Below are 72089 nucleotides of genomic sequence, written 5' to 3' on the forward strand. Positions count from 1 at the left end.
GCCAAGAAAGGCTTGCTACCTTTCAGACATGGCATTCCTCTGTCTAAGGACATGTGTCCTAAGACACCTAGTGAGGTTGAGGAAATGAGGAAAATACCTTATGCTTCCGCCGTAGGTAGCCTCATGTATGCAATGCTTTGCACGAGACCTGATATTTGCTATGTTGTTGGCATGGTTGCAAGATATCAGTCGAACCCTGGACCAGGACACTGGACTGCGGTAAAGCATATTCTGAAGTACCTGAAGAGTACTAGAGATTATAGGCTAGTTTACCAATCAGACAGTCTATCTCCTTTGGGTTACACCGATTCGGATTTCCAGGCTGACCGGGATGAGAAGAAATCTACCTATGGCTATGTGTTTACCTTGGGAGGTGGAGCCGTATCATGGCGGAGTGCAAAGCAGAAATGTATTGCAGACTCCACCATGGAAGCCGAATATGTAGCTGCTTCTGAAGCTGCTAAGGAGGCTGTATGGTTCCGGAACTACCTCTTGGATCTAGGAGTGGTCCCTAATTTTGCCTAAGAGTATCATAATTTATTGTGATAACTCGGGTGCAGTGGCAAATTCTAAGGAACCCAGGAGCCACAAGGCGACCAAACACATAGAGAGAAAGTACCACATCATACGAGAAATCGTAAGCAGAGGAGATGTGCTAGTTGAGAAGATTGATACATTGGAGAACTTAGCTGACCCTTTCACGAAGAGTTTGCCGCAAAAGGCCTACGAGAAGCATGCTCGAGGAATGGGATTGCGGTTGATGCCACCCACTTAGAGAAAAACTTTCAGTATAAGTGGGAAAAGAAGTGAAGTGTTTGTTGTAATAGCTAGTTTTTAGACACATTGTATACTAAAAGTTTTGTTTTAGTATAAGTGAGAGATTGTTGGATTTGTATACTGAAAGCAAGAACGTTTTATGCTTGTATACAATGATTCATGATTGTATATGTATGTTCTTTATCTCTATATAACTAGATTATATGGTGTGTTGTAGATCACAGAAGACCGTATAATTGGAATAACCTTAAGAGATATAATATAATCACAGCCGAAATAACTCTAGGACAAGTTAATGGTTTAGGCTGCGGTATAGATGGAAGTAGTTTGTCTTGATTACTTGTCTATACCGGTACGTCATAACGTATTGATAGGACCACAGTGAGATGTATTCTTCCATCTGACTTAAGTAAAGAATCAAGATCTCGGTGACTTAATAAAATATTAATACTAATAAGATTTCAGATATATATGTTGATTCGTTTATCACTTTGATTTACTATGAGCGAGAGTTATATAGTAACTTGAGTACTCTGTATCTTGGGTGATAGCGGTTAATATATGATATTTGATTATCTGTATTAGTACTCGTATCCGTATAGGATAATGACATCCCCTTAAGGAGCTTAATAATGTTTATTGCGTTAAACCCTGCAGGTTGATTAAGTTCAGGCGCAATAATAAGTTTTGAGTGGTACTGCTTAAGGATTACAAAGAGATTAATTAATTAAGGCTGTCAGAGCTATAATTAATTAATGGATGTCGGATATTTTAAATACGAGGATTTAATAAGTCTAAATACAAGCCCCGACTCATCACCGACAATAAAGGGGTAAGTCAATATCGGTTCTCTAGTGGAATGAACTAATATTTATAAATTAATTATGGTCTGGGCTGTCCATAGATAAATTAATTTATTTGAGGCCCATCTTTATTCCTTGTATCTGGTCCCTGGACTGGTCCAATGTCTCCTAGCCCAAGTAGGGCTAGAAATCGCCCCTCACTCATATCTGGCGCCCCCTCCCTTGTATTTTATTATAAAATACAGCTGTCCAGCTCTCAGGAAAGACACACTGATAATTATTAGGGTTTTGAGAGCAGAAGGAGGCGCAGGAAACGTGGGTGATTTCTAGCTTGGGACTTTCATAGCTTGTTGTCCATCCAACGGTGAAAGCTGAGCGGGATACAGTCGAGAAGATCAGAACTGGAGTCTTTCGATACGATCATCAACGACCTCTGCATCCGCTTCACAAGTAAGTAATTCCTAACACCTATGTGCAGCTGTTAATTTCATAGGAGCATGTTTAAGATTAATCGTTGTATGATAAATTAATAATAACCAAGAAATGATCATCGGGCAAACGGAACGTTAATTCAATTTAATATTCCTTCACATGACACATGTCCCATGACATCAGTCAAGTCTCCATCAGTCTGGAATGACTCGAGTATCTCAAGGAAGATACTTTGCCGAGTAAAGAAGACCTCGACCTCTCATCAAACAGAATAACTACAAGAGTGAGGCCTTCAAATGGAAAGCTCAACATAAGAATGCTCATGTGCCAACCAAAGCTACGACTACTTCTGTCAGACGACCAGCAAAGCGCAAGAGATCAGCAAAACCAGTTCTGAAGCAGATATAGGTTCCAAAGGGAACTCGAGCTAACATTGAAGGACCCAAATCTTAATTGGGTACCTAAATTGACTCTTCCTTGCAGGTCAAGAACAGAAAATCCAAGAAGAAGGAAGAAGTCAAAGCATCAATCAGAACGTGGTATCTTGACAGTGGCTGTTCAAAGCACATGACGGGCTACAAAGAATATCTATCCCAGTATGTTGAGAAAGCTGGATCCAAAGTTGCATTCGGAGACAACTCAATCGGAGAAATAAAAGGCTATGGTGTGCTCGACATGGGTAACGCCAGTATCAGTAATGTTAGCTTTGTTTCTGGTCTTAAACATAATCTGTTGTCTGTGAGTCAATTTTGTGACAACGGTTTCACAGTGAAGATCGAAAAGGATGAATTCATTGTTAGAAACAATCAAAAAAAGGTGGTTCTGAAAGGATTCAGACAAGGGAGTCTCTATATTGTCTCATGGGAAGACAGTCCTCCAGAAACATGTCTCATCACCAAGAGTAGCTCGGAGCTCAACTGGCTGTGGCACAAGAGACTCAACCATCCCAATTTCAAGACGATCAACAAGCTTGCTAAACATCAACTGGTAGAAGGTCTTCCTTCTATTGTGTTCCAGAAGAAGCAAGAATGTGAAGCATGTCAAAGAGGAAAGCAGACGCGAATGTCATTCAAGTCAAAGTCAGGACACTTCTCTGGAAGAATTCTTCAACTACTTCACATGGATCTATTTGGCCCAATCTCTCCAAGAAGCTACAACGGTAAGAAGTACACCTTAGTTGTTGTGGATGATTATTCACGATATACTTGGATTATCTTTCTCTTCACCAAGAAGGAGACACTGGAAGAACTGCCAAAGCTGCTGAGAAGACTGAGCGTGGAAAAAGAAGTCAACATCATCAGCATCATATCAGATCGTGGGACTGAGTTCCTCAATACTGTCATTCGTGAGTATTGTGATGAACACGGAATCAGTCATCAAACTTCTGCAGCAAGAACTCCTCAACAGAACGGAGTTTCTGAGAGAAGAAGTAGTAAGGACGATGCTAGCCGAATCAAAACTCCCCTTGAAGTTTTGGGCTGAAGCAGTCAACAACGCATGCTACACGCAGAATCGCTCATTCCTCACTCAAAGCCATGGAAAGACTCCATATGAACTATGGAAGAACATGAAGCCTTCAATTTCTTATTTTCATGCTTTCGGTTCTAGGTGTTTCATCCACAACAATGAAAAGAAGAGGTTAAACACATTCGATAGCAAGGCTGATCCAAGAATCTTTCTTGGATACTCTGGAACATATCGATCCAGCAAAGCCTATCGAGTGTTTAATTCTCAAACTCTTTGTGTTGAAGAAACACCGCATGTTATCTTTGATGAGTCTATAGATGATTTCAGGAAACAGGAAACTGAAAGATGTGTGGAGAACACTGAAGTTTCCAAAGCTAAAATCCACAACACCGAGCCTTCTACTATCTTGGTGTGGGGACCAGGAAAAAATGAAGATACTGAGAAGCTTCAGTATCAAAAGATCAGCCAAAGATCTGAAGTTCAGACTGGAGCCAATACAGATGGCATCAGTCAAGGGGGAACTCCAGTTGAAGATCGAGTTGGAACATGCCGAAGCTGCTCCAGCTCAACTCTCCCCTGCTACAGAAGGTGTTCAACACTTCAGAACCATTCTGACTGAAGAAGCCCCACCATCACCAGAAGAGATCAAGAAGTATCGAAGATGGTTTGAACTCCATTCAAAGGAGAACATCATTGGAGAACCATCAAACGGTGTCAAGACTCGAAGATCAATGTGCAAACTCGTCTTTGATATCAACCAGAACTGCATCAATGAGGATAAGAATTTTAGTTGTTTCTTATCTTCTACAGAGCCCAAGGATGTTGAAGAAGCTCTGAAGTCCACTCAATGGGTCATCGCAATGCAAGAAGAACTTAATGAATTCAACCAGAATTCAGTTTGGGAGCTTGTGGATCGACCAGATGTTAGGTCCAGAGGGTCTCGAATAGGTGTATGGGGGGGAGGAATACACCTATGGGCTATTTTTATCGAATCTTCAATCAGAGGGATCTCAGTCAGAGATCAAAACGAAACTTTGCATGCAAACACAGACTCCTGTTTCACTGAAAATAGTTTTGACCAAACAGGGTTGACGACTGACACTGAAAGCTCTTCAGTAAAGAGTTATCAGTTAAGCTGTTGAAACTTAACTGATGCACGTAAGGGCTTCAGTCGTGTTTGCTAAGACAGAGATGATAACACTCTTCCTAATTATCAAAAGATAGATCAGTCAGACTGATATCATACGCAGCGGAAATTAAACTTAGTTTTGCAATAGCCTCGGTGGAGCACGTTGTTGGTTATTAGGTTACTCTTTGCAGTTAATCAGTGTTCAGTTTATCAATTGAAATAACACAAGTAAGAATGTAAAACTTAAAACTATAAACAACACAGAGACTTTTACGTGGTTCGGAAAAACCATTTCCTACATCCGCGGTTGGTTGATCAGACCAACAATCCACTCCGCAAGTGCTTAATAGGTGCACTGCAAACCAAACCGTGTGCTTGCCGGGTGCACACAACCATACCACTGAAGAAAACCCTTCTTCAGGACCCACGCTTCACTCGCGTCGAATTTCTCTGCTCAACACAACCCGTGCTAAGACTTGTAACACCCCAATTTTCATAAACCTTTCAATTTAAAAATCATGAAGAACTAATAGATAAAATAAAATTTCTTGACTATTAAAATTTAAACTAATTTAAAAATCAATTTGTCAAAACTAAAGTAGTAACATAAAATGAAATAAAAAAATAAAACGATAAACTAAGACTTAACAAATTCTACTAAAATGTTCAATGTAAAATCCTTATCCCTAGTCATTCTCCACTTCCATGGCCACTTCGACTCTGAAACTGCAAAACTGAAAAGATAAGGGGTGAGCATATTGAAAATATACTCAGTGAGGAAACAAACAAAATATTCATATATGTCACATATGTAATCAAAACACGTTATCATACTTGCAAACATACGCCAAGAGACCGGAGCCCCTTGACAAACATAATCATAGTTTAAGTCGATGGCTTAAGTCCCATGACCAAACACATACATAAGATCAATGGCTTAGGTCCCATGATCAACTTATCAACATAGATCAATGGCTTAGGTCCCACGATCGCACATAACAAAATAGATCAATAGCTTAGGTCCCATGATCGCACATAACATCATAGATCAATGGCTTAGGTCCCATGATCGCACATAACATCATAGATCAATGGCTTAGGTCCCATGATCACACATAACAACATAATCATAAGATGCACGTAAACAAGTAATCAACGCGATAATAAAAACATATATAACCGTATGAATAAGCGTAAAATCCCTCACCTTAAAGTCGAGACTAATGAATTCAATCAGTTCCGGAACGAGGGTTCTAGTTGCACCACACCTAATCCAATTAATACAATGCTTCAATAAATTAATAAATAATCCTACAATAACCTAAACTAAAATCCTATAACTAATCTTATATAATTAAATATGTATACTTAAGAATAATAATCGTGTATATACATATATATATATATATATATAAAAGTACTTGAACATAGTAAAATAATAATAATAAAATACTAATACAAGTTAAACACGTTTTAAAGTTTTGAAACTTACTCGAAGATATACAAATAAACCTTGGCAGACTATCACTCTTTATGTGATTATAAAATATCTAATAGATATCTAACTAAGTTATTCGAATTTATACAAAAACAAATTAATAGCTTGATTGTCATACACTACTAATTGAAACTTTAAAGAAAGGTTGAAAGAGGATTCTGGTATAGAATCGATTTTGATGAGTGGAAAACTTTAAATATTAAAAACTACTAAAATCGAAGACTACAGTTGGAACAAAATAAAGTAAGTTAGCAAAATCTTGCAAAAAATAAAAGAAGAAGAAGGTACCGATTTATGCTTGATTCGGTTCTGCGTGTGTGTATCCTTTAGGGTAAATAATTGTGTCTCTATTTATACTAGTTTTTAAAGAGTTCTAGTTCTAATAGGTAATAATAATAATAATAATAATAATAATAATAATAATAATAATAATAATAATAATAATAATAATAATAATAATAATAATAATAATAATAATAGTCTAGATAAAATTAATGGTGCATATCTATATGTATCATGTAATTATTTAAAAAAAAAAAGAAAAAACTAAGCTATACAAGAAAATACTATTAATTAAACTTATAAAATAAATCTAAATTATCGGGGTGTTACAAGACTTCTCACTCAGAGTCAGAGTACCTTCCTGAACTCCGAATCACTCAAACACTCTTTTGGGGAGGAGGTTTGAACGAGTGCCAACTTCACTACAAAGAACAAGTTCTTTGAAGCAAGTTTGACCTTTGGCTTCTGGGTAAACAGAGATTTGCCTAAGGTCTAAGAGAATGTGTGTAATCAGCAGTGACTGATTTTGGCTTTGGAATTCTCTTATTCGATTCAAGCTTTGGGAGATTAAGCTTTAGGCTGAGTAGCAATTTCGGCAGAGCTTCAGCTTATGTCGTTGAATCGGTGAAGGTTGAAGTGATCCTCGAGCGCTATTTGTAGGAGAACTTTTGAATAGATCCATTGGCGTAGAACGTCATCAAGATTTCTTCCGTTGGAGAGCAATTCGAATTTGGGCTGAGGCTTCAATCTTCGAGGTTCCTTGTCTGGGTGGAAACGGCTCTCTTTGATGGACAGGAGATGTGACGTCTCTGAAAAGTAACCACCAGATAGGAATGACCTCTGCAGAGATAAGATCCTGAGATCTCTGCATTTAATGCGGTTGTACTTTGTGAGTACGTGGCTTCCTCTGAACGTTGGAAGATCAGTCCGAGGAGGAATATTCAACTGATACTTGACTTTAGTATCAGTCCATTGCGCGCATTAAGTAATTAGTCTTCAACTGATTCTTCAACTGATACTTCAGTTGGTATCTGCAGTCTTCAGTCTTCAGTCCTTCGTTCTTCAGTCTTCAGTCTTCGACACCGCAAACTAAACTAGAAACGAACTCTAACACTTGAGTTCAAAGCAATTCTAGTCTATTACAATTAAGTCCTATGAATTTTAGTATCATCAAAACATGGGTTAGGATATTCCACAAGGTTCCCAATAATTTCCCCCTTTTTGATGATGCCAAAACCACACAGCAGTTCTAGACAACAAAAAGACTGAACTCACAGTACAAGTTCTAAAACTGGGGTGAAAACAGTTCCCCCTAAACAATAAAACCAAAAAACTTGTACTTAGAGTTAAGAACGAAACAGTTCTAAAATAGAACAAGGAGAAGACAGAAAAACATAATCAGAGCCTGGACAAAAAGTCATTGTCTTCAGGTTGAGATCAAAAAGAAGTTCTTTTCATTAATAAAAGACTGATAAGTCATCAGTCGAGGTACAGAGCAAGACTTACATTGGAGTAAAAAGAAAAACAAAAACAACATGGGAAACCCATGGACTCTAGCAGTCTGCTTGGCTGCGCCTTGAACTTCTTGATCATCATCTTCTGTCTTCGTGTCTTCATGTTCCTAAGCTTGTTCCACTCTCACTTGTTTTCCGTTGAGTTGAGGTCTTTACTGGAACGTCATCCTTACTTCTGGTGATCCTTAGGGAAGGTTTCTCTCTGACTTCTGACTTTCCCCCTTTTTGGCAACATAAAAAAGAGAGCTGATGATGGAAGCTATGATCGGATGGGACTTCAACTCCGATTCCCAAGCATTCGTGGGAGAGCTTGGAAATGGAGAAGTGATCCCGAGATGCAGAAGGAAGAGGACGCCAGTGGAGAGGTGGAGAGATGAGAAGAGAGACGGAGAAGCGATGGAGACGGAGAGATGAAGAAGAGCTGGGTGAAGAAAACGAAAGTATGCATAGCATGTTAGAGATAAACATGAGATGCAGCTATGCATACAATCCAGAGGGCGAATAGATAGATGAGAAGAGAAGAATTATAAGAGTGCGAGAAGTGGGGAGAAGAAGCGAAGGAAATGCATGGCGAGGCTTTGATGAAAGAAGTATATCAAAACGCGCCTCGTCATACATGGGGGAATGAGGAGGTGAAGATGAAGAATCGAATCAGTGGTAGTCGTGAGGACTAGCACTGTCGATATTGCGCCGGATGGCAGTGAGCTTCTGCCCATTGCTGTTGTACCACATCGAAGCTTCACCAAAAGGCGAGAGGCTTTCCTGAGAACCATGTGAAGTCTGTCTTCTTCAGACAGGTACTTCAAGCCGATGTGCCGGGCATGAGGATGGAAGACACTCACTTCGCTGGATACAAGTGAGGGTAGAGCAAACTTTGACGTCGGAGAGACGTTGAGATCCAGTGGAAGGGTCCGGTGAAGACCAGGTTATCTTCCACTCCATGAATTTGCAGTCATAGATTTCTCCTTTAGTCGGAACAATTTTTCTCTGCAATTTTGGAAAGATTGAAAGTTTTTCTCACAGTGAAGGCTGTGGAGAATTGTTAGTTGATGCAGAAAATTCGTGAAGACAACATGGTATAAATAGACAAGATGTGAACCATGTAAGAAGATGAAAAGTTTTTCGAAAACTGTGCCTGAAATGTATTTGAAGAAAAATTCACGTCCGCCGTCACTGCGAGGGACTGAGACTTCAAAAAGGTGAGTGGCATCATTGCATTCTGTCATGTCAATGAGGTTCTCAAGAAATTTTATCACAGAGGCAAAAAGGTTGGAAAGATTTTTGGCAAAAGATCAGGACAAGTTTAATCAAAACAGATTTTCCCTTTTTAAAATACTTGTCTTTCTCGGATATTCCATTTTCCAACAATCAGTTAAAGTTTTTGAAAGAAACTGATCAGTTAGAGAAAGATTTTGAACTGAAACTCAAAACTCTGAACTGAAATAACTGATATTAAAAGTAAGCTTTAAAAATACTTACTGATCAACTGAACATTGTAGTCAGTTGATACCACTAGATCCTAGGTTGAATCATCAGGATGACTTCTTCTTCAGATGAGCGTTCTGACTTCGTTGCTTTCCACGTCGGTGATCGTAGAATCAGCAGTTGGTTGACCACCAGTCAGCATGACTGTTTGAGAAGGTCTTCAAACACAGGATCACTCTTCAGGGTTGATTAGGTCGATCTTTCCACACAGATCATTGAACCTCTCTTCTGGAAGAGCCTTGGTCAGTAGGTCCGCTCTCTGAACAGCAGTGGGAATCCATTCTACAGAGATATTCTTCTTTTCGATATGATCACGGATGAAGTGATGTCGAATAGCAATATGCTTAACTCTGGTGTGATGAACTGGATTCTGAGAGATTGCAATAGCACTGGAGCTGTCGCAATAGATAGGAACTTCCTTTTCGTCGATCCCATAGTCCTTCAACTGATGGACTAACCACAGGATTTGTGAGCAGCAGCTTCCGGCAGCAACATATTCAGCTTCAGTTGTAGAGGTGGCGACTGAAGTCTGCTTCTTTGAAAACCATGAGATGAGCTTGTTGCCTAGGAATTGACATGTTCCGGAGGTTGATTTGCGATCAAGCTTGCATCCACCGAAGTCTGAGTCTGAATATCCGGTGAGCTTGATGTCGTCGTCTACTGGATACCACAATCCTAAATTGGGTGTGCCTTTGAGATATCTTAGTATACGCTTTGCTGCATCCAAATGAGCTTCCTTTGGATCTGATTGATATCTTGCACATACCCCGACTGCAAATGCGATGTCTGGTCTGCTCACAGTCAAATAAAACAAAGATCCAATGATTTCTCTGTACTTCGTCGAAGAGACAGATTTTCCTTCTGAACCTGGATCAACTTTCCGGTTTGTGTTCATTGGGATCTTGACTGATTTCATGTGTTGAATACCGAATTTGGCTATCAGTTCCTTGGCATACTTGGACTGACTGATCAGTATTCCTTCGTCAGTCTGCTTGACTTGCAATCCGAGAAAGAAATTCATTTCTCCCATCATGGACATTTGGAACTTGTTGGTCATGATGTTAGCAAACTTCTTGCACATGCGTTCGGATTTGGATCCGAAAATTATGTCATCGACATAAATCTGAACAAACAAGAGATCTTTTCCTTCTTTGAGAGTGAACAGAGTTCTGTCCACAGATCCTTTCTTGAAACCTTGTTCAACAAGATACTCCGAGAGAGTATCATACCACGCTCTTGGTGCTTGCTTCAATCCATAGAGCGATTTCTTCAGCTTGTACACCTTTTCTGGTCCAACAACCTCAAACCCTGGAGGTTTTTCCACATAGACTTCATCTGTGAGCACTCCATTGAGAAATGCACACTTGACATCCATTTGGTGTACCTTGAAACCTTTGTGAGCTACGAAGGCTAAGAAGAGTCTGACTGCTTCCAATCTGGAAACTGGTGCGAACGTCTCGTCATAGTCGATTCCTTCTTCTTGACTGTATCCTTTTGCTACAAGCCTTGCTTTGTTTCTCACAATGTTTCCTTCTTCGTCTTTCTTGTTCTTGAAAATCCATTTCAAGCCAATCACTTTTGCATCGTCTGGTCGATCCACAAGCTCCCACACTGAATTCCAGTTAAATTTATTGTGTTCTTCTTGCATTGCGATGACCCATTGAGTAGACTTCAGAGCTTCTTCAACGTCCTTGGGCTCTGTAGATGATAAGAAACAGCTGAAAATCTTATCTTCGTTGATGCAGTTCTGATTGATGTCGAAGACGAGGTTGCACATTGATCTCCGAGTCTTGACGCCATCTGATGGTTCTCCAATGATGTTCTCCTTTGAGTGGAGTTCAAACCATCTTCGATACTTCTTGATCTCTTCTGGAGATGGTGGGGCTTCTTCGGTCATAATGGTTCTGAAGTGTTGAGCACTTTCTGGAGCAGGGGAGAGTTGAGCTGGAGCTGCTTCTGCACGTTCAACTCGATCTTCAGCAACTAGAGTTCCCCCTTGACTGATGCCATCTGCATTGGCTCCAATCTGAACTTCAGACCTTTGGCTGATCTTTTGATACTGAAGCTTCTCAGTATCTTCATCTTTGCCTGGTCCCCACACCAAGACAGTAGATGACTCGGTGTTGTGGATTTCAGCTTTGGAACCTTCAGTGTTCTGGACACACTTTTCAGCTTCTTGTTCCCTGAAATCATCTGTAGACTCATCAAAGATCACATGAGGTGTTTCTTCAACACAAAGAGTTTGAGAATTAAACACTCGATAGGCTTTGCTTGAACGTTCTGTTCTAGAGTATCCAGGGAAGACACCTGGATCAGCCTTGCTATCGAAAGTGTTTAATCCTCTTCTTTTCATTGTTGTGGATGAAACACTTAGAACCGAAAGCATGAAAGTAGGCAATCCAAGGCTTTCTGTTCTTCCATAGCTCGTATGGAGTTTTTCCATGTCTCTGAGTGAGGAAGTGATGCAGCCCAAGGTTCGTTTGTGCAAGACCCGGTGCATGTTCCTGTTGGTCCGGTTACAAGAGCTAGAGCCAAGAAGTTCAAGGAGAGCTTGATAATCTTAGTTGAAGAAATTTGGAAGCAAGAATTGATGAAGAAGCCAATTGGAGATTGTGGAGTTGGCGAATTGAGCCCATGTTTGATTAATCTTATTACTTGCGAGTGGGCCAAAGTTTGAAAGACTTCATTTTATTTATTTAGCTTTGTTTTCGCAACCCATTATCCTTAGGGCTTGTTATTTTCGGATTTTATTAGTAAGGGCCTTGTTTGGCTTATTAGGGCTTGTTTTTAAGTTGTTTCCTTATTAGATTAGGTTTAGCCTTTGCCTATATAAGGCTCCCTATGTGTTGGACGAAAATTTAGCCTACTTTTATCAATAAACTTGTGAGTTTTTATTTCTCTCTTGAGATTTCCGAATTCCTCTTGATTATTCCAAGACGAATTCAATTATCGACGTAACGGCGAGTCTACCATCTCTCGTCGGGTGTCATTCAGCGTCCCCGAGTTGCTGCGTCAACTTCACGTTGGGGTTTAGGGATCCGTTCGCCTAAATCATTCCGTGGGTTAGATTCAGAGGTTTTGGGATTCCATCTTCTATTCGTTTTTTTCAAAGTCTTCCGTTTGCGTGGTATTCGATTTGATCGGCCAGGATCATATCAGGAAGGAGCGATTCTGCGTGTAGCATGCGTTGTTGACTTCTTCGGCCCAAAACTTCAAGGGGAGTTTTGATTCGGCTAGCATCGTCCTTGCTGCTTCCTTCAAAGACCGGTTTCTTCTTTCTGTAACTCCGTTCTGCTGTGGAGTTCTTGCTGCAGAAGTTTGATGACTGATTCCTTGTTCATCACAATACTCACGAATGATAATATTGAGGAACTCAGTCCCACGATCTGATCTGATGCTGATGATGTTGACTTCCTTTTCAACGCTCAGTCTTCTCAGCAGCTTTGGCAGTTCCTCCAGCGTCTCTTTCTTCTTGAAGAGAAAGATGACCCAAGTATATCGTGAATAGTCATCCACAACTACTAAGGTGTACTTCCTACCATTGTAGCTTCTTGGAGTGATAGGGCCAAACAGATCCATGTGAAGTAGATGCAGAATTCTTTCAAAGTGTCCTGACTTTGACTTGAATGACATTCGCGTCTGCTTTCCTCTTTGCCATGCTTCACATTCTTGCTTCTTCTGGAACACAATAGAAGGGAGACCTTCTACCAGTTGATGTTTAGCAAGCTTGTTGATCATCTTGAAGTTGAGATGGTTGAGTCTCTTGTGCCACAGCCAGTTGAGCTCCGAGCTGCTTTTGCTGATGAGGCATGTTTCTGGTGGACTGTCTTCCCATGAAACGACGTAGAGACTCCCTTGTCTGAATCCTTTTAGAACCACCTTCTTTTGATTGTTTCTAACAGTGAATTCATCCTTCTTGATCTTCACTGTGAAACCGCTGTCACAAAATTGACTCATAGACAACAGATTATGTTTAAGACCAGAAACAAAGCTAACATTACTGATACTGGCGTTACCCATGTTGAGCACCCCGTAGCCTTTTGTTTCTCCGATTGAGTTGTCTCCGAATACAACTTTGGATCCAGCTTTCTCAACATACTGAGATAGATATTCTTTGTAGCCCGTCATGTGCTTCGAACAGCCACTATCCAGATACCACGTTCTGATTGAAGCTTTAACCTCTTCCTTCTTTTTGTGTTTCCTGACAATGACCTGCAAGGAAGAGTTTCTTCAGGAACCCAATCAAGTTTTGGGTCCTTCGATGTTAGCTCGAGTTCCCTTTGGAACCCATATCTGCTTCAGAGTTGGTCTGGCTAATCTCTTGCGCTTTGTTGAATTTCTGATTGACGTTGTTGGCGCTTCAGTTGGCACACGAGCATTCTTCTGTTGAGAATTTCCTTTGAAGGCCTCACTCTTGTAGGAGTTCTGTCTGATGAGTGCTTGAGGTCTTCTTTGCTCGACGAAGTATCTTCCTTGAGATGCTCGAGTTTTTGCAGACTTATTGAGACTTGACTGATGTCGTGTGACATGAGTCATTTGATGTCCAGTTGCTTGTCTTCGTGGATGTCGCTTAGCTCGACTGGACTTAACATTGTTTGGTCTCCATGGATGTTGTTCCTTCTGAAACTGAACTGATGTCAGTCTCTGACTGATGTGGCCATTCTTCCTCCTGGACTGGTGAGGAAGATTCTTCTTGATTCCTGATGTTCCTTCCCCGATCTTTGACTGAAATCTGCTTTCTAGTCTTCTCAGTAAGATGATCTGATTGGGGGCCTCCTTTGCTCGTCTGTAGCTCCATGGAGGTGAAACATTTGATCTTGCCATCAGTTTGCGTTTGCGAACTTCATCCATATCATGATCTCTTGATTCTTCTGATGTTGTGATTTCAGAAGGATCGTCCTTTGAAATGATCATGATCTTCTTTCCTTTGTCAGCTGCAACCTTTCCTCCAATGCTTTTAACAAGACCTTTCGATGGAAAGTTGCACATCATGGGAGACTGCATCATGCAGTTCTTGACTGTTTCTTCCAGCTTGTGATTGAGCCTCTTGATCTCATGAGATGCTCTCTCACATTTTGAGTTGGAGATTCTGAGCTTTTCTTCCAGTCGGCTGTTCTCCATGATTAGCTGATCAAGATATGTTTCATCCAAAAAGTAGATGATTGTCTGATTTCTAGCTCGTTCATCATTGATCTCCTTGTCCATTTTTTGATTCTGCTTGAGGAGATCTTCGAACATTTTCCTCAACTGACAGTGATCAGTCATGAGCTGATCAAATTCGTCAGTTTCATCGGATGAGCTATCTCCAGATTCTGAGTGGTCTCCTGAAAACATCAAGAAGTTATCAGTATAAGGAGTTTTTGAATAAGAAATTACCTCTGAGCCATTCATTCCATTGTCGTAGCTGTTGTCAGCCACGCTTTCTGATTCATTGGCCATCAGGGCTCGGCTCTCATCGTCTGAGCTGGAACTGTCGAAGTCAGATGATTCTGATGTGTCTTTGGAAGAATCAGCATCGTTAGCAACCATCGCTTTCTTCTTCGAAAAGCTGCAATCTTTCTTAGCTTTCAGCTCTCTGCGCTCAGCTTGAGTCAGATCAGGGCATTCATTTCGAAAGTGCCCTTTCTTTCTACATCCAAAGCATTCCATGTCTTTGATGTCGTAAGCGGCTGACTTCCTTTCTCCGCTTCGATCTGTGGAATGTCTGGAGTTGCTTTCTCTTTCCTTTCCTTTGTAGTGCTGCTTGTGGAACCTTCTGTACTTTCGGAACTTGGACTCCATCTTGTTGAATCTTTCAGTCAACAAAGCATATTGACTGAAGAAGTCCTCAGGGTTGAGTTCCGTTGGTTCCTTGATCTGCTTCTTGCCTTCTCTTGTTGAGGCTTTCAGTGCTACTCCTCTTGAGGTTGATGGACCATCTTCGTCTGATCCTCCAGCCTTCTTGTTTCCAAGATTTCTCAGAAGGTCGAACTCATTTGCCATGAGATTGGAGAAAAAGCTTGTTTGTCGGGAGCTGACTGAATCTGGGCTTATGCTGATGAGCGACTGAGTAGATCTGCCATTCTCCACGTGGCAGTGCTCGAAGAATCTTCAGGTTGATTTCTCGTTGAGTGTATTTGTCTTTGGAAATGGATTGAACTTCATTCAAGATCTGGTTGAATCTAAGTTCCATTTCCTCGACAGATTCATTCTTGAGCATGAGGAAGGAGTCGAACTTCTGGCAAGCTATGGATAGCTTATTCTCCTTGATTTCCTCGGAACCTACGCACATTCTTTCCAGAATGTCCCACATCTCCTTTGTAGTTCCACACTTGATGATCTTCATGACATGCTTGTCGGGAACGGTGCCGGAGATGATGCTTTTGGCGAGGTTGTCTAGCTCATCTTGCTTCCTTTCTTCTGTGGTGAAGTCAGCTTTTTGCTTGGGCTGGATCTCATCGTAAGGATCTTGTTGTGGATCAACAGGAACCCTTTTGACGGTTTCATTGATGGTGATTGGTCCGCTGGTGATGACTTCCCACATTCGGCAATGTTGGGCGGTGAGGAAGCTTTCAAGCCGAAACTTCCATATGTCGTATTTTTCAATACTAAACATAGGTAGAGAAGATAATCTGCTGTGGTTAGTCTCCATCAAAAAAGAGAGAACAGATAACAACAGATAGAACAAATAGCAAGCACAAAAAGAAAGAGAGAACTTTTTCGAGACCTTTGAGAAAAAATGATCTAGTTCAATTAGAACCTAATCAGATACAGAGTGTTCTTGCGAACAACCTGCTCTGATACCAATTGTTAGGTCCAGAGGGTCTCGAATAGGTGTATGGGGGGGAATACACCTATGGGCTATTTTTATCGAATCCTCAATCAGAGGGATCTCAGTCAAAGATCAAAACGAAACTTTGCATGCAAACACAGACTCCTGTTTTACTGAAAAAAGTTTTGACCAAACAGGGTTGACGACTGATACTGAAAGCTCTTCAGTAAAGAGTTATCAGTTAAGCTGTTGAAACTTAACTGATGCACGTAAGGGCTTCAGTCGTGTTTGCTAAGACAGAGATGATAACACTCTTCCTGACTATCAAAAGATAGATCAGTCAGACTGATATCATATGCAGTGGAAATTAAACTTAGTTTCACAATAGCCTCGGTGGAGCACGTTGTTGGTTATTAGGTTACTCTTAATCAGTGTTTAGTTTATCAATTGAAATAACACAAGTAAGAATGTAAAACTGAAAACTGTAAACAACACAGAGACTTTTACGTGGTTCAGAAAAACCCTTTCCTACATCCACGGTTGGTTGATCAGACCAACAATCCACTCCGCAAGTGCTTAACAGGTGCACTGCAAACCAAACCGTGTGCTTGCCGGATGCACACAACCGTACCACTGAAGAAAACCCTTCTTCAGGACCCACACTTCACTCGCGTCGGATTTCTCTGCTCAACACAACCCGTGCTAAGACTTCTCACTCAGAGTCAGAGTACCTTCCTGAACTCCGAATCACTCAAACACTCTTTTGGGGAGGAGGTTTGAACGAGTGCCAACTTCACTACAAAGAACAAGTTCTTTGAAGCAAGTTTGACCTTTGGCTTCTGGGTAAACAGAGATTTGCCTAAGGTCTAAGAGAATGTGTGTAATCAGCAGTGACTAATTTTGGCTTTGGAATTCTCTTATTCGATTCAAGCTTTGGGGAGATTAAGCTTTAGGCTGAGTAGCAATTTCGGCAGAGCTTCAGCTTATGTCGTTGAATCGGTGAAGGTTGAAGTGATCCTCGAGCGCTATTTGTAGGAGAACTCTTGAATAGATCCATTGGCATAGAACGTCAACAAGATTTCTTCCGTTGGAGAGCAATTCGAATTTGGATTGAGGCTTCAATCTTCGAGGTTCCTTGTCTGGGTGGAAACGACTCTCTTTGATGGACAGGAGATGTGACGTCTCTGAAAAGTAACCACCAGATAGGAATGACCTCTGCAGAGATAAGATCCTGAGATCTCTGCATTTAATGCGGCTGTACTTTGTAAGTACGTGGCTTCCTCTGAACGTTGGAAGATCAGTCCGAGGAGGAATATTCAACTGATACTTGACTTTAGTATCAGTCCATTGCGCGCATTAAGTAATTAGTCTTCAACTGATTCTTCAACTGATACTTCAGTTGGTATCTGCAGTCTTCAGTCTTCAGTCCTTCGTTCTTCAATCTTCAGTCTTCAACACCGCAAACTAAACTATAAACGAACTTTAACACTTGAGTTCAAAGTAATTCTAGTCTATTACAATTAAGTCCTATAAATTTTGGTATCATCAAAACAAGGGTTAGAATATTCCACAAGGTTCCCAACACCAGACGATGCAAAGGTGATTGGCTTGAAATGGATTTTCAAAAACAAGAAAGACGAAGAAGGAAACGTTGTGAGAAACAAGGCAAAGCTTGTAGCAAAAGGTTACAGTCAAGAAGAAGAAATCGAGTACGACGAAATGTTTGCTCCAGTTGCCAGATTGGAAGCAGTCAGACTCTTCTTAGCCTTCGCAGCTCACAAAGGATTCAAGGTAAATCAAATGGACGTGAAGTGCGCTTTTCTAAATGGAGTGCTAAAAGATGAAGTCTACGTTGAACAACCTCCAGGGTTTGAGGTTGCAGGTCCAGAAAAGGTGTACAAGTTGAAGAAAGCGCTCTATGGACTGAAACAGGCTCCAAGAGCATGGTATGATACTCTCTCGGAGTATCTTGTTGAACAAGGTTTCAAGAAAGGATATGTAGACAGAACGTTGTTCACTCTCAAAGAAGGAGAAGATCTCTTGCTTGTTCAGATTTATGTCGATGACATAATTTTCGGATCCAAATCCGAACGAATGTGCAAAAAGTTTGCTGACATCATGACCAACAAGTTCCAGATGTCCATGATGGGAGAAATGAATTTCTTTCTCAGATTGCAAGTCAAGCAGACCAGCGAAGGAATACTGATCAATCAGTCCAAGTACGCCAAGGAACTGATCGCAAAGTTCGGTATTCAGCACATGAAATCAGTCAAGATCCCAATGAATACAAACTGGAAAGTGGATCCAGGTTCAGAAGGAAAATCTGTCTCTTCGACGAAGTACAGATAAATCATTGGATCATTGATGTATTTAACTGCGAGCAGACCAGACATCGCATTTGCAGTCGGGGTATGTGCAAGATATCAGTCAGATCTAAAGGAAGCTTATTTGGATGCAGCAAAGCGAATTCTACGATATCTTAAAGACACACCCAATTTAGGATTGTGGTACCCAGCTGACGACGACTTCAAGCTCACTGGATATTTAGACTCAGATTTTGCAGGATGCAAAATTGACCGCAAATCAACATCCGAAACCTGTCAATTCCTAGGCAACAAGCTCATCTCTTGGTTTTCAAAGAAGCAGACTTCAGTCGCCACCTCCACAACTGAAGCTGAATATGTTGCTGCGGGAAGCTGCTGTTCACAACTCCTTTGGTTAGTCCAACAGTTGAAGGACTATAGGATAGACGAAAAAGAAGTCCCTATCTATTGCGACAGCTCCAGTGCTATTGCAATATCCCATAATCCAGTTCATCACACCAGAGTCAAGCATATTGCTATTCGACATCACTTCATATGTGATCACGTCGAAAAGAAGGATATCTCTGTTGAATGGATTCCGACCACAGTTCAGAGAGCAGACTTGCTTACCAAAGCTCTTCCAGAAGAAAGGTTCAACGATCTTTGTGGAAGGATCGGCCTCATCAACCCTGAAGAGTGATGCTGTATTTGAAGAATTCTCTCAAACAGTCATGCTGACTGGTGGTCAACCAACTGCTGATTCTACGACTGCTGACGTGGAAAGCAATGAAGAAAACTCATCCTGATGAGTCAACCAGGATCAAGTGGTATCGACTGACTACAATGATCAGTCGATCAGTAAGTATTATTTTAAAAACTTACTATTTAATATCAGTTATTTCAGTCAAAATTTGTGTGTTTTCAAATCAAAATCTTTCTCTGACTCATCAGTACTTTTCAAAATCTTTGACTGATTTGCTTTAAATTGTTGGGTCATGGAATATCTTTGGAAGACGAGGATTTGATTTGATTGGATTTGATTTGATGTGATTTAAATCTGCCCTGATCTTTACCAAAAATATTTCCAACCTTTTTGCCTATGTGGTCAAATTTCTTGAGAATATCATTCGACATGATATATCTCACCTTTTGAAGCTTCCGTCTCCTGCAGTGACGGCGGACGTGAATTTTCCTTCAAAAATATTTTAGTCGAAAACCTTTTCATCTTCTCACTTGGTAATTGTGTTTATTTATACCATAATGTCTTCAATAGTTTTTCTGCATCAACTAACAAATCTCCACAGCCTTCACTGTGAGAAAAAATTTCAATCTTTCCAAAGTTGCAGAGAAAATTTGTTCCGACGAAAGGAGAAATCAATGACTGCAAAGTCATGGAGTGGGAGAATGACGCTCACATACTTGGTCTTCACCGGACCCTTCCACTGGAACTCAACGTCCCTCCGACGTCAAAGCTTGCACTGTTCTCACTTGTATCCAGCGAAGCGAGTGTCTTCCATCCTCATGTCTGGCGCCAAGAAGCCTCACAGCTTCTGGAGGAGATCTTCCTTATCACAGATTCTGCACTCCTCCCTGGCTTGCAACAAACAACGAGACTCCTCTCGTTGCTGGCCGGCATCTTCAGCGCACCAGGTCTTTTCTTCAAAGACCCAGTGCTGGTGAATCGACGGTGTTAGTCTTCTCAGCTGCCACCGATTCGATTCTTCCTTCTCACACCCTTCTTCATTTCTCTCCCTCTTTCTCCATCACCAGCTCTTCCTTCACCTCTCAAGGCAGCCTTCTCCCTCTCTAAGGCAGCCTTCTTCTCTCTTCTGTCTTCTTCATTCTCTCTACGTTCTCCGCATCCCTCATCACCTCACCTCCCCACTGGCGTCTTCCTCTTCTGCATCTCTGGACTCATCCTATTCTCGAATCTTCTCAAGAGCTTCCGAGACTAGGAGTTGGGTACCGTCTGATCATAGCCTCCATCGTCAGCTCTCTTGTTGATGTTGCCAAAAAGGTGGAAAGACAGAAGTCAGAGAGAAACCTTCCTTAAGGTTGCTCCTGTATCTTCTTTCTTGACTGAAGATGGGACAGCAAAAGGATCACCAGAAGTTGTAAGGATGACGTTCCAGTAAAGACCTCGATTCAACGGAAAACAAGTGGGAATTGAACAAGCTTAGGAACACGAAGACAGAAGATGAAGATCAAGAAGTTCAAGGCGCAGCGATGCAGACTGCTGGAGTCCATGGGTTTCCCATGTTGTTTTTGTTTTTCATTTTACTCCAATGTAAGTCTTGCCCTGTACCTCGACTGATGGCTTATCAGTCTTTCTTTAATGAAAAGAACTTCTTTTTGATCTTAACCTAAAGACAATAACTTTTTGTCCAGGCTCTGATTATGGTTTAATGTCTTTTTCCTCGTTCCTGTTTTGAACTGTTGTGTTCATAACTCTAAAGTACAAGTTATTAGGTTCTACTAGTGGTGCACCCGTGCTTCGCACGGCATGTAAATTTCATACATTTTAATATTTAAGTTTTTTATATTACAGTTAAGCTCAACCACCCGTGCGTACCACCTGTGCTTCGCACAGTATGTGAATTTTATACATTTTAGCATTTAAGTTTTCTATATTACAGCTGAGCTCAACCAAATACCCTATAAATATTAAACAATTTATAAGTTATTCAGGGACTTATAAGGTCTTTCAAACTGTTTGGCAAAATAAACTCTTAAAGAGCTTATAAGCTGTAAAATTAAGCAGGTTATAAGCTTCTAAAAAATAAGTTCCTCTACGCCAGTTTTTTTTTTCTTGTAACTAATAATCATTATTATAAAATAACTCAATTATGATTTATTTTTTTCATTTGATTTCATTCTAATTCATTTCTTTTCGATTTTCTCTCTCTAATATTTCAGCTGCACTCTAAACTCTAAATCCTAAATCTGGGCCTATATTTCTATTCAATCACATTAATGTCATATTAACGATTAAAATTCTTCAGCTATACCCTGAACCCCGATGCTATATCCCATTTGAATTCATCACTGCAAATGATAGTTAGGAAAATAATTTTAATACACTATCACATCATTAATTAACTTCTTTACAATTTATATTGGAGTTAAAGTCAATAACTATATTGAAACTAATTTATGATAGTGAACAGTTCCCTTTGCCTCTTTTAAATGTTTCAACCCGTCGAAATATATATATAAAAAAATGGATCATTTTTATCTTTCTACTTATAATTATTATATTGAAAATTAAAATATATAAAAAATTAATATTAGTAGAAGGGTAAAATATATAAATTATGCATTATTTTGCTATAGGTTTCCGAAATAGAACATATATTTTAGAAACAAAATTAATTTCTTAACATGAAGTGTAGAAAATTGATATCTTTATAATTAGTAGATTGGGGTGAAGTGAGAACAGAAAGACAGCTACTGCTATGTTTGTGAAAAGATTACCTGCAACTCATATACTCTGTCTGACGCTGTCGTAGGTTTTTTTTTATCTTATTATAAATATACATATAAATTTGATTTTGTTTTGTTACTTTGTTTTCATATTTTCCTTGTAAGCTTGTATATGTTACTCTGTCCCGTTAAAATATCTAGTGTCGCACCTGTGCTACGCACAGTATGTAAATTTTATACATTTTAGCATTTAAGTTTTTTATATTACAGCTAAGCTCAACGAAACACCCTCTAAATACTAAACAACTTATAAGTTATTCAAGGGCTTATAAGGTCTTTCAAAGTGTTTGACAAAATAAACTCTTAAAAAGCTTATAAGCTATAAAATTAGGCAAGTTATAAGCTTAAAAAAATAATAAGTTCCTCTACGTCATGTTTTTTTTTTCTTATTTTCTTATAAGTAATACTCATTATTATAAAATAACTCAATTATGATTTTTTTTTTCATTTTATTTCATTATAATTCATCTTTTTTCGATTTTCTCTCTCCAATATTTCAGTTGCACTCTAAACCCTAAATCCTCAAACTGGGCCTATATTTCTATTCTATCACATTAATGTCATAATAACGATTAAAATTCTTCAGCTACACCCTGAACTTCGACGCTATATCCCATTTGAATTCATCTCTGCAAATGATAGTTAGGAAAATAATTTTAATACATTATCACATTATTAATTAACTTCTTTACAATTTATATTGGATTTAAAGTCAATAACTATATTGAAACTAATTTATGATAGCGAACGGTCCCTTTGCCTTTTTAAAATCTTCCAACCCGTCGAAATATATATATATATATATATATATATAAATGATCATTCTTTTTTTCTACTTATAATTATTATATTGAAAATTCAAACATATAAAAATATCAATATTAGTAGAAGGGTAAAATATATAAATTATGCATTATTTTGCTATAGGTTTTCGAAATAGAAAATATATTTAGAACAAAATTAATTTATTAACAGGAAATGTAAAAAATTGAGCGACTTATTATTGTAATTAGGTTAATTAAGGATTGATATCTTTATAATTAGTAGATTGGGGTGAAGTGAGAACAGAAAGACGGCTACCGCTATGTTTGTGAAAAGGCTGCCTGCAACTCATGTACTATGTCTGATGCTGCCGTAGGTTTCCTTTTTTATCTTATTATAAATATAAATACAAATTTGAATTTGGTTTGTTACTTTGTTTTCATATTTTCCTTGTAAGCTTATGTATGTAATTAATCAGACTATTATTATCATATTGCACTATTCATTTCCCATAAATATTTGTAAAACTCGGTGTGTGAATTTTATAAACATTACAAATCTAAATCGCAATGGATACCCTCTTGTAATAAAATAAAATAAAATAAAGCTAAATAATATAGAAAAAATAAGATTAGTTATCTACCTAACCTATCTAAATACAAAATTATGAATACGCGCTAACACACACGCATTCACATTTAAAATATTAGAGTTATAATTTTTGTATATTCTCTAAATAGAAATATTCATTGACTTCATATTTTTCCCAATATTCATTAAAATCCTTATATATTTATACGACAAAATAAATGTTATTTTTTGATGCAATTTATTATCAACATTATGGTGGCATGAATCACCTAATCAAATTACACTAAAATGTTAAATTTATTTAAGTATGAGGACATATTTGATCATAATTAGTACTTGGCTCTGCAATATTATTATCAAATAGATACTCAAATACCACTAAAATGTTTAATCTATTTTAAGGAAGTATGAGTACATAGTTGATCATAATTAGTATTTGCTCTTGAGATATTATTATCAAATAGAAACTCAAATACCTATATTTAGATAATTTTTCTTTCAGACCTAAAAGATAGATATGGATCGATATTTCTAATTTGCAGAAAATAATAGTTTTTCATTGCTAAAACTCCAACTGAAACAACTTTTTACTAAAACTGTAACTTACATCCTAGACAATACATATCATATTTAAATATTCAGCCTTTGTTATAGAGATCCTCAAGACATTTGTTCTCAAAAAAAGCTTAATGATGACATTTTCCAAAGTCTTCAGCAACCACATAACTCTCCAAAATTTACAAAGTTTATAAAACTAAGGATCTAAATATAAGAAACACCAAACTTGAGATATTTCTGAGATATATGACAAAAGCTAAAATCACACCACATAAATATAAGAAAGACCATTTTAAGATTGAAAAATACAAAGAAAAATACATAGCAAATTCTGTAACTATTTTCCAGTGTTGTACATTGTTGTATTCTTGCTAGTAAAAATTAATAAATTAATAAAAAAGTAAAAGAAAGAGTGTGAGAAGCTTAGTAAAAAAGAATAAAAAAATCGATTGTTACATAAGAAAAAATAGGTTGTTAGCAGAAAAAATAGAGAAAAGAGAAAGAACTTGAATTACCAAAAACACAAGAAAATTTATTCCAATCATAGCTGAAATGGCTTTAATGTAGGATGAAAATCCTCCCCAGTGCCGCATATTCGTTCACGTCATCCTGCATTGAAAAAATTTAAATAGCTCAAACTCTCATTCTGCATCCATGCAACAAAACTGTTCGAATATATCAGAATACATAACAGAAATAACAGGAATGTAAAAAATTAAATCTCCACAACTCCACTACATTAAATTGCAAAATCAAGAACTCCATCATCAGTACCTGAGTGACAATTCGAGCAGCAGCAGCAGACCGCAACTCCACTTCAGAGTACTGATCACAGGCAGCAGTGCTAGTGCCGCACAGCTCCAGCTTCAACTCGGCTAAAATCTTCTCACATTTGTGTAAAGCCTTCTTAATAACATAATCATTCGATTAACTATAATAATATTCAAGTGACACAGATTCATGAAAGCAAGACAAACCTTGTAAATTAAATCAAATTACATATAAATCTATGCATCAACTAATTAAAATAAATCACATAAAGAAGTATTTATTAGCAAACTCCTTTATGAAATTATAACAAATTATTTTTTCCCAAAGTTGGTAAATTAACGATTAAGTAATTAAAATTAAGCACAAAAAGAAGCATTTAACACCAATATTATCTAACATATTCGTGAAGCACAAAGAAGCATTATTAAAATCTTCAGCAAGATTATCAAATAAATCACTAAAAACAATTGTAAACTACAATCGACCAAAATAATTGAAATATAAAACTACAACCAACCAAATTATAGGTATGGAATAGAACATTATTTCTATTCTTGTTAAGAAAGGGAGCAACCATATTTTTCATACCTCAAATTGTTCAAAAGGCAAAAATGGGGCAAGCAAAATAAACCAACTACTGTCAGATTGTAATTCAATGACCATGACAAATCTAAATTAGCAGAGCCTATAGTGATATATGCTAAAGTCAAATCCTGCAGCTTATTTTATCTCAACATAAATAGAAAACAATCAACTTAATTTCAATAGGAAGATACCTGAATAAGAGCCCTCTGTAAATTGACGAATCGAGAGTGATGACGATGATGATGGAAAGTAATGCGCACACTGAATGTGAAAATCAGGCTAGCCACCTTCTCTAATAAATGCTACACAATCAAATGTAGGAAAAATAGATTATAAAGCTGCAACCTTATCAGCATCCTTATATTGAGTTGATCTTTACAAATGTAGATTATATCTATTCATCACAAAAAAGTAAAATAATGAAGAAAAATCGAGGAGGCCGCACTCACTAAAAAGTCTTTTGCAGATCAAAAGTCCAAGATAAATGAATGGATAAATAATTCTAAGACAAAAGAAGAAAATTCCATGGCATGAACCAAATGAAACTATTGACAGAAGAAAATAAGAATCAATTAAGAGATAGTACAGAAGCTGAAATTTGTAAGAACGCACCAAGCACATTCAGACTAACATCTCCACAGTTGGTCTGACAGATGATCACTAAATTATTAGCAACAAATTACCGCAACTAACACGGTGCAATTGTAGCACAAATTAAGTAACCGAGTATCGTATCCACAGGGACTATTATGACGAATCACTCTAAGTAATCCTAATTACACTCTAGTAATATTCAGGCAAACGAAAGAAGGAAGGTTTAATTAACTTTAAACTAAAACGCAATTAACAATAATTAAAAAGACGTAGGAAAATTCGAATATTAAAAGACAACTGATCCTAGGGTAGTAAATTCATTAACTAAATCCACATAATAAATCTATTAATCCTATGTACCAGTTTAATCCAGTTATGATGAGAGATCACTTAATTAATCAATTACTCTCGCTAGAGCAGCAACGATCGTAGATTAGTAAATTATCTATCTCCGTTAGGTCTCAAGAAAATCTACTAACTCCCAATAGCTCCTAAGAATAGCTCCCTATGATCCACCTATCTCCGCTAGGTCTCAAGGTTAAAATCATATCATACATTCCTGAATCCGCTAAACAGTTATCTCCGCTAGGTCTCAAACCGAATAGCTAAACATGCAAACTATTGATCAGATAATTCACAAGAATTCAAGCACCAGGAATTATGAATCATAAACTGGAAGACACAAAGGTATTAACAAATAAATCACATAAATTCAATCAACTATTTACAAACCCTAGAATCAGCTAAAGGGAACTAGCCAGACATGCTGAAATAAAACATAAACATAATTAAAAAGAAAGCAATAATAAAAACTGAATTAAATAAAACCCAAAAGAAAGCAATAATAAAAACTGAATTAAATAAAACCCGGAATGAATGTTGAATGACAGCTGAAATCTTGCAGGAAAAATAAAGCTAATGTATGAAAGCAATAAAATTCTAAGTCTAAAAATAAAAAGAAGAAGAAAAGAAATAAAGAGAGGTAAAGAGATGTAAAAAGATGTGTCTAATATGTCTAATAGGTCAGGGAAAGGACCTATATATAGGCACAGGAGATAAATACAGTGTAGAACTCGAAAATACTGATAAAATCCGAAAATCCCGAAAATTCGGAAATTCCCGTCGGGCACTATTCACTGCTGCGCGCGACTTTCTTGTTCTGGCCATATCTTTCTTGTCCAAACTCGGATTTGCGAACCGTTTGCGCCTACGAACTCGTATCGAGACGAACTACAACTTTCATTAAGATCAACAGTCCAAATTCGAACTTCATATTTCTGTAAAATTCATCAAAGTACGAGCAAGTAACATATTTCACAATATAAAGCAATTTAAGCACAAAACAATCATCAAATACTCAATTTCCTATAAAATTAACATCATAAGAACATTAAAAACCATGGAAACATGAGTGTTATCAACTCCCCCAAACTTAAGTCATTATTCATCCTCGAAAAATGAGAAGAACACAATCAATAACACGAATGGGTAAGAAATCTAGCTCATCGATGCCTCCGAAAGATAAAGAATAATAGAATTCTCAAATCCTCAATAATTAAGCACAAAATTCACCAATAAACACAACCTATAGCAAAATCAACCTTGACATTCCAAACAATTGAATCTCACAAGGTATGTGTATCACTCAACTCTCAATTTGATGAAATATATAGGACGTGTATGCTCTCATCGAATTCAATACAATATAGATCACTTACCATAGGCTTGCCAATCGTCTACAATCTCCATCGCTAAAAGTGTGCCAGAACTAAGATCAGAAAGGTCTTTGTTTTTGGTTATAATGTAGGGACATTGGTTAAGGTAGGGAAATATATGCTAAGTGACTCAATAAATTCGTGAACACCAACCTTATGACTTTACTTATCAAGCATGGAATAAATTCCATCTTCCACCCAACTATGTCACCATAAACAACACAACTCAAGGGATTTAATCATCATAAAACAGAACTAAACACTCTTTTATGCTCTCCATTTATTTCCAACAAACAAAGTCGATTTTCTAACAAATTTCTCAATATACACTCGACTTCACACTTTTCTTTTCTTTCTTTTTCTTTTCTTTTTTTTTCTCTTTTTTTCAGTACTTTTCTAGAGCTTATAAGAGTAAATAGTAGCACAATATCATCCCTTCTTTTTCACAACCCACTATGCATATTCACCACACAAAGATCCCCATATACTTCATCACCCCCTATCATCCGGCTAAAGAATAAAAGCTAATTAGGCTCAAAATGGATAACAAAGGATAATTTTTTCAAGGACAGTGTTTGGGATAAATTGTGGCTAACAAAAGATGGCCTAAAATCATCTCATAATCCTGGGCACAACAGCAACCTCGACACAGAAACCATGGCAAGTTCTAGAAGATCACCACATGCATGACAAAACGCACAATAAAGAATAAACTGTGTATGATAAACAGTTATGGCTCAAAATCTCACAGGTTTATTCAACGTCCAAAAGTCAAGGTCAAAATCACTCTAGAATTATGCAAATTAGTTCCAATTATGCTCAAATCATCAAAGAAAATCAAATTCCAATTTTTTTTTCCACAGAAATCATCATTGGCATCTTACCAGAAATCTAATGGAGCAATAAACATCTCAAAACAAAAACACACACCACCAACCAAGCAGGATAAAATAATAAAGCTAACAAAAAGATAAAAGTGATACACATATCTACTCTCACCCCCCTCCCCCAAACTTATTACAGAACATAAGTTCGAAAATAAGTTTGGAGGGATGATGATATGTGTGTCACTACTCACAGAAAAAACATGCTCCATGGTGGTGGTATGAACCAAGCGCGAGTTCCCGCATCTTCCAAGCTCAACGCTGCACTAAAAACCTAAAAACAAAGAAAACAAAGAAAACAAAGAAAACAAAGAAACAAAAAGAAACTAAACGAAAGGAAAACAAAACAAAGAAACTATTGGGTTACCTCCCAACAAGTGCTTAATTTAACGTCTAGAGCTCGACGATACCTCAAAAACTCATGGAGGTCGGAAACAGCACTCTAACCATTGGAAAGCTTTTCTACTCTTTGGTGCCCTCTCCACCAAGACACTTCTCTTAGCTCGGACATCCTCCACAAGCATTGCCCCCTTCTCATTCTTGTTCCGAAAAATCCGGAATTTCACTTTCTTCTTCTTGGGGGTATGGGTTTTCAAAGACCCCTCATCATACTCCAAAAACAAACACTTCTCAAAAGTCAGCACTTCTTTTGGTTTTGGAGTCTTTTTCTTGGCTTCGTACTTGGGCAGCTTATTTTTCTCAACCTCTTCATCCTCCGAATTTGCTAGAAAACTGTCAGCCAAATTAATCATTTCATTCTGGGGAACTTCCTTTGGTGGAGGTTTCTTGCAAATCACAGTTTCCCCATAGGCTCTCAATGTCATCTTTTCATCGTTGACGCGAAAAGTCAGATCTCCCTCTTGCACGTCTATCAATGTACGGCTCGTAGCTAGAAACGGCCGCCCCAAGATCAATGGAGTATTTTTGTCCTCCGGTATGTCCAACACTACGAAATCTGCAGGGAAAATAAATTGTTCCACCTGCACTAGGACATCCTCCACAATTCCCTTGGGATATGTGATGGAACGATCTACCATCTGCAATGCAATAGAGGTAGGCTTGATATCTCCAATCACCAATCGGTTGAAAATTGAGAGAGGCATTAAATTGATGCTTGCCCCTGAATCACAAAGAACACGTGAGAAATTCTGCCCTCCAATCTCACAAGCTATAGTAAAGCTGCCAGGGTCCTTCTGCTTCAATGGTAGCTTCCTTTGTAGCACTGCACTGCATTCCTCGGAAAGATTGATCGTCTCATATTTCCCCAACTTCCGCTTGTTGGAGACTGCGTCCTTGAGGAACTTGGCATAGCCTGGAATATCCCTCAAAGCATCAAGTAAAGGAATGTTGATGTGAAGCTTTGAAAACATCTCCATAAACTTGGCTAACTTCTGATCCATCTTCGGCTTTGCTAGGCTATTCGGGAAGGGTGCTACAGGCTTGTACTCTGGCCTGAGAAACGTAAGAGTTGGACCCGGCTCCTTAACAGCAGAAGAGCTCGAATCCTTTTTAGGGGGAGGCGTCTGTTTCGCTGCAAGCTCCTCCAAGTCATCATCGTCGTCCTCCACTACTTTGCCTTTTCCCTTGTCATTCCTCTGCTCAGTATGATCCCGCTGCTCTGCATCCTCAACTGTAGTATCAACCACCCGTATGGAATGACATTGCTGATTTTGCTGAAATTGTTGATGTTGGCTCTTCGGATTGAACTGAGTGTTGCTAGGAAATTGGCCTGGCTTGTGCTGTGCAGCTGCTTGGTTAGCCATCTGACCAACTTGAATCTCCAACATCTGCACTTGCTTAGACAACGCTGAAAAGTTTTGCTCCATGTTGGAGATTTTGGTCCCCATGTTTGCCGAATTTGTCTCCATCCCAGTGACCTTCACCAATACTTGCTTCATCATTTCCTCCATTGAATCTTTCTTTGGCTCATTGATTACTCCTCCACTAGACACAGAAAACCCAGGTGGAGGCTGCACAACACTGTTGGGATTTGAATAGGAAAAATTTGGATGATTCCTATTATTAGGATGATACGGTGGATTTCCGCCCTGATGGTTTGGTCTATTGAATTGGTACTGCTGCTGGACATAATTAGCATCATCAAACTGTGACACATCAGATAAACTCGGCTGCTGAGGAATTTTCTCTCCAACTCATACTGCTTTTGAAGAGCTTCATATTTCTCCTTAAAATCATCTCTCTCCTCATGCACAGCTGCAATTCTTCTCGTAGAATTTCTGTCATTCGGCCATTGATAACTATTGGACGCCATCTCTTCTATCACACGATAAGCCTCCCTTGTATTTCTATGGAGAAGACATCCACCTGCAGTAGCATCCACCATACTTTTTGTTAGACCAGTCAAACCATTATAAAAGTGAATGATTTGCTGATCCTCCGTGAAACCATGTTGTGGACAGTTCCTGAGCAGCTCACGAAATCTTTCCCAGGCATCATGAATGGTCTCATCTCCTAGCTGGGAAAAGTGAGAAATCTCCGCAATGATTTTCTGAGCTTTAGAAGCAGGAAAGTATTTTGCCAGGAAAGCTCTACACAAATCCTCCCATCCAGTAATATGTAATACCCCGTTTCCCTGAGTTAAATTTAGAATTTATTTTTGAACTTAGATATTAAGTTGATTCACGCCGGATAAAAGAAAATGAATTTATTTTAATTCCAACAAAAATGATTTACAAAAATATTTGTAAATTAGTTATTGAATTTATATGCATTGCATATTTATTTAATTTAGCATTCAAGTATTTTTCACGAAATATTTATTTAGCAAACCTTGAAGTATTTATTACAGTCCCGATATATTATCTATGTTCCTAATAGCCATCCTATATCATGATTATTTTTAGCATACATGTAATTATGCAGACTATTAAATCATCTCATATCTAATCAATTTCTTTTGCTTTAGCCATCCACTTTCATTTGCTTCCACTTTCTTTTGCTTTAGTTGTCCACTCTCTTTTGTTTCCATTTATTTTTGTTTTTATGCAGTCAAATCCCACTTAGCAAATCAGCCAAGTTTTCCACTACACCTAACAAATCAGCCAAATCTTTCACACAAGCCGTGGAGCTTTTCCCTTCTTCAATTCTTTAGAACAACAAGCTCATCATTTTTCTTCTTTCACAAGCAGACACAACCCACACATAACAACTCTAAAATTTTCAGCAGCTCTCAACTCTTTCCTAAGCGTTATGATAACTACACATGTAAGTTTGAGGTTTTGAACTTGGCAATTCTCCATTTCTTTCATGTTTCATCATTTGTTCTTTTAAACATGATATATATTTCAGTGAATCTCTTCCACTAAAGACAAGAGAAGCAAGACTTGAATATTAAACCAAGAGAAAAACCAGCAAGCACAGATCATTTCACAAGGTTTCATCTCTCAACCGAGCTAAGACAGAGAAACATTCTCATAAATTCACCCCATCATTTACAGAAATACATACATGATACATATATATATATATATATATATATATATATATACATAATGGCAGATCATAAAGTTCATATTTTTTTTAAACGAACTATTGCGATTTCAACCAAAAACAAACTTGGTGTGATGTGTGTGTGCGTGAGTCTTGGGGTGGACGGCGGCGACCAGCTGCTGGTCGTGGCAGCCGGAGTTCAGTGAGGGAGAACGGCGAGGCGGCTTACCGCTGCTGCAGTCGCCGGAAGGTCGAGAGAGAGAGACCGAGGGAGGCAGCGGCGTTCCGTCGTTGCCAAGGAGGAGAGAGAACAGGGGGGTACAGAGGGAGATGAGGTGGGTGGTCCTTCGTTGGTGGCCGAGCCGCGGCGGCGGAGAGAGGCTGGGATGGCAGCCGGCGATGGAGAAGATGTACAGCAACAGCAGCGCCGGCTCTGGGATGGTGGCAGGCGGTCCGACCAACCGCTGCTCTCTGTCTCGGGGCAGCGAGGGCGGCCACGCTGTCGGCTGAAGAAGGAGAAGGTGATGGTGGTGTCGGGTAGGAACAGGCGGCGTAGCTGCGGCGGCGGGAGTGACAGGAGACGAGGGAGAAGTTCCGGGCGGCGCTCGTCGCCGGGCAAGATGGAGCAGTCGAGGGCAAGATGGAGCAGTTGAGGGAGAGGAGAGTCAAGGGTGGCGGCGTATTCGGCGGTGGCTGCCGTTGTCCGCCGGAGGAGATTCGGGGGAGAGAAGGGGCGGGTTTGGCGTGAAGAGGGAGAGAAGAGAGAGGCAAGAGAGGCGTGTGTGTGTGAGCGGCTGAAGGGGGGGGAAGAAAAGGGGGATAAGTGTGGATTAGGGCTTGGTTAGAGTTTGGGCCGATTTTTAATGGGCTGGGTTTTTGATTTAATTTTCAGTGGGCTTGTGAATTGGGTTGATTTTAATTGAGAGTTGGGCCGATTTTCTTTGCTTGAAATTTCGAATTGGGCTGAGTATTTGGGCCGAGAATTTTATTTATTTTTGTTTCAGCTGGGCTTTTAATTATTAAATCTGTTGGGCCTTTACTAATTTATTTAATTGGGCTGTGCAGTTTCTTTATTTTAAAATGGACTACACAATTTAATTAATTAGACTTATTAAGTTTGATTAATTATTTTAAATTTTTATAATAATATTAAATTATTATTATGTGCATATTTTAAGTAATTACTTATTATATGCTAAGCATGACATGATTTGCATTATATTTTGCAATAAGAATATTTATGATTTAATTGGTTTTATTATAATTCCAATTATTAAAGAAAGATGAGTAAGAATATTGTTGGTGTTCTTAACTCAAGAGAAATGTTTTCAATTATTTATTCATTATATTTTGAAAACCCGGCTAAGTGAATCATAGAATATTAAGCACTACACCATGACTTAAGATTAGAATTCAAGGAGACCTATTGAGAATAGATTTCTTGTAGGCTTTAAGCATCAGGAGGATTAGCACTGCTATTCCGATTCAGAAATAAAGTTAAACGACAGGCTTTGCCTAGACAGGTGGGCTTATTTTTCAAATGTATGATTTAGCTATTGAGCTTAAATATTCGTGTAATATAAACTGTTTATCCAATAAAATATTTTTGTGCACTCTATCATGTTTAGTGCTCGTACAGTTAATCAATTGAGGTTCTCTTATGACCTAACACGTTGTTTGAGAATTGTGTACACTTGTTAGCTGACTCGGTGGGTTGATCTCCATCGGGCACTAACCAGAGGCGTTATAAGGGTGCTCGACGGGATGTGTTCCGGAGCATAGTAATGATAGGCCTGTCTGGATTAATTTCCGAGGTTTATTATACTTGGCTGGGTTACGACCTCAGTTCAAGTCAGCGGGAGACAGAGATCCGTCGGTGGCTAGAGGTCCGGGATCATAGCGAGTAACAGAATGGAGTGTGCAAACGCGCGCAAAATAATTAAGTATATATATATATATATGAAAATGTTTTAACATGCATAGAAGTTATTTCTCTTTAAAACCTTCTATGTCATGTCAGTAAGATTGGATAAACTGTTCTTCAGATTATGAAATGCTTTAAAAGTTGCAGCCCACTAAGTATATTAGTACTTAGCCCAAAATTACTTTCAAATGTTTTCAGGTTAATGGCTGGTGATGACGGGGCAGAGCTGAGGCTAGAGTTCAACTCCTTATTTTAATTTCCGCTGCAGAACTAGCCAGTATCTGTCTTTTGTTCCTTAACTTAAGACCTATTATGTTGTGATTCTAAAAACAATATCTTTTGTTGAACCTAGACTATTAACTCTCAAATATTTTGATCAGTGATTGTTGGTTATCTGAAGCATGACACTAAACTTGTGATCCTGAAGTTGTTATATTTGTTGATTGATTTGTATCACTTGAATACCTGTCTTTCTTCATCCAAATGGGCTAAGCCCGTTCGTTATCCCTTTTATTCGGATTTTCACAAGGATTTTCCCTTGTTCATTTAGATGATTAGTTGTACCCCAGTTATAGTTATTCCTTCAAGAATTGGGGTGTGATAGAATGGTATCAGAGCATGAGTTTTCTTTCATGTTTCTGATAACCATAAGTTTTTAAATGTCGAGTCTAGAATAGTACCTCTAGACTTCTAAGAAAGTTGTTGAACCTCAGCTCGCCGTCACACTGCCGCAAGAAAAAGGTACGATTTAAAAGTTTCAAAGTTATTAAATGTTTTAGAGTTTAAGAAGTGCGCGCTTCAGTAAAAGATGCTATGTGAATTGCTTAACGCTTTCCATATGCTATAAGTTATGAATTGCTAATCGCTTTCATATTGTTATTTTGAGTCTCCGACTCATATAACCAGCTAAGTATCGTGTTTGGGACAACCCGAGCCCTTAACGATAAGATGAAGTAAAGTCGTGTTTAGGACTATCGAGCCTTTCACGAATACCAGATGTATGGTCGAGTTAGATTCTTTGAATCTTTCCGGCAATAGAAAAACTTCATGTGACATTTAATATCCACATGTTTCAGGTTTCAAAGAGAATGAACGAATGAGAAAGTTATGTTATCGTTTTAGGTTCACTGCCTATACGATCAGAATAATAAGAACTCTTACAACTGTTTGAGTACCACCCAAGAATGCCTTGGGAATGTTAGTCGTGATAGCTCCGCTTGATCGATTTAAGTAAGGACTGGTAAGATAGAAACGTTTAACATAGATATGTTATAACGTAGCAGAAATGAGATAAGATTAAGGATTCACTTGAGTATTCCATCAAGATAGATCAATTTCCACATAGAGTTAGCCTTTCATAGAGTTACACTATAGAAGCAATATACCTTGGGTATATATATGTATGTATGCATGCGGAATGAGTCTCACATTTGTGTTGATTTCGTCCGTTAATCAGAATGGAAGATGCGCCAAGAGGACGCGGTAGGGGACGAGGACGTGGTCGCGGACGCGGCAGGGGATTCATCCATGATCAACCTATCCCTCAAGTAGCACCAGAGCGTACTGCTGAGGAAAAGTTTCGTAAAGAAAAGCCTCCAACGTTTGATGGCCTGGGCGATCCCACGGACGCCGAGAAATGGGTTAGAGCAGTAGAGAGAATCTTCAGTTATATCCGTTGCGATGACGAAGACAAAGTGACTTGCGCGACTTATCAACTGGTGGACGAAGCCGACTTCTGGTGGGAATCGGTGAGGCGCACAATGACTGAAGAACAGTGGGAAAATTTCACTTGGGAAGATTTCAAGACTGAATTATACGAGAAATACATACCGGGATGCTATAGACAGAAGAAGCAGAATGAGTTCTGGAATCTGAAGCAGAGGGCTGGGACAGTTACTGAGTACGATAGAGCCTTCAATCAGCTATCAAGATATGCTCCGACGCTGGTGGACACTGATGAGAAGCGTGCAGAAAAATTCAGGAATGGACTGCGCCACGAGATATCAATCTCCCTAGCAAGCCAGGGAGGTCTCACCTACGCACAAACTTTGAGCAGGGCTCTTACCATTGAGTCATTGCTACCAAAAGAAAAAGGGAAAGCTCCGGGACAGTCTGGATTTGTAGCACCTCAAGATGGTGGTAAAGGAAAAAGAAAGTGGAACGAGGGAACTGGAGGAAACCCTGGAAATGGAAATGGGAAGAAACCATGGGTTGCTAACCAAAATCAGAATCAGCGTCAGAACCAACAGCCGCAAGCAATGGGACGACCACTCTGCCCAAAGTGTCAGCGACCTCATTCAGGGGAATGCCTGAAAGGAATGAATATATGCTATAGATGTGGGGAAACTGGGCACTATGCTTCAGTATGTCCGAAGAAGAACGGAGGAGCACCTCAACAGCAAAACCCCAGAAATCAACAGCGACAAAATCAGGGTCCTGGAGGACAACGGGGACAGCCACAGAATGCTAGGGCCTATGCCCTTAACCAAAAACAAGCAGCGGGAAACCAAGGAAACTTGGCAGGTATGATTAATGTTTTCGACGTGCCGATTATAGCTTTGTTTGATACTGGAGCGTCCCACTCTTTCATTTCACATACTGCTTGTAAGAGATTAGAACTGGCTCCACAATTGGCTGAGACAATTTTAGAAGTTAGCACTCCAGGTGGTAGAAGATTGGCTGCTAAGGACATTATCTCGAACTTAGAGCTGAACGTAGGTGCTGAAACATTTAAGGCAGATTTGTATGTCATCACTATGATAGAGTTTGACATAATCCTAGGGATGGACTGGCTTACTCAAGTCGGTGCCACGATACTGTGTAGCGAGAGAAAGATCTCTTTCCAATCCACTGGAAAGGAGAAGGCAAGTTTTCATGGCATAAGAATGGGAGGAAGAGTACCAGTGATTTCGGCGATGAAGGCCACAAAGATAATGAGAACGGGAGAATGTCAGGCTTTTCTGGTCAGTTTGACAGGAGAACATGAAGTAAAGAAAACGATCGAAGAAGTTCCAGTGGTGCGAGAATTCAAAGATGTTTTTCCCGAAGAATTGCCCGGTATGCCACCGAACAGACAACTAGAATTCACGATTGATCAAGAACCCGGGGCAGCACCAGTGTCAAAGGCACCATACAGAATGGCCCCGCCAGAGTTACAAGAATTGAAAGTGCAACTACAAGAACTGTTGGATCTAGGTTTCATACAGCCTAGCGTGTCACCGTGGGGAGCACCAGTCTTATTCGTCAAGAAGAAAGATGGTTCACTAAGGATGTGTATTGATTTTAGAGAATTAAACAAGCTCACGATAAAGAATAGATATCCTCTTCCAAGGATAGACGACTTGTTTGATTAGTTGAAAGGAGCCGGTGTGTTCTCCAAGATTGATCTAAGATCTGGTTACCATCAACTCAAGATGAAAAGAGAAGACATTCCAAAGACAGCATTTCGAACGCGTTACGGACATTACGAGTTCACAGTGATGCCCTTTGGATTAACGAATGCCCCAGCCGTTTTCATGGATTTGATGAACCGAGTGTTCCATCAATATCTCGATAGTTTTGTCTTAGTGTTTATTGACGACATTCTCATCTACTCTAAGACTGAAGAACAACACGAGGAGCACTTGCGCATCGTACTCGAAACCCTGCGTAATGAGAAATTGTTTGCTAAATTCAGCAAATGCGAGTTTTGGTTGAGAGAAGTAATGTTTCTCGGTCACATCGTGTCGACTGAAGGAATCAAAGTAGACCCCGCCAAGGTCGAAGCAGTCAAGGAATGGAAGGCACCATCAAATGTCAATGAGATCAGGAGTTTCCTCGGTCTAGCAGGATACTACAGAAGATTCATCGAAGGATTCTCGAAATTGGCTAGGCCAATGACTCAGCTTTTGAAAAAGGGGACTAAATACGTTTGGTCTGAAGCATGCGAACAAAGTTTTAAGGAGCTTAAGGCTAGGCTGACTACTGCACCAGTGTTAGCAATACCAGAAGAGAATAAAGAATTCGTGGTGTATACTGATGCCTCGAAACTAGGATTGGGTTGTGTGTTGATGCAAAATCAGAAAGTGATAGCATACGCGTCTCGTCAATTGAAGCCCCATGAGCTGAAGTACCCGACTCATGATTTAGAACTAGCAGCCGTCGTGCACGCGCTGAAGATTTGGAGACACTACCTCTATGGAGTTAAGTGTGAGATCTTTACAGATCATAAGAGTTTGAAATACTTCTTCTAGCAAAAGGATTTGAACATGAGACAACGAAGATGGCTCGAATTAGTAAAGGATTATGATTGCACCATCAGTTATCATCCAGGAAAAGCGAATGTAGTAGCTGATGCCCTGAGTCGAAAGACAAAGGCTAAGCTAGGGTATTTCATCACCCAGCAGAAGGAACTGATCCGTGACTTCGCCTCACTCAGTTTGGAAATTGTTCATCCTCCAGACACAGTATCGGGTTGTGTTGCTGCATTGATAGCTAAACCTGATTTGAGGGAAAGAATTGTGCAAGCACAAAGAGAAGATTGGTTCTTGGAGAAGATGCGTCTAGCTGCAAGAACGAATGAAACGAAAGGATTCACTGAAGCAAAGGATAATGCACTTATGGTTGGTGAAAGATTGTGTGTGCCACACAAAGAAGAATTAAAGAATGAGATTATGAGCGAGGCTCATGATACTCCTTACACTGCACATCCAGGCAGCACAAAGATGTATCAGGATTTGAAGAAAATTTTCTGGTGGAAAGGAATGAAAAGAGATGTAGCGTTGTTTGTAGAATGATGTCTCGCTTGTCAACAAGTGAAGGCCGTGCATCAGAGGCCGTATGGAATGCTGCAACCACTACCTATCCCTGAGTGGAAGTGGGAGCACATTAACATGGACTTCGTAGTGAGCCTACCGAGGTCGGCACGTGGAAACACTGCTATTTGGGTCATAGTGGACCGATTATCAAAGTCAGCGCACTTTCTGCCAATTCAAATGACTTTTGGATTGGAGAAACTTGCAAAGTTATATGTCAGAGAGATAGTACGCCTTCATGGTGTACCTGTATCTATCACATCAGATCGTGACACCAGATTCACATCGCGTTTCTGGAAAAGTTTACAAGAAGCAATGGGCACTCAGCTAAATTTCAGCACAGCGTACCACCCTCAGACTGACGGGCAGTCAGAAAGAACGATTCAGATCCTAGAAGATATGCTGCGAACGATTGTCACAGACAAAGGTGGAAGTTGGGAGGATTTGTTACCTCTTGTAGAATTTGCTTATAACAACAGTTATCAAGCAACAATTGGAATGGCTCCATATGAGGCTTTGTATGGCCGAAAATGTCGATCACCACTTTACTGGGATGAAGTGGGCGAGAGAAAGTTGTTAGGTCCTGAACTGGTCCAACAGATGGTTGAGAAGGTCGATCACATCAAGCAAAAAATTAAAGAAGCTCAAGATAGACAAAAGTCTTACGCCGATAAACGCCGATCGGAGTTAGAATTCAATGTTGGGGATCGAGTTTTCCTCAAAGTTTCTCCCTCAAAGGGAGTTATACGTTTCGGAAAGAGGGGCAAGTTACGACCCCGTTTTATAGGACCTTTTGAGATCTTAGATAAGATAGGCCCTGTAGCCTATAGGTTGGCATTGCCGCCCAGTATTGGAGACGTACACAATGTGTTTCATGTCTCTCAGTTAAGAAAGTATGTGTTTGATCCAAAACATGTGATTAAGCATGATGAAGTGGTCCTAGCCCAGGACTTAAGTTATGAAGAAAAACCAGTCCAGATACTTGATCGCAAGGTTCAAGTTTTACGTAACAAGAACATCGTTCTCGTTAAAGTGAAGTGGAACCATCACGGGATGGAAGAGGCCACATGGGAACTTGAAGATTCAATGAAAGACAAGTATCCCCAGCTAGATTATCAAGGTATGTAATTTCGGGGACGAAATTTTTTTAAGGAGGGAGGGATGTAATACCCCGTTTCCCTGAGTTAAATTTAGAATTTATTTTTAAACTTAGATATTAAGTTGATTCACGCCGGATAAAAGAAAATGAATTTATTTTAATTCCAACAAAAATGATTTACAAAAATATTTGTAAATTAGTTATTGAATTTATATGCATTGCATATTTATTTAATTTAGCATTCAAGTATTTTTCACGAAATATTTATTTAGCAAACCTTGAAGTATTTATTACAGTCCCGATATATTATCTATGTTCCTAATAGCCACCCTATATCATGATTATTTTTAGCATACATGTAATTATGCAGACTATTAAATCATCTCATATCTAATCAATTTCTTTTGCTTTAGCCATCCACTTTCATTTGCTTCCACTTTCTTTTGCTTTAGTTGTCCACTCTCTTTTGTTTCCATTTATTTTTGTTTTTATGCAGTCAAATCCCACTTAGCAAATCAGCCAAGTTTTCCACTACACCTAACAAATCAGCCAAATCTTTCACACAAGCCGTGGAGCTTTTCCCTTCTTCAATTCTTTAGAACAACAAGCTCATCATTTTTCTTCTTTCACAAGCAGACACAACCCACACATAACAACTCTAAAATTTTCAGCAGCTCTCAACTCTTTCCTAAGCGTTATGATAACTACACATGTAAGTTTGAGGTTTTGAACTTGGCAATTCTCCATTTCTTTCATGTTTCATCATCTGTTCTTTTAAACATGATATGTATTTCAGTGAATCTCTTCCACTAAAGACAAGAGAAGCAAGACTTGAAATATTAAACCAAGAGAAAAACCAGCAAGCACAGATCATTTCACAAGGTTTCATCTCTCAACCGAGCTAAGACAGAGAAACATTCTCATAAATTCACCCCATCATTTACAGAAATACATACATGATACATATATATATATATATATATATATATATATACATAATGGCAGATCATAAAGTTCATATTTTTTTTAAACGAACTATTGCGATTTCAACCAAAAACAAACTTGGTGTGATGTGTGTGTGCGTGAGTCTTGGGGTGGACGGCGGCGACCAGCTGCTGGTCGTGGCAGCCGGAGTTCAGTGAGGGAGAACGGCGAGGCGGCTTACCGCTGCTGCAGTCGCCGGAAGGTCGAGAGAGAGAGACCGAGGGAGGCAGCGGCGTTCCGTCGTTGCCAAGGAGGAGAGAGAACAGGGGGGTACAGAGGGAGATGAGGTGGGTGGTCCTTCGTTGGTGGCCGAGCCGCGGCGGCGGAGAGAGGCTGGGATGGCAGCCGGCGATGGAGAAGATGTACAGCAACAGCAGCGCCGGCTCTGGGATGGTGGCAGGCGGTCCGACCAACCGCTGCTCTCTGTCTCGGGGCAGCGAGGGCAGGCCACGCTGTCGGCTGAAGAAGGAGAAGGTGATGGTGGTGTCGGGTAGGAACAGGCGGCGTAGCTGCGGCGGCGGGAGTGACAGGAGACGAGGGAGAAGTTCCGGGCGGCGCTCGTCGCCGGGCAAGATGGAGCAGTCGAGGGCAAGATGGAGCAGTTGAGGGAGAGGAGAGTCAAGGGTGGCGGCGTATTCGGCGGTGGCTGCCGTTGTCCGCCGGAGGAGATTCGGGGGAGAGAAGGGGCGGGTTTGGCGTGAAGAGGGAGAGAAGAGAGAGGCAAGAGAGGCGTGTGTGTGTGAGCGGCTGAAGGGGGGGGAAGAAAAGGGGGATAAGTGTGGATTAGGGCTTGGTTAAAGTTTGGGCCGATTTTTAATGGGCTGGGTTTTTGATTTAATTTTCAGTGGGCTTGTGAATTGGGTTGATTTTAATTGAGAGTTGGGCCGATTTTCTTTGCTTGAAATTTCGAATTGGGCTGAGTATTTGGGCCGAGAATTTTATTTATTTTTGTTTCAGCTGGGCTTTTAATTATTAAATCTGTTGGGCCTTTACTAATTTATTTAATTGGGCTGTGCAGTTTCTTTATTTTAAAATGGACTACACAATTTAATTAATTAGACTTATTAAGTTTGATTAATTATTTTAAATTTTTATAATAATATTAAATTATTATTATGTGCATATTTTAAGTAATTACTTATTATATGCTAAGCATGACATGATTTGCATTATATTTTGCAATAAGAATATTTATGATTTAATTGGTTTTATTATAATTCCAATTATTAAAGAAAGATGAGTAAGAATATTGTTGGTGTTCTTAACTCAAGAGAAATGTTTTCAATTATTTATTCATTAAATTTTGAAAACCCGGCTAAGTGAATCATAGAATATTAAGCACTACACCATGACTTAAGATTAGAATTCAAGGAGACCTATTGAGAATAGATTTCTTGTAGGCTTTGAGCATCAGGAGGATTAGCACTGCTATTCCGATTCAGAAATAAAGTTAAACGACAGGCTTTGCCTAGACAGGTGGGCTTATTTTTCAAATGTATGATTTAGCTATTGAACTTAAATATTCGTGTAATATAAACTGTTTATCCAATAAAATATTTTTGTGCACTCTATCATGTTTAATGCTCGTACAGTTAATCAATTGAGGTTCTCTTATGACCTAACACGTTGTTTGAGAATTGTGTACACTTGTTAGCTGACTCGGTGGGTTGATCTCCATCGGGCACTAACCAGAGGCGTTATAAGGGTGCTCGACGGGATGTGTTCCGGAGCATAGTAATGATAGGCCTGTCTGGATTAATTTCCGAGGTTTATTATACTTGGCTGGGTTACGACCTCAGTTCAAGTCAGCGGGAGACAGAGATCCGTCGGTGGCTAGAGGTCCGGGATCATAGCGAGTAACAGAATGGAGTGTGCAAACGCGCGCAAAATAATTAAGTATATATATATATGAAAATGTTTTAACATGCATAGAAGTTATTTCTCTTTAAAACCTTCTATGTCATGTCAGTAAGATTGGATAAACTGTTCTTCAGATTATGAAATGCTTTAAAAGTTGCAGCCCACTAAGTACATTAGTACTTAGCCCAAAATTACTTTCAAATGTTTTCAGGTTAATGGCTGGTGATGACGGGGCAGAGCTGAGGCTAGAGTTCAACTCCTTATTTTAATTTCCGCTGCAGAACTAGCCAGTATCTGTCTTTTGTTCCTTAACTTAAGACCTATTATGTTGTGATTCTAAAAACAATATCTTTTGTTGAACCTAGACTATTAACTCTCAAATATTTTGATAAGTGATTGTTGGTTATTTGAAGCATGACACTAAACTTGTGATCCTGAAGTTGTTATATTTGTTGATTGATTTGTATCACTTGAATACCTGTCTTTCTTCATCCAAATGGGCTAAGCCCGTTCGTTATCCCTTTTATTCGGATTTTCACAAGGATTTTCCCTTGTTCATTTAGATGATTAGTTGTAATACCCGGGCTTTTGATGACGTGTTTAATTGATTGAATTTGAGTAATTAGGGTTTAGATCCCTTGTTTGATTTACTTTGTAAAGAGATGAAGAGTTATATGAAGTTTTGTTGTTATATTTTAAAAATGTTGAGATGTTCTTTTGATGATGTGAGAATGATGTGGGATTTTATATCCGTATTTGAGTTTGAGTATTCAAATAATTCTAGATAATTATTTGAATGAGAACGGTGAACTCGGAAGTGAAATCTGAGTCCGTTAAGACGTTTTTGAAATTTTTGACTTTTTGACGATGAATAGTAAAATACGGCTATTTCGTCTTTTTGTCGACTTTCAAAATCTTACGTGCACGTCGTCGAGAAATATTCTTAGTTTTTCGATACGAGTCCAATAATGAAAGTTTTTATTTTTGGACGACGAGTGAATAGTAAACTGGGATTTCTCGATAAACGAACCGAGCTCGTTTATCAGAATTTCGAGAACGAGCTTGCGTTTTCTATATTTATATGGAATTACGAGTGTAATGAAAGTGAGTAGAGGTTGAGAGGGCGAGTAACGAAGAGTATGGGTTGTTAGTCGTTAAAACGAGACGAGACGAGACGAGACGAGACGAGATATTTAACGACTAAATATCTAACCCTACCCCACCAAAACCACCCCCAACCGCCCAAGTTCAGTCAAACACTCTTAACTCACGTTGATTTTCAGCCCACACACAACTCACACACACTAACACCTAAAACACACACACCATTCACGCATATACCATTTTTTAGCTTGAGCTCAAGCTTTTGAGCTCCGATTTGAGCACCGAGATGAACGCCGATCATCTTTTCGATCACGTATCTAAGTAGGTAAGATCTCTACCTACGTTTTGATGGTTTTCTTTTCGATTTTCGTCGACGTCGAAAAACGTCGATTCTCGACTTTATTTTGAAACGACGTCGGATCGTCGTGAAATTTCAGTATGTTGTTCTTGGGTAGATGTTGAGCATGTTTAATGAAGGGAGTAAGAACGGAACGAACCGTAGCTATGAAACCCATGAGGGCAGCCCCGTTTTTCACATATTAGCTTGTCTTTCGATTTTTGTTTGATCGTTTTGACTTGATATTTGTGCTTAGGGGTATGCTAGAATCGATATATATTAAATTCGTATTTTTCCAAGCACGAAAATTGTATAAATTTTTAGAGTATGATTATTTAAATTCGTGAAGTTAGAGACGTTGCATAATGAATATTATTGCGTATATGTGTTCTACGATATCACATGAGCATGCTAATTGATTTACAATTTATGGATGATAATTGTTGAACGAAATTAAAACTGGAATTCTGTCAAAATTTTACAGCAGTTTCAAGCTTATGTTTCGATGAGTTTTCATTGCTTGATGGCTCTGAAATTTTAGTATGTTTATCTATGATATGTGTATTTCGTTGCTGCAAAATTTCATGTCTTTTGGATGATGTTTGCTATTTTAAAGATATTTTGAAAAATCCTTGACAGAATCTGTCAACTATTGGTAGACTTCACAAAAACGTTTATATCTATTAATCCATGAAGGATTTTGCATCACCGTTTTTTTTAAACGAAACTAGACTTCAATACTTTTCTAAAAACATAAGATTTCAATTTTTATGACCTCTGAAACAGAGCAGTTTATTATTTCAAAAATGCCCTGTTCTGCTGTCATATTTGTCCAACAGTAAAAGTGTATGAGTTTCATTGTTTATTTGGCAGATCATATGAACGTTTTCTCTTGTGAAATTTTAACCAAATCTTCAAGGATACCTTTAGTTTTGGATGATTAAATTTGATGGAATTTTATTAAGGTTTGCCTTGGTTTCTAATGGCCTAAACAAAATTGGCAGAAACTGTCAATCTTTGACAGCCTGCACTAAAAGAGCAATATCTCCAAAAACCTTTAACCTTTTTGGTTAACTACCATTTTTAGAGTGAACTACACTTCATGAAGTTTTTGAGATCAATTGGTATGAGAGTTTATGATGATTGAGTTGGTTGTTATGAATTTTTAAAGATGACACAAAAACAGCAAAACTTTCTAGAAAACAACTTGATTATATTTGTTTTGATGGATGATACGATATGACTAAATGGTGTGAGTTGTGAGAGTTATGATTAACGCACATAAATGTTGGTATCTGACACTCGAACAATTGGTGTCGAGTATAAATGATAGTTTACTGATAAAGAGTTTTGATGATTTTGAATTGTTTGGTTTGCATTGAAAAGATGTCAAGATGTTAAGTTTTGAGTCGAGAGACGAGTTCACGTAGTGAGATTCACGCGTTGAAATCTCGTGGCTGACATTATATATGAATAGGTCATGCCGAAATTTTTAGTGAAATTAGAATTTGAGCATAGTCAATTCTTGTTGACCCGTGACTCAAATACATGCCTAATGGAAAGTTTAACTTTCTAATCGGTTAATTAGACGAGATGAGAGCGAATAGATCTGCTAAGAAAGTGGACTTTTCGATGTGTTAAATATTTCTTTTAATTGAAGCGCTGCTAATTATAACATAAGGATGTTATAATTAATGAGTAATGACGAGAGATAATAATTGTTATATTGATTAACAATCAAGAGAGATGAACATTAGAGATACTAATGTTTCATAAAAGAGATTAGATTATTAATCGAGGTTTCTTTTATAACTTCTCACCAATTCTTCATAACGATGAAGGTCCTTTTGGGAAGTAACGACTTGAGGGAGAGAGTGACGTTACTCATTGATACAGAGACACAACGAGGTGGGCATTACTTTTACTATACGTATATAGAGATCCCCTGCGTGTCGTAGGCCTCTTATACGAATGAATGCATGAGATGATTTAACTGTAAATTTCAGTTTTATATATCTATCAAACGAGTTTAATGCTACCTTTGAGCAAGTTATTTCATGACAAAATCTTTGAGTTAAAGTTATTTCAAGTATTGTCTTGCCATAAAATGTTTAAATTTTAGTATGATATCTATCTGCTTTGGCTTTGCCAATGATGCAATCGAATTCGGGTCCTGAGCAGTTGATAGCTATCCTGCCAGGACTAGTGTACACCAGTGACCGTGAGTCATCTAGCGGGTTGGCCGGTCAAGTGACCGTGAGAGGTGGCCACCTCTCCGGCACACAGTTTCAGATATGATAGATTACAAAAGAACTTAGTCTGATCAGACGAACTTTAAGAATCACAAATGAACTTAGTAAGCTTGGGCCTTTTTAGCGAAAAACTCCCTTGCTGTACTGATTATGATGGCATGACAATTTATAGTTTTGAAGCATGTATTTTTATACCTAGGCATACGTGCCCACTGAGTGCTTTTGTACTCAGCCCTGCATATGTTTTCTAAATGTGCAGGTTGAGCTGATGTGATGATGGTGCTGCAATGAGCGGAGTCTCCAGGGTTGTTAATAAATAGTTAACCTGTCTAGAATATGTCTTCATACATATGTCTAGCTACTTTCCGCTGCAAGATGTTGTTGATGTTATAGTATGTTATGTCATACTTTGAGTTTTAAGAGAATGGTTTCATATGATGTATAACTTGATTAATGATATTAATTAAGTTTTATGCTGTCTTTCATATACTGTTTTCAATTGAGTATTAATGAATAAAAATGACGAGTTTTATTAAGATGAGTAAGTTTTACGGCTATAAATGATGCCCCTTTTCTTCCCCTTCTTCTTTAACCCCATCCCTAGTTGTGGATCACTCGGCCTAACTATCCCTAGTTAGGGCGGGCTGTGACAGAGTGGTATCAGAGCGAAGGAAAGCTCTGAATTAGAAGTCTTGAGTTTAGTCTAGAATGAGTCACTAGACTAATAGTTATTAACAACCGTGAGCTCGGCGCACCATCACACCAGGCTCAACGAGGTATGTAAAATTTCAAAGTTTATTTGACGTTAAATTTTGAAGAGCATGATGTTGAGGTTATATGATGAGTTATGATCTTACACTTTAAAGGTGCATAGTTTGAGTTTGAGGATGACAACATGATTAATAATGAGTTATTATGTTGTAAGAGCATATGTTGATGTTACATGATGAATCATGAGAGCGTTTATACCATATGATGTTATATGATTGAGGATGCATAATTATGAGTTATGATGTGATGTATTTGAGATGTTTTGTGATGAGAATTGTTTGAGCAGTTGTGATAAGTCACGATGATTTAGATGAAGGAATCTAATGTCATTGTTAAGAGAGATTTTTTTTACTAAGTAGAAGGATGAAATGAGAACTTAGAGCTAAAGCTTGAGAGAATTAGCAATCGCTTTAAGTACTTGTTGGTTTGAGTTATGAGTTTGAGTTATGAGCTTGAGTATAATAACATGATTAATGATGAGTTATTAGCATGCAGCAATGAGATATTGTACGATATGTTGAGTTGTTTTGTGACGCGAGTTTTGCTCACGCAACCTTAATGGTACTTGAGGAGGTATCATGAGCCATAGTCTTTGGAGATGGCTTTGAGAGAGAATTGTTGAGTTGTCTTACTGAGTCACGATGATTTAGATTAAGGGATCTAATATCATTGTTTAGAGAGGTTACCTACTATGTAAAGATGGGACGAGATGAGAATTTAGATGTTTTGAGCTTGAGTTTTAAGATAACAGTACTACCTAGTAGGAGTTTTGCTAAGTTATGTTTTGTTTATTTCTGTTGCTGGAGCCAAGTAGAGTTAGTTCCTAGAGTCACCTTTAAGTTCTCCTTATAGGTTGGCCAGGACTGTTGGCACTGCACGAAAGTGGACTGTTGTGAGATCGAACTCAGGAAAGATCGGATACGAGGACGAGGCGTACAGTATGTGGTACAGAGATACCCTAGCAGATTTTCAAACACATGTTCATAGACTATGAAAGGATGAAAGCCTTATGGTTGTTACTAGACTGGATGGCATCGTGCACCTAGTCCCCGTGCTACCAATCGAGTGGTAGGATTGAGCAAGGAAGAAAGCCACTCAATATGATAGGACATGTCGTCTTGAGCATTGGACCCACAGGAGATGGGATTTGTTACAGATACCCAGATTTTCTATGCGGATCTACTGACCGGATGCTTGTTTTCTACCAGGGACTCTAGAAGAGTGTAGTAGATATCGAGTCGATCCTTAAGTATCAGTTACCAAAGATGATAAAATGATAAACGATAATGAGGATGAGAAGTAGCCGAGGAGGGCTAGAGTTGATGAGGATGAGAAGAGAAGTCGATGTAGGCTAGAGCTAAGGATGATCTTGAGAGTATGCGCGGTACACCCTCGTTTTTGATTAGTTGCAATTACATTGCGATGTATATAACTTACTTAGGAGATACTGGTACTTGAGATTTTGACATGATGATAGATAAGCATGCGAATTTAGTACCCTACTGATGTTAAATAGATGGATGTTCCTAGTGTGCTAAAGTAGCAACTAGATGAGTTAACTGGTAGCAATTACCGTAGGAGGTCCAGACCGAGACATAGTACTATTAATGGTGTCGATTTAGAAGGGACATTACGATAGATACTATGGTTTTTGTAGGGTTTAAATAACCCCTTTATGTAAGTCCTCTAAAAAGAGGCATTCTACCTGATGGATATATTAGGTTGACCAGAGTGGTCTTTTTGTTAGCATTTCGTGAGTGCTTATTGCCTTATAGATGAATGTTAAGGTGACCGTGAGGGTTTCCTTAAAGTTGAGTTAGTAAATTGAACTTGAGTTTCGAGGATGCTTAGAGCGTTGGTCGAGTTGAGTTTCCTTTTGTGATTTCAAAAAAATGCCTCAAAGATGTCATCAAGAGTGTGATGTGAAGGATAGGCGGGATAATACTCCGCCACCACCACCGCAACATGAGAGGAGAGTTGAAAAATATTGAACTTTCGAAACAAGAGTCTAGAACATAGGACCCTGAGTTTAAGCTTTTAGCTTGCTGGTGTGAACTTAAATTTTGTTATGTATAGTATGTTGAGGGTTTAGAAGACACAGAATTTCCAAGTTCGGGATAGTATATCCCGTGTGACTGGGGAGTGATTATGTTGGACCTGGCCAGTCCGCATGATCCAAATCTCAGTAGACGTGTTTTGGGTTTATAAACCCATGTGTTTCAACTTTCGGTTGAAAAGCCAGATGGGTTCTTACTCTAGGTCATTTTTGTTCGACCTGGTAGTTACTTCATTCTACCATCTGGTCATTCATTTGAGTCTCTTGAACAATTTGTTTTGATGTCATTCTAGGGTTGAACCCTTACAACTTTTGAGTTATCCTAGTAGATTCTTTTGATGTATAAGACTAGTGAGAGGCACGTCAGAGGACTTTAACACCCGAGCAACTGGTAAACTACACCTGAGAACAATTCAAGGCTACTCTTGAGAAATATGTACCAAGGAGTACAGTAAGCAGCAAGAGGCTGACTATCGAAGTTTGATGCAAGGAAAGAAATCGGTTGTAGAGTATAACCGAGAATTCTGTGAGCTATCACGATTTGCTCATCAGAAGATGGATACTGATGATGAGATGTCTGAGTTTTATGTGCCGGTTTAAGGCAGGACTTTAAGGTAGTATTGGGCAAGTTATTGGATGCATCAGTTAGAATCCTGTTTAATACAGGAGCCTCACATTCTTTAAGTGTTTGAAGCATGTTACCTTCAAACTCGAACCAAAACGAGCTAGTCCCAAGTTGAGAGTAATCACTCCTGTAGGAAGAGCTACTACAGTTTCTCACATGATTTCTAAATTAGAGTTTGAGTTAGGATCACTAAAGATGAAAACAAGAACCTTGCACTTAATGCCTATGTGGAACGTAGACATTATTCTAAGGATGGACTGGTTAGCAGAGAACTTTGCCCCGATTGATTGTAAGAAGAGACAGATAACTTTCCAACCACCTGGGAAGGAACAGACATGTTTTCACGACATTGATAGAAAGAAGAGAATTCCAATCATTTCGGCACTTCAGGCGTCGAAATTGGTAAAGAAGAAAGGAGCACAAGCTTACCTAGTTTACTTGAATGATGAAGGAGAATCAAGTAAAAACTTTGAGGATGTAGTAGTGGTAAGGGAATATAGAGATGTATTTCCCGAGGTCTTACCAGGATTGCCACCAACAAGATAGTTGGAGTTCACTATCGACCTAGAACCTGGATCAGCACTAGTGTCGAAGGCACCCTATAGAATGGCGCCTAAGGAGCTACAAGAGCTGAAGATTCAGCTACAAGAATTGCTCGAGTTAGGTTTTATTAGACGTAGTGTATCCCCGTGGGGAGCACCAGTCTTTTTGTCAAAAAGAAGGATGACACGTTGAGAATGTGCATAGATTATCGAGAGCTGAATAAATTGACACTCAAGAACAAATATCCTTTGCCGAGGATAGATGACTTGTTTGATCAATTACGAGGAGCGAGTTTTTCTTGAAAGTTGACTTGAGATCATAATACCACTAGTTCAAATTTTGACAGGAGGATACACCTAAGACAGCTTTTCAAATGAGGTATGAGCACTATGAGTTCATAGTTATGCCATTCGGTTTGACGAAGGCACCAGTAGTTTTCATGGATCACATGAATCGAGTGTTCCATCAATAACTGGATAAATTTATCCTAGTTTTCATAGATGATATTCTCATCTATTCGAAGAATGAGCAGGAGCGCCAAAACATTTTAGAACGATGTTGGAAACGCTAAGAGTTGAGAAGCTTTTTGCCAAATTCACCAAGTGCGAGTTTTGGTTGAACGAAGTAACTTTTCTAGGACATATTGTATCATCCGAAAGAATTAAAGTTGACCCCGTCAAGGTACAAGTTGTACATGAGTGGAGATCACCAACTACGCCTAACGAGATTCGCAACTTTTTAGGTTTAGCAGGATACTATCAGAGGTTTATTAAAGGATTTTCCATGATAGCAAGACCGAGAAAAGAAGTTAAGTACAATTGGAAAGAGGAGTGTAAAGAGAGTTTTTAAGAGCTTAAAGGAAATTGACTACAGCACCAGTGCTGCTAGTCCCGGAAATGGATAAAGAGTATACCATCTACACAGATGCGTCAAAGAATGGGCTAGGATGTGTTTTGATGCAAGAAGGAAGAGTTATAGTCTATGCATCACGACAACTTAGATCCCACGAGATAAATTATCCAATGCATGATTTAGAGCTTGCAGCCGTTGTGCATGCCCAAAAAAAAAAAAAAAAAAAAAAAAAAAAAAAAATTGGAGACATCATCTCTACGGAGTTAGATGTGAGATTTTCACGGACCACAAAACTTTGAAATACTTTTTCAAGCATAAGGATATTAACATGAGGCAAATGAGATGGCTCGAATTAGTAAAGGATGTTAACTGCGACATTAACTATCACCCTGGCAAGGCCAATGTAGTAGCCGATGCATTGAGCCGAAAGGTCTCGTCAAAGTTAGGATGTATTCTCACGAGAGAGGATGAGCTTATAAAGGACTTTGACAAGATGAGGATAGAGATGATAAAACCACCAGGGACGATAGCAAGTATTGTTGCGACGATGCCTAGTTTGAGGAAAATGGTGATTCAAGCACAAGGAAAGATGAGACAATGAACAAGTTACGAGAAAGGATAAGAGCAGGAGATCTCAAGAGTTAAAAAAAAAAAAAAAAAAAAAAAAAAAAAAAAAATCAGACAATGCTATCTTATTTGAGGGGAGAAGATGCATTCCCCGCGATGATGAACTTAAGAATACGATCATGAGTGAGACTCATAACACGCCTTACACCGCCCACCCAGGAGGCACAAAGATGTATCAGGTTGTAAAAAAATAGATTTTTGTGGCACGGAATGAAATGAGACATAGCTTCGTTTGTAGAGCGATGCTTAGCTTGTCAGCAAGTGAAAGCATTACACCAACGACCCTATGGGAAGTTAAAACCGTTGGAGATTCCCGAGTGGAAATGGGATCACATAGCGATGGATTTTGTGACAGCTTTACCCAAAAGTCAAAGAGGAAATACAGCAATTTGGGTGATTGTAGATCGACTAACAAAATCTGCACATTTCATACCGATCCTAATCGCGTATGGACCAGATAAGTTATCACAATTGTACGTTCGTGAGATTATAAGATTGCATTGAGTACCGGTGTAGATCACCTCAGAAAAAAAAAAAAAAAAAATTTACATCACGTTTTTGGATGAGTTACAGAAAGAGTTGGGTACAAGGATGAATGTTATCATAGCAGGCGATAGAAGATATTATAGGAACTATTATCCTTGATAGAGGAGTAAATCGGGAGAATATGTTGCCACTAATTGAGTTTACCTATAAGATGTGAGACAAAGTTTCGAGATAAGAGACAAAGTTTTCTTGAAGGTTTCACCCTCAAAGGGGATGAATAGATTTGGAGTTAAAGGACAGCTTAGACCCAGAGTTATAAGTCCTTACGAGATATTGCAAAAGATAGGTCCAATAGCGTATAGGTTGGCTTTGCCACCTAGCTTTTATTCGGATTTTCACAAGGATTTTCCCTTGTTCATTTAGATGATTAGTTGTAATACCCGGGCTTTTGATGACGTGTTTAATTGATTGAATTTGAGTAATTAGGGTTTAGATCCCTTGTTTGATTTACTTTGTAAAGAGATGAAGAGTTATATGAAGTTTTGTTGTTATATTTTAAAAATGTTGAGATGTTCTTTTGATGATGTGAGAATGATGTGGGATTTTATATCCGTATTTGAGTTTGAGTATTCAAATAATTCTAGATAATTATTTGAATGAGAACGGTGAACTCGGAAGTGAAATCTGAGTCCGTTAAGACGTTTTTGAAATTTTTGACTTTTTGACGATGAATAGTAAAATACGGCTATTTCGTCTTTTTGTCGACTTTCAAAATCTTACGTGCACGTCGTCGAGAAATATTCTTAGTTTTTCGATACGAGTCCAATAATGAAAGTTTTTATTTTTGGACGACGAGTGAATAGTAAACTGGGATTTCTCGATAAACGAACCGAGCTCGTTTATCAGAATTTCGAGAACGAGCTTGCGTTTTCTATATTTATATGGAATTACGAGTGTAATGAAAGTGAGTAGAGGTTGAGAGGACGAGTAACGAAGAGTATGGGTTGTTAGTCGTTAAAACGAGACGAGACGAGACGAGACGAGACGAGATATTTAACGACTAAATATCTAACCCTACCCCACCAAAACCACCCCCAACCGCCCAAGTTCAGTCAAACACTCTTAACTCACGTTGATTTTCAGCCCACACACAACTCACACACACTAACACCTAAAACACACACACCATTCACGCATATACCATTTTTTAGCTTGAGCTCAAGCTTTTGAGCTCCGATTTGAGCACCGAGATGAACGCCGATCATATTTTCGATCACGTATCTAAGTAGGTAAGATCTCTACCTACGTTTTGATGGTTTTCTTTTCGATTTTCGTCGACGTCGAAAAACGTCGATTCTCGACTTTATTTTGAAACGACGTCGGATCGTCGTGAAATTTCAGTATGTTGTTCTTGGGTAGATGTTGAGCATGTTTAATGAAGGGAGTAAGAACGGAACGAACCGTAGCTATGAAACCCATGAGGGCAGCCCCGTTTTTCACATATTAGCTTGTCTTTCGATTTTTGTTTGATCGTTTTGACTTGATATTTGTGCTTAGGGGTATGCTAGAATCGATATATATTAAATTCGTATTTTTCCAAGCACGAAAATTGTATAAATTTTTAGAGTATGATTATTTAAATTCGTGAAGTTAGAGACGTTGCATAATGAATATTATTGCGTATATGTGTTCTACGATATCACATGAGCATGCTAATTGATTTACAATTTATGGATGATAATTGTTGAACGAAATTAAAACTGGAATTCTGTCAAAATTTTACAGCAGTTTCAAGCTTATGTTTCGATGAGTTTTCATTGCTTGATGGCTCTGAAATTTTAGTATGTTTATCTATGATATGTGTATTTCGTTGCTGCAAAATTTCATATCTTTTGGATGATGTTTGCTATTTTAAAGATATTTTGAAAAATCCTTGACAGAATCTGTCAACTATTGGTAGACTTCACAAAAACGTTTATATCTATTAATCCATGAAGGATTTTGCATCACCGTTTTTTTTAAACGAAACTAGACTTCAATACTTTTCTAAAAACATAAGATTTCAATTTTTATGACCTCTGAAACAGAGCAGTTTATTATTTCAAAAATGCCCTGTTCTGCTGTCATATTTGTCCAACAGTAAAAGTGTATGAGTTTCATTGTTTATTTGGCAGATCATATGAACGTTTTCTCTTGTGAAATTTTAACCAAATCTTCAAGGATACCTTTAGTTTTGGATGATTAAATTTGATGGAATTTTATTAAGGTTTGCCTTGGTTTCTAATGGCCTAAACAAAATTGGCAGAAACTGTCAATCTTTGACAGCCTGCACTAAAAGAGCAATATCTCCAAAAACCTTTAACCTTTTTGGTTAACTACCATTTTTAGAGTGAACTACACTTCATGAAGTTTTTGAGATCAATTGGTATGAGAGTTTATGATGATTGAGTTGGTTGTTATGAATTTTTAAAGATGACACAAAAACAGCAAAACTTTCTAGAAAACAACTTGATTATATTTGTTTTGATGGATGATACGATATGACTAAATGGTGTGAGTTGTGAGAGTTATGATTAACGCACATAAATGTTGGTATCTGACACTCGAACAATTGGTGTCGAGTATAAATGATAGTTTACTGATAAAGAGTTTTGATGATTTTGAATTGTTTGGTTTGCATTGAAAAGATGTCAAGATGTTAAGTTTTGAGTCGAGAGACGAGTTCACGTAGTGAGATTCACGCGTTGAAATCTCGTGGCTGACATTATATATGAATAGGTCATGCCGAAATTTTTAGTGAAATTAGAATTTGAGCATAGTCAATTCTTGTTGACCCGTGACTCAAATACATGCCTAATGGAAAGTTTAACTTTCTAATCGGTTAATTAGACGAGATGAGAGCGAATAGATCTGCTAAGAAAGTGGACTTTTCGATGTGTTAAATATTTCTTTTAATTGAAGCGCTGCTAATTATAACATAAGGATGTTATAATTAATGAGTAATGACGAGAGATAATAATTGTTATATTGATTAACAATCAAGAGAGATGAACATTAGAGATACTAATGTTTCATAAAAGAGATTAGATTATTAATCGAGGTTTCTTTTATAACTTCTCACCAATTCTTCATAACGATGAAGGTCCTTTTGGGAAGTAACGACTTGAGGGAGAGAGTGACGTTACTCATTGATACAGAGACACAACGAGGTGGGCATTACTTTTACTATACGTATATAGAGATCCCCTGCGTGTCGTAGGCCTCTTATACGAATGAATGCATGAGATGATTTAACTGTAAATTTCAGTTTTATATATCTATCAAACGAGTTTAATGCTACCTTTGAGCAAGTTATTTCATGACAAAATCTTTGAGTTAAAGTTATTTCAAGTATTGTCTTGCCATAAAATGTTTAAATTTTAGTATGATATCTATCTGCTTTGGCTTTGCCAATGATGCAATCGAATTCGGGTCCTGAGCAGTTGATAGCTATCCTGCCAGGACTAGTGTACACCAGTGACCGTGAGTCATCTAGCGGGTTGGCCGGTCAAGTGACCGTGAGAGGTGGCCACCTCTCCGACACACAGTTTCAGATATGATAGATTACAAAAGAACTTAGTCTGATCAGACGAACTTTAAGAATCACAAATGAACTTAGTAAGCTTGGGCCTTTTTAGCGAAAAACTCCCTTGCTGTACTGATTATGATGGCATGACAATTTATAGTTTTGAAGCATGTATTTTTATACCTAGGCATACGTGCCCACTGAGTGCTTTTGTACTCAGCCCTGCATATGTTTTCTAAATGTGCAGGTTGAGCTGATGTGATGATGGTGCTGCAATGAGCGGAGTCTCCAGGGTTGTTAATAAATAGTTAACTTGTCTAGAATATGTCTTCATACATATGTCTAGCTACTTTCCGCTGCAAGATGTTGTTGATGTTATAGTATGTTATGTCATACTTTGAGTTTTAAGAGAATGGTTTCATATGATGTATAACTTGATTAATGATATTAATTAAGTTTTATGCTGTCTTTCATAGACTGTTTTCAATTGAGTATTAATGAATAAAAATGACGAGTTTTATTAAGATGAGTAAGTTTTACGGCTATAAATGATGCCCCTTTTCTTCCCCTTCTTCTTTAACCCCATCCCTAGTTGTGGATCACTCGGCCTAACTATCCCTAGTTAGGGCGGGCTGTGACATTAGTTGTACCTCAGTTATAGTTATTCCTTCAAGAATTGGGGTGTGACATAATAGCACCTCTGTCCAAACTCTTGAACCACTCATTCGCTCTGTCCCTGAGAGAGAATTCAAACATCTTCATTCTGATGGCATCTGGTGGCACTCCATTCTACTTAATAGTGTCGCAGATATCTAGAAACTGAGTAATGTGAGCATGCGGGTTTTCGGAAGCCATTCCACTAAACTGTTCAGCTTGCACCATGTTTATCAATCCCGGCTTCAGCTCGAACGTGATAGCCTGCACAGTTGGTCCCCATCTGCCTCCTTGAAATTGATCAACCCGAGGCTGATACATGTGATTCAGTGGTGGCTCTGGTGGAGGAATCCGGTTGCGCTCTCTCTCTTCGTCTAGCTGCATCTGAAGGTGTGTCACGGCTCGCACCAGAGTTTCAAGGTCCATGTTATTTTGTTGCTCTGCCATTGCTTGCTTCTTCTTTTCGCGGTTGTCTCTTTTGTACTGCTTTTCGATTTCCAAGTTCAAAGGCACTAGATGTTCCTTTCCTTTGGATCTCGTGATCATACACGCCTGAGACAACAAACAAAAACAGAAATTTAAAAAACTAGAAAAATAAAAAAAAATAAACTTATAACACCTGAAATAATGCTTAAGTCTAATTAGAAATATTAAAGTCAATTCTAAACAGTCCCCGGCAACGGCGCCAAAAAGTTGATCACTAAATTATTAGCAACAAATTACCGCAACTAACACGGTGCAATTGTAGCACAAATTAAGTAACCGAGTATCGTATCCACAGGGACTATTATGACGAATCACTCTAAGTAATCCTAATTACACTCTAGTAATATTCAGGCAAACGAAAGAAGGAAGGTTTAATTAACTTTAAACTAAAACGCAATTAACAATAATTAAAAAGACGTAGGAAAATTCGAATATTAAAAGACAACTGATCCTAGGGTAGTAAATTCATTAACTAAATCCACATAATAAATCTATTAATCCTATGTACCAGTTTAATCCAGTTATGATGAGAGATCACTTAATTAATCAATTACTCTCGCTAGAGCAGCAACGATCGTAGATTAGTAAATTATCTATCTCCGTTAGGTCTCAAGAAAATCTACTAACTCTCAATAGCTCCCTATGATCCACCTATCTCCGCTAGGTCTCAAGGTTAAAATCATATCATACATTCCTGAATCCGCTAAACAGTTATCTCCGCTAGGTCTCAAACCGAATAGCTAAACATGCAAACTATTGATCAGATAATTCACAAGAATTCAGCACCAGGAATTATGAATCATAAACTGGAAGGCACAAAGGTATTAACAAATAAATCACATAAATTCAATCAACTATTTACAAACCCTAGAATCAGCTAAAGGGAACTAGCCAGACATGCTGAAATAAAACATAAACATAATTAAAAAGAAAGCAATAATAAAAACTGAATTAAATAAAACCCGGAATGAATGTTGAATGACAGCTGAAATCTTGCAGGAAAAATAAAGCTAATGTATGAAAGCAATAAAATTCTAAGTCTAAAAATAAAAAGAAGAAGAAAAGAAATAAAGAGAGGTAAAGAGATGTAAAAAGATGTGTCTAATATGTCTAATAGGTCAGGGAAAGGACCTATATATAGGCACAGGAGATAAATACAGTGTAGAACTCGAAAATACTGATAAAATCCGAAAATCCCGAAAATTCGGAAATTCCCGTCGGGCACTATTCACTGCTGCGCGCGACTTTCTTGTTCTGGCCATATCTTTCTTGTCCAAACTCGGATTTGCGAACCGTTTGCGCCTACGAACTCGTATCGAGACGAACTACAACTTTCATTAAGATCAATAGTCCAAATTCGAACTTCATATTTCTGTAAAATTCATCAAAGTACGAGCAAGTAACATATTTCACAATATAAAGCAATTTAAGCACAAAAAACATATTTCACAATATAAAGCAATTTAAGCACAAAACAATCATCAAACACTCAATTTCCTATAAAATTAACATCATAAAAACATTAAAAACCATGGAAACATGAGTGTTATCAACAGAGTGCAGATACAAATTTAGGCCTATCAGCTTGCCACAGAATACTCCGTACAACTCCTGCAATGCTCAAAACCTGGTAGTTGACTTACCCGGCAAAGACTCAAAAGAAATAGCAAGTTCTAGTAACTCATGAGTCATGATCTGCATTAATTTAATCCATCAAAAAACAAATCATTAAATCATATTGGTGATTTGTGCCATTTAGAATATGAGCACACACGAATTAGATTATGGATAAAATAAAAAGGCTTCCTTTTTACTCTAAACCCAAAAAGGAAGGATTTTCAGAAAGGATAATTGGGGCCTCAATCAAGTTATCAATCAACGTAATTCATCATTTCCTTTTATTTACACCTAACTATTGGTATGAATCCCTTAATTATAGTATTGCTATTAATATAAATCAAGACTTAGTCAAAATAGGAACACAAGTAAGAAATCCATATATTCTAATTCAATCAGCAAGAAATCCATATATCCAGTATACAGCTGCCTAGCAGAGCAAATGATTATACTTATAGCCAAACAGAAGAAATCTAATTCTTTATAATGATGTTGGTCAAAAAATTTACGTTGCTTGCTGCATATGCACAACCAATCTCTTAATCTCCTACCACACAAAATATACATAAATCTCAACTTAGCAAATGCATGTACAGTATTACAGTACTTGGGCTCCACATAAAATGAGCCACTATACCAGCCTGCTCCCAAGACCAGGCTGCCTTTATGAAAAGTACTCTTACTCATATGTTTAGCTCTTCCTTCCCATATATACGCTGAAGCTCGCGGGTCTCCAAATGATTCTATAACAATGAAAACATAAAGCAATGAGCAACATATAACTTTCAGTAGAGAAGTAGCACGTGAGAGTTTCAATACCTTTCCAAGTGTAGAAGGCCTTTTGATTTATAGGAGAGCCAAACACAGTCTCGATTGCATCTAATAGCATACTCTATGAGGTTCTTCTCAACTCCTAAACTATCTGATGGATCTTGCCATTCACAAAGTATATCTGGTTCCTAGGGTGCTTCGTCTTGCGACCAACATGCTGCTCAAACTTAGAAACTGAAGATATGAAAAAGAAAGAAGGAAAAGCAAGAAGTTGTCAAGAGAGGCAAACCGTAGATGCAAAAAGAGAAAGCAAAAAGATGAAAGCTGCAGAAATGGAAGCAAACTTATGCTGAAGAAATTTACCGAATTTCCATACAAACTAAACAACAACTTGAATTACATATCTAGACATAACCAACTCAAGAAAACAAAATGCCCATCAAGAGCGAGAAAGAATTTTTGAAAGGAAGAAGCCATGAATATTGTAGAGAGAGAAAGAGAGAAGGAAGATGAATACACACAGCGGAAGAAGAAAGAGAAAATGGGAGTAAATGTGATTTAGACTAAAGTTGTGTGATAGATCTGTAAAAGGTGAAAGAGAGAGAAAGATGTAAATATCTGATGTAATCGGAACATGCAATAGTAAAAACATTAAATGAAGCATTTATTACACATTAATTGCACTCCCAAACTCAGTTTCCCGCCCAAAGTGTGTGTGTATTTTGGTGCAAAACTAGTATTATACCCACGCGATGCGTGGTCCATATTTCTTTCGTAATTAGCATATTAAGAAAAGCATAATGATAAATGTTTAATAAACAAAGAAACGTTTAGTTTGGTGGATGAGATAGATATGATTAATAAGATGAATATGATTTGAGGAGTGATTAAATAATTTACCTAACTTTGGGGTGATAAATAATCACTCAATTAGATGATTAGATGCAGGCTAGATTATCAATCACGGGCCCGATCATGCAAATTAAACACTTGATTAAGGTGAATTATTGTATCAATCATGCCTTATCACTCAAGTCAAACACCTGTAAAAATGATTTTATCTTACTTTCTAAGTGTCATAAACTACATTATTAAAAATGTAATCAAATTATTAATTCGTTATATATAAGGAAAATTATAGGTGTTTTAATATTTTATTCAAATAATTTTTTTTTTAATTGATGAGATAAGTCAAGATAGATAAAATTAAAGATATGTCATATCTTAGTGTTTGATAGACCAAGATTAAAATATAAATACTATAAATTAGTTGTTTGATAGTTTAGATTAAAATTTAGATTAAGTAATCAATTTACCATTATAACCTTATATTAAAGTAATTGGTAAAATTAAATTAATAATATACAAAAATGATGGAAATTAAATTTATTTTTTTAATTGGAAATGATGATGGGAATTCATAATTGCATATGGAGATAAATTTGAATTAACTATTTTATTTACTCCCAACTAAATTAAACATAACTTATTATTTTTTTTAGGAAAAACCCAACTTATTGTAATAAAAAAAATGAATTCATTTTCTTTTCTACAAACAAAAAATAAGAAGAAGAAACTATTGCCGAAAATCCTGAATTTTAAACACCATCGACCTACTATTGCCGGAACTATTGCCAAAACAGAATAAATCTATCCACATTTTTTGGAATTCCCAAATCATCAACAGAGTGATTTCCTTTTCCCTAGTAAAAAAAATATATAAAATTATTGTATATTAGTAGACAAATATTATTCTACTAAACTCACTTTTTTTAACTCCCTTGGATATATGAATTATTTAAATGTATTTACATTATACTAATTATAATTAATTTTATAGGAAAGAGACAATTCTACCCTTCCAATTAATTTCTATTTTTTTATTGATTTTCGAAATATATATATAAAATTGCAAAACATAATTAAAATATAAAAAATACTACTACTCCTACTCCTACTCTTGTTCATATTCTTTTTTTTTTTTTTTCTGTTCAACTTTTTTCATTTCTTTTTTGCTTCTGTTCAATTTTTTCCCTTCTTTCTTACTTTCTTTCTTTCTTTCTGTTCAGCTTTTTTTTCTTCTTTGTTTCTACCAAGTAAAGGCTAGAGAAATTCTAAAGTTTTTTCCCTTTTATCCGGAAGAGCTTTGTGTTACATGAAGTTTGACAATTGGATGGCTAAAAAATTGATTGGATTTTTAAGCTAAATATGATAATTTGTGAATCCAATATAATTATCGAATTATTGGATATGTGAATCTGGGAGAATTGCATAAATCTAGAAGGAATATTTCATTCACTGAAAATCTTCCATCTGTTTCTTCTTCTACTATCAGATCTTCTTGTTTAAGGTTGGGGAGGTTTTTGAGGGTTTTCATTTGTTTAACAAATTTTAAACTTTTGTAAAAGATTCATTTTAGATTTTTAAAATCTTTCGAACTTTTAGATTTTTTTTTGTTAATATTAAATATATATACATATATAGATATATTTATGATAAATTATTTATTCAAATAAAAAGAAGCTCAAACTTACACAAACCAATATCCAAGATTTTATAAAATTAATTACATTTAACAAACATTTTTTTTTCTTCATCAACATTGTTCTTTTCACATGTATCAAATAAAAAAAATGGCTCAACTTTATTAAATAAAACCAAATCCAACAATTAAAATCAAGGCCAAAGTTAAAACACACACTCTCTCGCTCTTTCATACAACAATCGGTCTCCTATTCCAAGAACAAAAAAACAATCGGTCTCCACACTTGAAAGAAAATCGGAGTCCTCTCTCTCTCTCTCCTCGTATTTCTCCCTCTCTCTCAATCTTACAAACACGCACAACATCCCTCACCGCCTCCTGCTCCGGCGAAGGGCGCCGCCCCGGCCACCGCGACCATCGGCATCTCCCCCTTTCGCCTCTAGCTCGTTTCCTGTCCTTCCCCTTCTATCACTCACCGCGCACGGCGAGGCTGCACATGCAGCGCCACCTCCGTCGCCACGCCGCGGTTACCATCTCCAGGCCTTCCATATTAATTTATAGATTGTGAGCTCAAATTTGAAACTATGATTAGTTTGATATAAAGAATTCTAATATTCTGTGCTAACGTGAAATTGCAAGCATATCTAATTTAAATCCAAGTGTGTAGCTCCTTATTTTTAAATCCAACTGGATACATGTTCATAATTTAACTCCAAGTGTAAAATTTTAAACCATGTAGAATTCTCTATTTTAATACGAAAATAAGTACACATTTTTTATATATGAGTTAAATATAATCAATAACTTAATTGGGGAGAAAGAATATAAATATCAGTTTCTAAACAATTTAGAATATAGCGAACCTATTAGTTCACAATCATATCAATTCACATAAAACCATTAGTCCAATCAATAAATTGAAGAAAAAACATAGAAAAATAAATTTATTCGAGCAAACTCCATGAACTCCACTAAATAAAAGTGTAATTTTTTTTTTAATTTGGGCCACACTTAAAGAAAGTCCAAAACAACTACTACTAATTTTCGAATAATAAATTACACACATTTCAATTATGCTACTATTTATTATTTGGGCCACACGTATCAATGAAAAGTACCTAGGCCCCAACTACTAATTGTTTATAATTGTTATATATTTTATTCGGTAATCAAATCATGTTTTAAAATGATACATAACAATCCCTTTCAAAAAAACAAAATGATACATAACAATTTAGTAATAAATAAACTGATTCTTAGATTAGTTATTGAATTTTTTACTCTATTCATTCCTGTTATATATGTTATTTAGTGATCAAAATGAATTTATACTTAAGTTATTCGTTATAGTTTGATAGTTTTATTTTATGAATAAATTAATATAATAAAAAAAATGCGTACAACTAATAATAGGCAAAATTGAAAAATACACAATATTTCCAAATGAATGACACGTATACTACATGAATATATATAATTGTTCCAAGTGGCAAAAATTAAAAAAACACAATATTTTCAAATGAATCACACGTATACTATTAGTTACTTAAATTGAGGTCGGATATAAATGTTAAAAATCCGAAAAAAATTGCAAAAAGAAGAAATTTGATTAAGTACTCCTGCTGAATAATTAATACATTTGAAAAGTAAAAAGCTGATAAATCAATTGAAAGTGGTGCAATGATATGTGCAACCAAACTACTAACTTTTGCCTGAAAAGCAAAACCATTTTTATGGTTTATCTCCTCTCTCTTCGTATCTCTCCGGCCCTCTCTCTCAATTTCACAACACGCACACGGCAGTGCACACTCATCTCCCACCGCCTCTTGCTCCGGCGAAGGGAGCCGCCTTCAGCCACCGCTACCACCGGCATTCCCCTCTCTCGGTGTTTGTCTGTCACACCCCAATTCTTGAAGGAATAAACTATAATCGGGGTGCGACTAAAATCATAGAAATGAACAAGGGAAGGACCTTGTGAAATTCAAATAATAGGATAAGAAGTCGGGCAACGCCCTTTGAGTGAAGAAAGACATAAATCAACTGATAGTAATCAATTAATAACATTCTAAATCTTAGGATCACAAGTTTGGTTTCATGCTTCTGATAACCAATATTAATTAACATAGTGCTAGAGTTGAGAGTCTAAGCTCGATAAGAAACATAATTTAGAATCTTAACATAAAAGTCTCCAGTTAGAGAAACAAAAGATAATAAGAGCTAGTGCAACAGCGGAAGACAAAATACGGAGTTGAACCCTAGCCTCAGCTCTGCCCCGTCAGCACCGACCAATCAACCTGAAAACATTTGAAAGTAATTTTGGGCTAAGTACTAATGTACTTAGTGGGCTAGCATTTTTATAAACATTTCATAATCATAAGAGCAGTTTATCCAATTATACTTGACATGACTTAGAAGGTTTTAAATTGAAATAACTTCTAAGCATGTTAAAACATTTTATTATATTGCGCGCAATTGTCACACTCCCTTTCCGTTACTCGCTGTGATCCCGGACCTTTTAGCCACCGACGGATCCATTACTCCTGCTTTACTTGAACTGAGGGCGTAACCCAGTCAAGTTCCCATTTGGGACCCAATGCTCCGGAACACATCCCGTCGAGCACCCTTATAACGCCTCATACATGATTAGTGCCCGATGGAGATCAACCCACCAGGTCAGCTAATAGGTGTACACAATTCTCAAATAACGTGTTAGGTCAAGAGAGAACCTCGATCGATTCATTGTTGCGAGCCTTAAACAGAGCAGAGTGCACAAAATATTTTATCGGATAAACAGTTTTTATTTCATTGAAACATTTAAGCTCAATAGCTAAACCATACATTTGGTAAATAAGCCCACCTGATTAGGCAATGCCTGTCGTTTATTCTTAACTCTGAATTGGTATAGCAGTGCTAGTCCTCACGATCCACAAAGCCTACAAGAAATCTATAATCTTAATAGGTCTCCCGAATCTAATCTTAAGTCATAGTGAAGTGCTTATCATCCTATGATTCACTTAGCCGAGTTTTCATATTTTAATAAATAAATAATTGAAAAACAAATTCTTGAGTCAAGGACACTAACAATATCCTTATTCGATTTTTAATAATAAAACCTATTTAATCATAAATGATTCTATGTAAAATGTTTGATGCAAAATTAATTCATGCTTTAACTCACATAATTAAATAAATATATTATTGAAAACATTTCTCTTGAGTTAAGAACACCAACAATATTCTTACTCGACTTTCTTTAATAATTGAAATTATAATTAAAACCAATTAAATCATAAATACTTTTATTTGCAAAAATGCATATGCAAATGCATGTCATGCTTAGCATATAATAAGTAATCACTTAAAATATGCACATAATAATAATATGATATTATTATCAACACTAGTCTTTGAAAATAATTAATTAAACTAATTTAATAGTTCAATTAATTAAAATAGGACAGCCCAATTAATTTAATTAATTAAGGCAGCCCAAAGTTTAAAATAATAACTGAACCAAAGGGGTTTTAAATAAGGCCTAGCTGAATAAATAAAAGAAATCGGCCCACTGAAAAAATTAAACATAAATCGGCCCACCACTCAAAGCCCAACCGAAATAAAAATAAGGCCCAACAGCCCAACCCCATCCTAGCCCAAACCTAAAGCCCAACACTCCCTCCCCCCTTTCTTCTTCCCCCCAGCCGCACAACACTCACACACACACTGCAGAATCACTCTTTCTTTCTCAAGCGGCGCAACACACACTCACGCATACACAGACGCGGCGCGGCTTCTCCGGCGAAGCCGCGAACCAGCCGCCACCGCTCCTCCCTCTCTCGGCCTCTTGCCGCCGCGCCACCAGACGGCAGCGCCGTCGGCGGAGACCGGCAGTCCGCCTCCTCTTGCCCTCATCGACCTCTCTTCCTCTTTTCCCTCTACCTGCACAACCCGACGGCCGCAGCAGCTGGAACCAGCCACCGCCTCCATCGTCCTCCCAGCGACAGCAGCTAAGCCAACATCACCGGTACCCTCTTCCCCCTGTTCTCTCTCCTCCTTGGCGACGACGGAACGCCGCCGCCTCCCTCGGTCTCTCTAAGATCGCCTCTGCTCCTCTCCTTGACAGACGAACAGCAGCAGCCATCGGCCACCACCGTTGTCGATCTCACCATCTCTGGACCACCGATCGACCTCAAAGGCCGAGACCGCCGTCGCTCCCTCCGCCGAACAGCCCCGCTGTCCAGCCGCCGTCCACCCCCCTCTCTCTCTCTGGATCGACGGGCAGCAGGAGCATCAGGCCACAGCCGCCGTCGTCCTCCGTTCAGCCCTCCACCCAAACCAGCTCCGACCAACCCACCTCATTATCTCCAACCGTGGCCGGGCAGCAGCGGCACAGCCGCCGTGCCCTGCCTCCCTCGACTCTCGACTCGACAGTAAACACACAACCAAGACTCAATCTTTCTTCATTTTCTTTTAAAACAACAGTCATGTTCTGAATGTAAATATATACACAAATATATATATGCATATATCTTGATGAGATGATGGATGTGTGTTTGTGCTTTTCTCGGCTAAGAATTGATGAATTTGGCATGAACTGGATGAGTTAGAAATATAACCTTCCACTGGATTTGTTGCTGTGTGGCGTAGATGGAATAAAATCGTGTCTGAGTTTTTGTTTTGGCGAGAGAGTGTTGTGTGGGATGAAGGAGGACTTTGGCTGATGAGATAAAGGGATGCTGGGGTGACTGCACGACTATGTTGTTGCTCTTTCAAGAGTAGATATGTGAATGAAGGAAAATAGAGTGTAGGAATAGACTTTAATTGTGTGAATGAAGGAAAATAGAGTGTAGGCATAGACTTTAATTGTGTGAATGAAATAAAGCTGCAGGGAGGGTGTCGTAGGTGATGGGGAGGTGTTGGTATTTGGTGTACTTGTATCTTATAAATGTGTGTATATGTCTATGTATAAATGAGTACCAATGTAACTTTCTTTATTGTATAATGTAGGAATAATAGATGTAGTAAAATTGTAATGGGAATGTAATTAAATCCTTGGTGCATTTATAAAAGGAATTCCTTTCAAATCTTGCTAATTAAAAGCTCGTGAAAATGCTTAAATGCTTAATTAAATAAATAGACAATACATATAAATTTAATAACTAAATTTACAAATACTTTTGTAAATCATTTTTGTTGGAATTAAAATAAATTCAATTTTATTTCTCCGGTATAATCATCATAATCTAAGCTTGAAAATAATTCTAAATTTAATATAAATAGGCGGGGTGTTACATTCCTCCCTCCTTATAAAAATTTCGTCCTCGAAATTGCATATCTGGGTTATCTAGTTTGGATACTAGACTTTCATTCCACTCAACTCTTGTGCGGCACTAAATCATATACGTACTTAATTCCCTAACAGCGCGACATCGTTTAGCAAACTAGAAAATTTTCCTCAAACTCTGGTACGTCGTTATGTCGTGGAAACTTGTCTCGTCCTCTCCTGAAGATTGAAGAGGGATCTTTTTCTTGTTAAAAGTATCGTGGCGCTGACTTGAGTAAGTCAACCAATTCGAGGATTGCGTCAATTTCTATCATAGGAATAACATGTAAGTATGTCTAAATGTTTCGGCGCCTATATCGAGCTCTGAGTTCGCGGTGACGTCCTTAGTAGCAGTCTTTCATCGTCAGTTGTACTAACTTCTAACGTTGTTACGGATGATTGTAGCGTAAATTCTAATTTCTTATAAGCAGCATATGAAATGGAAGAATAGGATACTCCAATATTGAATAGAGTTATAATCGACACGTCGAAAACATTAATGGTACCTGCCAGGTTTCCGTGATCTCCCGCTGCTTGGTGTTGGTTAATGGCATAGGCCCTAGCGTATTGTGGTTGCCCCTGATTTCCTCTAGGACCTTGGTTTTGTCGCTGTTGGTTCCCGGAATTTTGTTGTCGGGGTGGTCCTCCTCCCTTCTTTGGGCAAGTCGAGACATAATGCCCGGCCTCTCCGCAGTTATAGCAGACGTTCATTCCTTTCAGACATTCTCCCGGATGGAGTTTTTGACATTTTGGGCAAGGAGTTTGAACCATTGCTTGAGGTTGTGGATTCTGATGTTGGTTCTGATTTTGATTCGCCACCCATGGTTTCTTCCCATTTCCAATGTTTCCACCAGTTCCTTCATTCCATTTCCGCTTTCCCTTACTACCATCTTGAGATGGTACAAATCCAGACTGTTCGGGGAATTTTCCTTTTTCCCTTGGCAACAATGACTCAATAGTGAGGGCTCTGCTCAATGTCTGCGCGTAGGTGAGACCCCCTTGACTTGCTAGGGAAATCGCTATCTCGTGACGCAATCCGTTTCTGAACTTCTCTGCGCGTTTCTCATCACTGTCCACCAAAGTCGGAGCATATCTTGATAGCTGATTGAAGGCCCTGTCGTACTCAGTCACAGTTCCCGTTTTCTGTCTCAGATTCCAAAACTCATTCTGTTTCTTCTGTCGGTAACATCCTGGTATATACTTCTCATACAATTCAGCCTTGAATTCTTCCCATGTGAAATTCTCCCACTGTTCGTCAGTCATTGTCCGCCTCACTGACTCCCACCAAAAGTCAGCTTCGTCCACCAACTGATAAGTTGCGCATGCCACTTTATCCTCATCATCACAACGGATGTAGTTGAAGATCCGTTCTATTGCCCTAACCCATTTCTCGGCATCCGCAGGTTCGCCCAATCCATCAAACGTTGGAGGTTTTTCCTTGCGAAACTTTTCCTCGGCTGTGCGATTTGGTGCTACTTGTGGAATAGGCTCTTCGGGTACAAATCCCCTACCGCGCCCACGGCCACGTCCGCGCCCTCTACCACGTCCTCTTGGTGCACCTTCCATTCTGATTGACGGACGAGAATCAACAGAAGAAAAGACTCATTCGGCATACATACATACATACATAGATATACACGAGATATATCACTTCTATGATGTAACCATGTGAAAGACTAGTTCTATATGGAAACTAATCTAAACTTAAGTGGAATAACTTAAGTGAAACCTTAATCTCATGACATTTCTTCTACGTTGTAACATATCTATGTTAAACGTTGCTATCTTATCATTTCTTACTTAAATCGATCAAGCGGAGCTTTCATGACTAACATTTCTAAAGTATCCTTGGGTAGTACTCAAACGGTTTGTAAGAGACTCATCATTCATATCGTACAGGTAATGGACCTAAAACGATAACATAAAACTTTTCATTCATTTAATCATTTGTTTCTTTTGAAACCTTTAAACATATGGACAATAAATGTCCATTTCATAAAAATTTTCTTAAGCCGGAAAGATTAATGGAATCTAACTCGACCATAAATTCATTGATTCGTTAAGGGCTCGATAGTCCCAAACACGACATACATACATACATTGGTTATATGAGTTAAAGGCTCAAAATAACAATATGAAAGCGATAAGCAATTCATATAACATCATACATTGAAAGCGCGCACTTCTTAAAAACTTTGAAAGCATTTAAAATCATTGAAATTTTTACGTCGTACCTTTTGTTGCTTCAGTGTGACGGCGAGCTGAGGGTCAACAAATTTTCTTAGAAGCTTAGAGGAACTATTCTAGACTCGACATTAGAAGCTTACGGTTATCAGAGACATGAAAGAAAACTTATGCTCTGATACCATTCTGTCACACCCCAATTCTTGAAGGAATAAACTATAATCGGGGTGCGACTAAAATCATAGAAATGAACAAGGGAAGGACCTTGTGAAATTCAAATAATAGGATAAGAAGTCGGGCAACGCCCTTTGAGTGAAGAAAGACATAAATCAACTGATAGTAATCAATTAATAACATTCTAAATCTTAGGATCACAAGTTTGGTTTCATGCTTCTGATAACCAATATTAATTAACATAGTGCTAGAGTTGAGAGTCTAAGCTCGATAAGAAACATAATTTAGAATCTTAACATAAAAGTCTCCAGTTAGAGAAACAAAAGATAATAAGAGCTAGTGCAACAGCGGAAGACAAAATACGGAGTTGAACCCTAGCCTCAGCTCTGCCCCGTCAGCACCGACCAATCAACCTGAAAACATTTGAAAGTAATTTTGGGCTAAGTACTAATGTACTTAGTGGGCTAGCATTTTTATAAACATTTCATAATCATAAGAGCAGTTTATCCAATTATACTTGACATGACTTAGAAGGTTTTAAATTGAAATAACTTCTAAGCATGTTAAAACATTTTATTATATTGCGCGCAATTGTCACACTCCCTTTCCGTTACTCGCTGTGATCCCGGACCTTTTAGCCACCGACGGATCCATTACTCCTGCTTTACTTGAACTGAGGGCGTAACCCAGTCAAGTTCCCATTTGGGACCCAATGCTCCGGAACACATCCCGTCGAGCACCCTTATAACGCCTCATACATGATTAGTGCCCGATGGAGATCAACCCACCAGGTCAGCTAATAGGTGTACACAATTCTCAAATAACGTGTTAGGTCAAGAGAGAACCTCGATCGATTCATTGTTGCGAGCCTTAAACAGAGCAGAGTGCACAAAATATTTTATCGGATAAACAGTTTTTATTTCATTGAAACATTTAAGCTCAATAGCTAAACCATACATTTGGTAAATAAGCCCACCTGATTAGGCAATGCCTGTCGTTTATTCTTAACTCTGAATTGGTATAGCAGTGCTAGTCCTCACGATCCACAAAGCCTACAAGAAATCTATAATCTTAATAGGTCTCCCGAATCTAATCTTAAGTCATAGTGAAGTGCTTATCATCCTATGATTCACTTAGCCGAGTTTTCATATTTTAATAAATAAATAATTGAAAAACAAATTCTTGAGTCAAGGACACTAACAATATCCTTATTCGATTTTTAATAATAAAACCTATTTAATCATAAATGATTCTATGTAAAATGTTTGATGCAAAATTAATTCATGCTTTAACTCACATAATTAAATAAATATATTATTGAAAACATTTCTCTTGAGTTAAGAACACCAACAATATTCTTACTCGACTTTCTTTAATAATTGAAATTATAATTAAAACCAATTAAATCATAAATACTTTTATTTGCAAAAATGCATATGCAAATGCATGTCATGCTTAGCATATAATAAGTAATCACTTAAAATATGCACATAATAATAATATGATATTATTATCAACACTAGTCTTTGAAAATAATTAATTAAACTAATTTAATAGTTCAATTAATTAAAATAGGACAGCCCAATTAATTTAATTAATTAAGGCAGCCCAAAGTTTAAAATAATAACTGAACCAAAGGGGTTTTAAATAAGGCCTAGCTGAATAAATAAAAGAAATCGGCCCACTGAAAAAATTAAACATAAATCGGCCCACCACTCAAAGCCCAACCGAAATAAAAATAAGGCCCAACAGCCCAACCCCATCCTAGCCCAAACCTAAAGCCCAACACTCCCTCCCCCCTTTCTTCTTCCCCCCAGCCGCACAACACTCACACACACACTGCAGAATCACTCTTTCTTTCTCAAGCGGCGCAACACACACTCACGCATACACAGACGCGGCGCGGCTTCTCCGGCGAAGCCGCGAACCAGCCGCCACCGCTCCTCCCTCTCTCGGCCTCTTGCCGCCGCGCCACCAGACGGCAGCGCCGTCGGCGGAGACCGGCAGTCCGCCTCCTCTTGCCCTCATCGACCTCTCTTCCTCTTTTCCCTCTACCTGCACAACCCGACGGCCGCAGCAGCTGGAACCAGCCACCGCCTCCATCGTCCTCCCAGCGACAGCAGCTAAGCCAACATCACCGGTACCCTCTTCCCCCTGTTCTCTCTCCTCCTTGGCGACGACGGAACGCCGCCGCCTCCCTCGGTCTCTCTAAGATCGCCTCTGCTCCTCTCCTTGACAGACGAACAGCAGCAGCCATCGGCCACCACCGTTGTCGATCTCACCATCTCTGGACCACCGATCGACCTCAAAGGCCGAGACCGCCGTCGCTCCCTCCGCCGAACAGCCCCGCTGTCCAGCCGCCGTCCACCCCCCTCTCTCTCTCTGGATCGACGGGCAGCAGGAGCATCAGGCCACAGCCGCCGTCGTCCTCCGTTCAGCCCTCCACCCAAACCAGCTCCGACCAACCCACCTCATTATCTCCAACCGTGGCCGGGCAGCAGCGGCACAGCCGCCGTACCCTGCCTCCCTCGACTCTCGACTCGACAGTAAACACACAACCAAGACTCAATCTTTCTTCATTTTCTTTTAAAACAACAGTCATGTTCTGAATGTAAATATATACACAAATATATATATGCATATATCTTGATGAGATGATGGATGTGTGTTTGTGCTTTTCTCGGCTAAG

General features: G+C 38.3%; 1 protein-coding gene, 3 long non-coding RNA genes and 1 other non-coding gene across 9 annotated transcripts; 4 read left to right on the forward strand and 1 right to left on the reverse strand.

Moving 5' to 3' along the window:
* Positions 1-23967: 23967 nt before the first annotated feature.
* On the reverse strand, positions 23968-25847 carry LOC130996854 (uncharacterized). 4 transcript variants are annotated; one of them, XM_057922122.1, is made up of 4 exons: positions 25804-25847; positions 25383-25493; positions 24610-24741; positions 23968-24481 (listed from the first exon to the last, which is right to left on the reverse strand). In XM_057922122.1, exons 1-4 carry the CDS (start codon positions 25810-25812, stop codon positions 24440-24442), a joined length of 294 nt encoding a protein of 97 aa, XP_057778105.1. In that variant the 5' UTR covers positions 25813-25847; the 3' UTR covers positions 23968-24439. The 4 variants fall into 4 exon arrangements, with proteins under 4 accessions (XP_057778105.1, XP_057778106.1, XP_057778102.1 ...); XM_057922123.1 differs by having other exon boundaries at positions 23998-24444; positions 24610-24717; XM_057922119.1 differs by having other exon boundaries at positions 24117-24444.
* A 4939-nt stretch (positions 25848-30786) lies between these two features.
* Positions 30787-30893, forward strand: LOC131002105 (small nucleolar RNA R71). Its single transcript, XR_009094181.1, has one exon. It is a non-coding gene; the product is annotated as a small nucleolar RNA R71 (small nucleolar RNA).
* A 2394-nt stretch (positions 30894-33287) lies between these two features.
* LOC130996855 (uncharacterized) lies at positions 33288-34157 on the forward strand. Its single transcript, XR_009092847.1, has 2 exons — positions 33288-33357; positions 33957-34157. It is a non-coding gene; the product is annotated as an uncharacterized LOC130996855 (long non-coding RNA).
* Positions 34158-41820: 7663 nt separating this feature from the next.
* On the forward strand, positions 41821-42881 carry LOC130996856 (uncharacterized). Its single transcript, XR_009092848.1, has 2 exons — positions 41821-42110; positions 42706-42881. It is a non-coding gene; the product is annotated as an uncharacterized LOC130996856 (long non-coding RNA).
* Positions 42882-43754: 873 nt separating this feature from the next.
* LOC130996857 (uncharacterized) lies at positions 43755-56179 on the forward strand. 2 transcript variants are annotated; one of them, XR_009092849.1, is made up of 4 exons: positions 43755-43923; positions 45777-45843; positions 55290-55356; positions 55960-56179. It is a non-coding gene; the product is annotated as an uncharacterized LOC130996857 (long non-coding RNA). The 2 variants fall into 2 exon arrangements; XR_009092850.1 differs by lacking the exons at positions 55290-55356; positions 55960-56179 and adding an exon at positions 46447-46658.
* The last annotated feature ends 15910 nt before the right edge of the window (positions 56180-72089 follow it).

This window comes from Salvia miltiorrhiza, chromosome 8, assembly GCF_028751815.1.
Source record: "Salvia miltiorrhiza cultivar Shanhuang (shh) chromosome 8, IMPLAD_Smil_shh, whole genome shotgun sequence".
NCBI classification, from domain to species: domain Eukaryota; kingdom Viridiplantae; phylum Streptophyta; class Magnoliopsida; order Lamiales; family Lamiaceae; genus Salvia; species Salvia miltiorrhiza.

Coding starts and splice junctions, on each gene's coding strand:
- LOC130996854 (XM_057922119.1), bottom strand. Junction 24,742..25,382: donor TACAGAGGGCTCTTATTCAG/GTATCTTCCTAT, acceptor TATGTTATTAAG/AAGGCTTTACACAAATGTGA. Junction 24,445..24,609: donor CTGCTCGAATTGTCACTCAG/GTACTGATGATG, acceptor TTTTCAATGCAG/GATGACGTGAACGAATATGC.